General features: G+C 44.5%; 2 protein-coding genes across 2 annotated transcripts; both read right to left on the bottom strand.

Annotated features, from left to right (window-relative positions):
- Positions 1-16411: 16411 nt before the first annotated feature.
- LOC130493506 (keratin, type II cytoskeletal 5-like) lies at positions 16412-34048 on the bottom strand. The gene is made up of 9 exons (XM_056867261.1): positions 33331-34048; positions 31326-31540; positions 28754-28814; positions 28071-28166; positions 25734-25898; positions 23712-23837; positions 18908-19128; positions 17056-17090; positions 16412-16934 (listed from the first exon to the last, which is right to left on the bottom strand). Exons 1-9 carry the CDS (start codon positions 33904-33906, stop codon positions 16591-16593), a joined length of 1839 nt encoding a protein of 612 aa, XP_056723239.1. The 5' UTR covers positions 33907-34048; the 3' UTR covers positions 16412-16590.
- Positions 34049-37962: 3914 nt separating this feature from the next.
- LOC130493504 (keratin, type II cytoskeletal 5-like) lies at positions 37963-67894 on the bottom strand. The gene is made up of 9 exons (XM_056867260.1): positions 67307-67894; positions 60260-60480; positions 53951-54011; positions 51409-51504; positions 48824-48988; positions 47156-47281; positions 41131-41351; positions 39066-39100; positions 37963-38340 (listed from the first exon to the last, which is right to left on the bottom strand). The coding sequence occupies exons 1-9, from the start codon at positions 67892-67894 to the stop codon at positions 37994-37996; spliced, it is 1860 nt and encodes a 619-aa protein (XP_056723238.1). The 3' UTR covers positions 37963-37993.
- Between the last annotated feature and the right edge of the window lie 3691 nt (positions 67895-71585).

Raw genomic sequence — 71585 nt, 5'->3', positions numbered from 1 at the left:
CTGACTGGAAGGAAAATAGCATCTATACCAACAATTAGGGAGGGGTTAAGCAAGTTTTTTAAACGGATAAACTGACGGATTATGTTCACTGGGTAACTGTTTGTTTATTGAGCTGAAAATAGGGGCTCTTTTCATTTCTTATTACAAACACAGACGGATGCAAAGACATTCCTCCCCCCTATAAACTGTCCCTGGACAATATAAAGAATTTGTTGAATCAAACTTTTAAAAGGTAAGCAAGCTCTTCATTCAGCCTTTAGTGGAGGGCGGGCATGGTGTGGCTCTCATTAATCAGAAAGGAATTGTAAGGGAAATCGAATGACAAAAGGCAGCGCTATGTGCCAGGAGATGTGGTTACAAGTTTGGGAGCGACTGATGATGCACAGCTAACACCCTGGATTGTCTTAGAAAGGGCCGGTTTCTTAATGTTTGCGGTCTAAACACATACCACACAAGCATGCGGCTTTGAGCAAAATACACCCATCAGCAGCCAATACCTGCCTGTATTCTCAGCTCAATGGCCTTAAGGTGGTATCTCCTCTACAGTTATGCACTGAGACCTGCAAAGAAGAAATAATTTGACTCCTTTTTAGTTTGGTCACGGATGGCAATATAAATGGAACCTTGGTGCCCTTAAGTAATATTGGGGTTGCCAACCTCCAGGTACTGTGGTAAACAAAGATTAGAGTGCTGTAGGATGCTCACCAAACTAGAAACAGCACTTCACAAAGCTAGACACAATGGTTATAAAGTGGTGGTATTTAATAACATATCCTTTCTTCCACAGATATGCTTCTTGAGAGTAGCAATTCAGTAGTGCAGTTGTTCTCAACAGAAGCCCGGTGATCTTTCTGTTTCAGTGATTAACACCTTCTTCAGGGACCAACACTGGCTGTTATTAACATTCTCTGCGTTGTGGAAGAAAGGGAGGTTGGCACCCCCTTTCATGGACTTACCTATAATACTGTTATTTGTTTGTAACAAGGCATAGTCCTCTCTTCGGCGTTACTTTTAAGGCAATAATTAACAACACATGTTTTTGCCTACATACTATCAGTGGTGGATATGTTATTAAATACCACCACTTTATAATCATCATGTCTAGCTTTGTGAAGTGCTGTTTCTAGTTTGCTGAACCTCCAGGTACTAGCTGGAGATCTCCTGCCACTATAACTGATCTCCAGCCGATAGAGATCACCTGGAGAAAATGGCTGCTTTCGCAATTGGACTCTATGGCATTGAAGTCCCTCCCCAAACCCCGCCCTTCCCAGGCTCCACCCCAAAAATCTCCCACTGGTGACGAAGATGGACTTGGCAACCCTAAGTAATATTGTCAAGTGGGGTGGTGGTGGTAGGAAACTCTGCCTCCTCATAGGACCAGCTACAGATTGATCTGGGTTCTACGCTTGATATATTTATTGCTCTACTGCATAAGACATGCTTTGTATATTTGCTACCTTTTAGTTCTCAGTAGCTTAGATCTCAGTAGCTTAGAACTACTACAGTAGATGGAGTAATTTCTGCCAATAAAGCGAGAGTTTCTCACCTCCCCCCACCACTACAACCCCAAATGTCCCCCCAGTGCTGCTCTTGGGGGACAGAGAACCCCCTAAACATCACTGGGGGGCAGGAGGGGGGAGGCAAGAAAGTTCCGCTCTGTGGGTGGAAGTCCTTCTGTCCGCAGAGAAGGTCTGATGGAGGGGTGTCAAAGTTAATTGTTACAAGGGCCAGATATGACATAAATATTGCGTGGTCGGGCTGGGCCATGCGTGTGTAGAGCCAGCGTGGTGTAGTGCTTAAGAGCGGTGGTTTGGAGAAGTGGAGTCTGATCTGGAGAACCGGGTTTGATTCCCCACCTCCACATGAGCTGCGGAGGCTAATTTGGTGAACTGGATTTGTTTCCCCACTCCTACACACAAAGCCAGCTGGGTGACCTTGGGCTAGTCACACTCTCTCAGCCTCACCTACCTCACAGGGTGTCTGTTGTGGGGAGGGGGAGGGATGGTGATTGTAAGCCGGTTTGAGTATCTCTTAAGTGGTAGAGAAAGTCGGCATATAAAAACCAACTCTTCTTCTTCTTCTTCTTCTTCTTCTTCTTCTTCTTCTTCTTCTTCTTCTTCTTCTTCTTCTTCTCGCCAGCCCAGATTGAGAGTGGGGGGGAGGGACTGCCTCAGCTGGATCTGGCCCGCTGGCGTTATGTTTGACACTCCTGGTCTGGTGCATCCAAGCCATTAATTCAACTTGTAGAAGGACTGTAAGCTAGGGTTGCCATGTCCCTCTTTGCCACCGGCAGGAGGTTTTTGGGGTGGAGCCTGAGGAGAGGAGTTTGGGGAGGGGAGGGACTTGGCCATTGGCCAAAGCGGCCATTTTCTCCAGGTGAACTGATTATCGGCTGGAGATCTGTTGTAATAGCAGAAGATCTCCAGCTAGTACATGGAGGTTAGGAAACAAACACGGGAGCGAATATGTATAACAAAGTGCAAAATGATATATTAGTCAAGCTACACGATATAGAAAGCAAGGTAAGTGATAATGCAACTATATATTTATCCTAAAGACAATGGACAGCAAGGTAAGTAACAAAATATCTATTAAACTGTCCTCATAAGATTCCATGTGTAACAAAAGTCCAAATCTTGTACAATTAGCTGTAAAAGGTTATGCTTTTCTTCTTATTTTCAGATGTCCTTCAGCAAGTTACAAGAAAAAGAAGGTTCCACTGTCAGAAAATGAAGGGGAGACAGCCATTTCCGATTCTTCCTCAGTCCCTCTTCCATTCCTTAACATAAATACATCCAAAAAAACGCTCTCAATGCTATTCCCAGTCTTCAATTCCAACAATAACATGAATCACATTTACAATACATAATTGTGTAGAGTCTCCTCTCAATTTATTACAGAACCACCTTTAATGTTATCGAATTATTACTTATTCCATCATTAGGATAGTCAACCCGGTTGACCTGGCAACCCTAAGGGTAGGCAGGAAATGGCCCACCACACCTGCAGTTAGACATTTGGAACGACAGAAACTGAATTCTTAGTAACTGTTATGTAAACCCTGTATCCCACCTAGACCGGTTTCTCTGCCCCACTGATTTAGTTCATCAGCAATACTTAGGGTTGCCAACCTCCAGCTACTAGCTATTACAACTAATCTCTAGCCGATAGAGATCAGTTCACCTGGAGAAAATGGCCGCTTTGGCAATTGGACTTTATGGCATTGAAGTCCCTCCCCTCCCCAGACCCCGCCTTCATCAGGCTCTGCCCCAAAACCTCCCGCCGTGGTGAAGAGGGACCTGGCAACCCCAGCAATACTAAAAGTCACGCTACTCAGCATTTCCCCAAGTTCTTGCTGCTCTTCTGAAATATACTTAGGGTTGCCAGCTCCGGGTTGGGAAGTACTTGGAGAATTTGGGGGTGGAGCCTGAGGAGGGTGGAGTTGGGGAGGAGAGGGACTCCAATGGGGTATAATACCATAGAATCCAAGTTCGAAAGGGGTCATTTTCTCCAAGTGATCTGATCTCTGTTGCCTGGAGATCAGTTGTAATAACAGGAGATTTTCAGCCACCACCTGGAGGTTAGTAAACAGAATGTTAGCCTGCTGTATGGAATTAGCAGAAATAGACCAGCAGTTTTGTAAAGCCTATAGTATATTAATGTGCATAAATAGCAACCATAGAATAAACAAAAATGATATTGACATTCATATCATGTTGTTGGGGTCATACATTGTTGTCCCAAAATAAGTTACAGAGTTACAGATATTTTGGACCGTTAACACTGACGGTGAGTTGAACAATAGAGCACCACGTAAAATAGCGCATGTTGACATCTTGCGTAAGTGGCTCTTAATGTCCGTAACTTTGAGGTTCCGTTCTTCCCCTGTATATATATTGGGGTGCAGTCCTTGCTTGACAGGGGTCCGGTTGTCATCCTGTTTCGGCCTATTTAGGCCTTCAGGAACCACTATAATTATGAAATTATAATAATAATAATGACAAAATAGTACAAATGTACAGAATGAAAGGCATATAGGGAAATTTGCCTTGTACATTTAGCTGTTACATATACCAAGCTAAAAAACATTGTCAAACTTCTTCTATAACTTGATAATACAAGTATTAGAAAAATAAGAAGACACAAATATATATTTAAATAAATACATATTACTTACATGCTAGCTGTTCTGTGACCTGCTCTCGCGTTGGTTAAGGAATGAAGACATTACTGAGTTCTTGAGTTCAGTTGAAATAACAGGAGATTTTCAGCCACCACCTGGAGGTTGGCAACCCTAATATACCTCTTTCACATTTCCCATTGTTTTTTAGGTAATTTCTTATTAATCTTTTGGCTAGTTGATTGACATGTTAAAAATGTTAAAAATGTTAAATATGTTAAAACAATGTTAAAACGGTGTAAAATTAAAAAATTTTAAAAATTAAAATTTAAAAACGTTGAAACATGTTAAAAAGTGTTAAAAAACGTTATAAATGTTAAAAATACTTCTGTTTAATATGTAAGAAGGTGCATATGTGATCTTGGTTTATCTATTACAGAGGTCGTTGTACCCGTTTACACGTTGATAACCCCACTGGGGTAAGGAGAACTAGAACTGGACATTTACAACTGATGAAGCAATCATAATTGCGAAACGCCTACTTATCCGGAAGTGACTTGTTGTATTTCTTAGTTGTGACTCTTTGGACTTTGCACCTGGAATTCATATTTCTCAGTTGACTTATTGGACGTTGCGAAATCACCGTTTTTCTTTTGTATTATTATTTTTTGACCAAGGATTTGGCAGGGGTGAAGCAACCGTGTATTTTGTTATACTTTTGTGGTTTTGGCATATTTTCAATAATATCATCTAATGGTGTACAATTTAATTGTGGTATTTTATGGTTATTGTTAATTAATGGGCTGGTGCTGTGGTTTCATTAACCACCTGGAGGTTGGCAACCCTAATATACCTCTTTCACATTTCCCATTGTTTTTCCATGACCTGGGTCACAGAAGTCTTCTGCTAGCCTGGAAGGGCTTGTCAGTCACGCTCTCCAATAACTTTTAAGTGTCGGTGCGATGGCTTTGACTCACCGGGTGCTTCAGAAAATCATTTCCTACTCACCTGGGGAAAGCCAGTCACTTTCTCAGAGTGCATACTTCTGTACTGCGTGGTCTCACATGTAATGTCATCAAAGTCCCTTTCACACTGTAGAATGACAGAAACCCTTGTCTGTTGTGACAACTGCTTGGTGTGGAACTTGCAATTTTTAATCTCCCTTTCAAGATCACCTGTTGTTGTCTCCGTGTCAAAATGTGCCTTTGAACTCGCCAAGGAGTGGCCCTAATGTTTCCATGCAAACAAAAATGACTGCTTGCCCTGGAGCTGACAAATCGCATGAATTCATTGTGGTTCTTTTTTGCATGTCTGTGTGATTCTTAAGAGCTTAGAAAATATTTGCACACCCACAGCTTGAGCCCAGCATTCATCTTACGAAGAATAAAGGCTACAGGCGATCCTCCATTTCTGTTCCGCTTGCTTATATGTGAAGCTGAGGGCCAGTACAGTGTATGCACTGCAGTTAATAACACACAGATAGACTGCAGCAGCTCAGCAGGCTCAACTCTATCCAGTTTCCAAAAAGTGATTAAAGCACGACATGACTCAGTCTGTGTCCTTATTTATTGCTCTATTTATTTAAATATGTATATCCCGTTTTCCTCTGTAGCCTCAAGGTAGCTAACATAATGCCAGTATGGCAGGAGAATACAGTAAAATCATCCAAACAAGTACAGCCATCTAGAAATAAATTAATTTTGTTTAAAAGCTCAGTGCAGTCTCAACAAAAAGCCCCCTGAAAGAGGCATTGCCCACATTCCTAAAAATAGCCAGTACAAGCACCCTCCAAATGCAACGCCATACTGAAGAATCAGCCTCATATCCAAAAGAGATCCAGAAGGGATACAGGAGAAATCGACAAGAGGTCATCATAACCAGAAGCTGATGGAAGGAAACCACATGGGTTTTGTACAGGAGGAATGTGCAAGTTTACAGAGGCCCTTAGGAAAAAGAGCCAGCGTGGTTTGAGAGCCAGCATAGTGTAGTGCAGGGATGGTGAACCTTTTTTCCGCCGAGGGCCATTTGTATATTTATAACATCATTTGCGGGCCATTCAAAATTATCAACTTAAAAATTAGCCGACCAGTACGTTTCTCCATGGCCCGGGTGGAAAAGGGTTAACACAGTTTCTTGGGTGGTCCTAGCAGCTCCATAGCTCATGACTCTTCTGCAAGGGGGGTGGGAAAGGTTCCTTTTCTCGGCAAAACAAACACACATCTGCCTTGAGTAGAGGCTATTCCTGTCTGTGGGAGGGTGCGGATCACCAGTCTTAGATCCTTCTGAGCTAGAGAGCTTCCAGGACCCACAAAGGGCCAGACCAAATGATTTCGCGGGCCTTAAACGGCCCCCGGGCCTGACGTTCCCCACCCCTGGTGTAGTGGTTAAGAGCAGCCAACTCTAATCTGGAGGACCAGTTTGATTCCCCACTCCTCCACATGAGCAGCGGACTTTAATCTGGTGAGATGGGTTCATTTCCCTACTCCTCCACATGAAGCCAGCTGGGTGACCTTGGGCCCGTCACAGTTTTCTCAGAACTGTGGCAGCCCCACCGACCTCACGAGGTGCCTACTGTGGGGGAAATGACAGGAAGCCGTTTCGAGACTCCTTAAGGTAGAGAAAAGTGGGGTATAAAAACTAACTCAACTCTTCTTAAAAAGCTCAATTGATGCCACAACAGGGGGTGAGGAGGGGAGGGAGGGAGAACCTTGCATGACACCTACAACTCCCATGAGGCATTGCAAGAATGCACATAAAGAATATATTCCCACACTGAACAATGCCACTGATTTGTCACTGATTAAGGCAACAATAAGGGACATGCACAACCCACACATCTTTGTTAAGTCACTGTTTTGTGTTGTTTTTGAATTAAAGAATGTGTCTGTGGCAGAGGCCAAACCAGTAGCAAAGGGGACCTGCAGGAAAGTTAAAGGAGATTGTACACGCACAATCAGCAGTGCAAGGAAACTGAAAATATTAAGGTTGCCAGATTTATCTGCTAACCCGGCAGGAGAATTTGTTTGCAGGAACACGTTCTTCATTGGCATGATGTCCCTTCTGGCTCTTAACTGGAAGTGACATCATCGCAGTGGAGCAATAGTTTCGGTAGGGTTGCCAGGTTCCTCTTCACCCCCTGTGGAAGGTTTTGGGGGCAGAGCCTGAGGAGGGCGGGGTTTGGGGAGGGGAGGGACTTCAATGCCATAGAGTCCACTTGCCAAAGCAGCCATTTCCTCCAGGGGAACTGATCTCTATCGGCTGGAGATCAGTTGTAGTAGCAAGAGATCTTCTGAGACGCTTTAGAAAGTTGTCCACATTATTGCAAGCTTATAAGCTTTATTCCCAGAAGGGTTCTATTGGCACATGGAAATATTGAAAGCTTGAAAAAGATTGTGAAATGGGGATTTTACCGAAAGCCCATTGCGGTTGATAACTACGTTGCCCAGTGATACTTACCAATTTTGGATGTTGGACTATGCATCTATAATTTTGGATGTTGGACTATGCATATTGCCTATGCATCTATTCATTTTTGTATTGTTGGATTTCTGACTGAATTGCATATGCTTTTATTGATACTAAGACTTACCTTTGGGAAATTGTAATTGTATACCTATACTTACCTTTGTGACTTTGAAATTGTGAACTGTGGTCAGTCATTGCTTGTTGCTCTGTTGAGCACGTTTTGCCGTTTGTGTTTTGTATATACAGGTCATTCCCCTGAATAGACCATTTTGCATTACACCATAGTTTGTGCTTGTATTTTCAGCCTTGCAAGTGCATAATTTTGATTGCTTATCTTCCTCGTGTACTTGTAGCCTGTTTTTGATTACTTACCACCTGGAGGTTGGCAACCCTACTTATTAGGCAATACTGCAGCCAGCCAGGGGTCTGGGCACAACTTGCCCAGGCCAGGCCTCCTTCAATGAGGGAGTGGGGCCCTTTCCAGTGCTATTTTGGCCTTTCAGTTTGTCCCTGGGGGCAGCTGACTTCCTGCCTCCCAATATTCATGGATTTCACCATTTGGGAAGATCTTAGAAATGGAACTAAGTTTGCCAACCTCCACGTGTGAAAACAGAAACAGCAGAAAAATGAAGGAATTGTTATGCTGTTGTAGAAAAGTAGTGATATTTAGTATTCATATCAAACTACATGTATGTAACATAAAACATATGATGCATCAAATAAAGCTCAGAATTAATCCTTAGTATACACACTGATATACATAAGTGAGTTCATATAAGAACAAGTGCTAGTTGCACTGAATGCAATAACAATGGTCATGTATAAAACGTTTGCCAACAAAAAATGCTATTCAGTGTCTTGTGGTTCCAGGATTCATAGGGTGTGGTTTCTTGTACAGAGGTCCGGTTATCACTCTGTTTCGGCTAATGAGCTTTTTTCAGGGTCCAGCGCTAGCTGTTAGTAACCTGTTGGCCCACGTGGGTCCTGAAGATCTCCTGGAATTACAACAGATTTCCAGATGACAGAGATCAGTTCCCCCGGAGAAAATGGCACCTTCAAAGGGTGGACTGTATGGCTTTATATCCTGCTGAGGTCCTTCCCCTTCTCGAACTCTGTCCTCCCCAGGCTCCACACCCAAATCTCCAGGAATTTCCCAACCCAGAGTTGGCAACCCTAAACAGAACCCCCACGTATGACGAGTGTCCATCGTATCCCAATTCTAGGGTCTCATGGAGCGTCCAGAACCAATGCAAGTGTCCAAGTGGCTGGGTAGCAAAAAAATAAAATTAAAAAGGGAGAAAAGTAGGATTGTGTGCCATGTATCAGATGGGGATCCAAACAGCTCAAAAGGCAAAAGTTAGTCTCTGGGCAGGCAAAAGGTCATTTTGGGGAAAGATTCTGTCCCCAATTATAGGATAAGCAGGCACATAAGGCACATACAACATAAGGCAGACCCACAACTAGACCTCTTAATGTTTTATTGTTTGTCTGGCTTTCATCCTGCTTTTCCTCCAAAGTACTCAGGGCAGGTTATATAGTTCTCTCCTCACAATAAAGCCTGTGCGGCAGGTTAGGCATCGGCAGGTTGCCAAACCTCCAGGTACTCTCCCTGAGAAAGAATTCTCACATGAAAGCAAAGCGAAGCAGTGTGAAGACTTTATCTTTGTCCGGTAACCCCGATAGTGCCGGCGTTGTGAACTGAACTCCACTATGTCAGCATTGCTCTGCTTCACGCTGCTTTGCTTTGCTTTCGTGCGGGGATTCTTTCTCAGGGAGAGGTTGACTGACTCCCTTCTCCTCCCTCAGTGAACTTTTCCTCCGGGAATTACAGAGGTTCTTGTCGTGTTTAATAGTTATATAATTGGCATGAATGTAATGCCTTACTAGAAGTATTTCTTGTTTTTCTGTTGGGGATTTGTTTGGTTGTATTATTTAGTAGCTCAGTCGAAATTATTGTTAAGTATTAGTACATGTAATAGACTCTTTGAAAACGGACTATTGAAATGGACAATTGTAAACTGATTGATGGTATTGAGCCTGCAAGCTATTTATTTTGTTTTAGCTGTACCTATTTTTCAGCATGGGTTTGTTGTTTAGGTGGTAACCTCCAGGTACTAGCTGGAGATCTCCTGCTATTACAACTGATCTCCAGCTGATAGAGATCAGTTCCCCTGGAAAAAAGGGCCACTTTGGCCATTGGACTCTATGGCATTGAAGTCCCTCCCCTCCCCAAACCCCACCCTCCTCAGGCTCCGCCCCAAAAACCTCCCGTTGGCGGCAAAGAGGGCCTTGGCAACCTTAGGTGGCACCTGGAGATCTCCTGCTATTACAATTGATCTCCAGCCAACCATGACCAGTTTCCCTGGAGAAAGTGGCCCCACCTGCCAAATCTCGAGGCATTTCCCAACCCAGAGCTGGCAACCCTCGGCATAGTCTTGGATCCCAACCAGCATTTCTGCAGGTGCAGGACTTGGGGGAGTCAATTACCTTCAGCAAATGAGTGGCAGTAGGCAGCCAAATCCCCTTAACCCAAAGGCAAGCATTTCTTTGCAGAGAATTCTGTCTGATTGATGTGTGGTTCCAGCCCTGCATGATTTTGCATAACAGGTTAATTTCGAAAGTAATCATTACACCCTAACTGTGGAAATATTGTTTTTTTTCCCCTTCTTTCTTGCCCAAACAGAGCACTTGAAAGCCCTTTGGCCTTCAGTGTTTCCTTTTGATTTGCTAATTGCTCAACCATCATTGTTGGCTTGGGTATTTCTTTTTTAGAGGACATTGATTCATAGAGTCGCCATGAGTCGGAAGCAACTTGACGGCACTTAACACACACGCAAGCACGCACGCACACACACACACACACACACACACACACACTTCTTTTTTGACTGTGTCCTATTGTCAAAATGTCACCAGGTCCTAAAACTGTGAAGTAGGACTCCTTGTGGAGAAGGGAGGACTCGCTGGATGCCTGCACGGTACAGTTCATTCAGTTTCTAAAAGCCACCCATGGGCATTTCGGTCAGCACATGCAGCCAGCTTCTGGGGATCCATTGTTCATGCTCATTTTTGTTTGCAGTGGCTGACTACTGTAGCTTTACCCTTCTGTTCACAGAACAGCCAAAACAGTTTTCAAATGGAGAGGAGGAAAGGGAGTATGCCCAGTATGCCTCATATTCAGGGTTGCTGCATCCCCCCTGGCCACCGGTGGGGGGTAGGTAGGGTTGCCAGGTCCCTCTTCACCACTGGCGGGAGATTTCGGGGGCAGAGCCTGAGGAGGGCAGGGTTTGGGGAGGAGAGGGACTTCAATGCCATTGAGTCCAATTGCCAAAATGGCTATTTTCTCCAGATGAACTGATGTCTATCGGCTGGAGATCAGTGGTAATAGCAGGAGATCTCCAGCTAGTACCTGGGGGTTGGCAACCCTACTGTATTGAGAAGGATTCTGGGGTGAGAACATAAGGACATAAGAACATAAGAAAAGCCCTGCTGGATCAGACCAAGGCCCATCAGGTCCAGCAGTCTGTTCACACAGCGGCCAACCAGGTACCTCTAGGAGGCCCCCAAACAAGACAACTGTAGCAGCATCCTGCCTGTGTTTCACAGCACCTAATATAATAGGCATGCTCCTCTGATACTTGAGAGAATAGGTATGCATCATGACTAGCATTCATTTTGACTAGTAGCCTGAGAATCCTGCTCATTTTATAATGTCTTCCAATCCAGGATTGTCTTTTGCTGTATGTAGGTTTGCCAGGTCCCTCTTCGCTACCGGCAAGAGGTAGTGCCCTGTCCTCCATGAACGTGTCCACTCCCCTCTTAAAGCCTTCCAAGTTGGCAGCCATCACCACATCCTGGGGCAGGGAGTTCCACAATTTAACTATTGAACGATTTAAGGGCCGTTTCAATCCCCTGCGGTGCACAAGTTGCTTGAGAAAGCATTCCTTAAATAAACACACTTTGCACATGCTTTGAGGTGCAACCTGAATCACTCGTTGCTTCTAGAATGTCTGAAAACAACCAGTCTTCCTGAAACTGTTGGAAGGGGGAAACATTGCGCAAGCTTACAAACACTTAGTTTCTTGAGATGGGGACGTGTATAATGTATCAAAGCTAATTGCGTTCATACAGGATACGTAACTAGGGATGCACAAATCTGCAGGTCATGAACAAGGACCTGAGTTTTTGACGATTGGTTCAATAGGTCTGGTTCAATAGAACTGTTCTTTACTGTTGCATCGCTGTGTTCCTTCCTAACCCTGCAGCAGAACTGGCTTTTCTTGCACAATAAAAGGAATGCCAGTGCAAAATGCCTCCTCAGTTTAATTTCCAGTAGAACCAATGTTGGTAACATTTGTTTAATGTTGGGAAAGTTTATTTATTAGTAATGGTTGCCTGGCCTCATTCTGGCATACATGTCCATAGGCATGTTTCTATTTCCATAATTAAAATGGTGGCTGGGATAAAGCTATTGCTTAGTATAATGCAGGGGTGGGGAACGTCAGGCCCGGGGGCCGTATAAGGCCCGCGAAATCATTTGGTCTGGCCCTTCGTGGGTCCTGGCAGATCTCTAGCTCAGAAGGATCCAAGACTGGCGATCTGCCCCCTCCTGGAGACAGGAATAGCCTCTATTCAAGGCGGATGTGAGTTTGTTTTGCTGAGAAAAGGAACCTTTCCCCCCCCCCCTTGCAGAAGAGTCATAAGCTATGGAGCTGCTAGGACCGCCCAAGAAACTGTGTTAACCCTTTCCCACCCGGGCCGTGGAGAAACTATGTGGCAGACACTCAGAGCCGTCACCGGTCATGCCTCTTAGCTAAATGTTTGACCAAATATAACAGGCAAATTTTTAAGTTGATAATTTCGTATGGCCCGCGAATGATGTTATAAATATCCAAATGGCCCTTGGCAGAAAAAAGGTTCCCCACCCCTGGTATAATGGAAGTGAAGTAATACATGTTACCGGGGAGGGGGGCATAATATTGGGAAACTGACAGCAGGTGAGCAGTAGGTAGGGTTGCCAGGTCCCTCTACGCCATCGGCGGGAGGTTTTTGGGGCGGACCCTGGGGAGGGCGGGGTTTGGGGAGGGGAGGGACTTCGATGCCATAGAGTCCAATTGCCAAAGTGGCCATTTTCTCCAGGTGAACTGATCTCTATTGGCTGGACGTCAGTTGTAATAGCAGGAGATCTTCTGATTCTGCTATTACCTGGAGGTTGGCAACCCCAGCAGTAGGGTTGCCAACTCCTGGAGATTTTTTGGGGTGGAGCCTGAGGAGGGTGGGGTTTGGAGAGGGGAAGGAAGTCAGTGGAGCATGATGCCATAGAGTATTACCCTCCAGAGCAGCCATTTTCTCCAGGGAAACTGAACCCTGTAGTCTGGAGATCAGTTGTAATTCCAGGAGATTTCCAAACCTCACCTGGAGGCTGGTGACAGTAAATTTGATCAAAGTAACTTCTGATATAGATTGTGTTTTGTCGATTTGCCTTCAGGGGAAGCTGTAAGGTTTGCTTTCTACGCTGTCATTTATTGAATGCCTCTCTTGTTTTTCTTTCCTCTTGTTGAGCTGTTTCTTCTCTGCCTGTAAATTAGGTCTGGCCTGAAGGACTCTTTGTTACTGGAAGTCCTACCGATAGTTAGTATCTCTCTCGCAATCCTGTTGTTCCCATAAGCTTTGTACATGCAATTTTGCATGCGTGGGATTATGATTATTTCCCCAGCTGCGCTATTAAGTGCAGAGTCGACAGTTACCTAGCTGATCCCATTCATTTTATTACAATATGGCTCTTCAGGTTTTAAATCATCACTTTTTAAGAAAATGCAGAAACATCAAGAAGTTAGACTTAAGCCTACTTGGAAATAATAGCTCTTGAAGCTGTTTCATCTAGTCCCATATGTGTAATATCAAGCTATGATTTATTTGTGCTGAGGAAAAGGCGCGCATACCTAGGCGTGCATGTCTAGGCGCATGCCTCTTCTCATTATGTCATATGTTCCAGATCTGGGCCCTGGCACAATAAACAAGATTTCTAGCAAGGCAATCATTTCAGACTTTTTTATGTGAGTGCATTAGGGGGGAAATAGATTTGGGGGTCTGGAGAGCAGAAGAAATACTTAGGGAAGCACATTTTCAAGATCAAGTTGCAAGAAGTGAGTGCATTTTTAATTATGGTTAATATTTTATCCCTCATAACAGTTAACAGCAACAACTGTATATTTAGGGTTGCCAACCTCCAGGTAATAGCAGAAGATCTCCTGCTAATACAACTGATCTCCAGCTGATAGAGATCAGTTCACCTGGAGGAAATGGCCGCTTTGGCAATTGGACTCTATGGCATTGAAGTCCCTCCCCTCCCCAAACCCCGCCTTCCTCAGGCATCGCCCCAAATACCTCCCACCGATGGTTAAGAGGGACCTGGCAACCCTATGTATATTACCTGAAGTGTTACTGTATGTTTTTTATTTTTCCCCGTTTTTATTGTAATGGATAATGTTTGTAATTATTTGTTGTAAACCTTGGATTACAAGATTGACTGTAAGGGGAGGCATCAATGTTTAAATTTTTTCAAAAGCCCATTTGATTGTTTTTAATAATAGTGGATGGAATTAGAAATACAGGTTGAGTATCCCTTATCCGGACATCCGATATCCCGGCTGACCCGAAAACTGGACCTTTTGAGCCAGCATGCAGGCATTACTCACAGGCCCTCAGCAGTGCCACTGATGGTTCAATGTACCTTTATAAAGTGTGTATGTATGTGTGTGTGAAGTGCCGTCAAGACACAGCCGACTTATGGTGACCCCTTATTGGGGTTTTCATGGCAAGAGTCTAACAGAGGTGGTTTGCCAGTGCCTTCCTCTGCGCAGCAACCCTGGACTTTCTTGGCGGTCTCCCATCCAAATACAAACCAGGGCTGACCCTGCTTAGCTTCTGCGATCTGACGAGATCAGGCTAGCCTGGACCATCCAGGTCAGGGCATAAAGTGTATATAAAACATAAATGAATTTTTTTGTTTAGACTTGGGTCCCATCCCCAAGATATATCATGATGTATATGCAAATATTCCAAAATATGGAGAGATCCGAAATACGGATCACTTCTGGACCCAAGCAGTCCTGATAAAGGATACTCAACCTGTATAGGTATTCCTGGGGTGGAAAAACATATGTGATTTGAAACACACAAGATAACAGGAGGAGATCTTCCTTGCTCTTCCTAAATAGTACTACGGTCTAGGTCAGGCCTGAAACAGTGCCTCCTAATTCTTTGCATATGCTGTGTGGGGGTTCCAAAAACTGGTCACGGGACTTGAAAAGGTTGAATACCCTGAATGGGGATGCCTGAATCTAACGAAAAGTCCCATCGAAGAACACCTTTTAGGAGACTAGCAACAGAAAAGGGATTTAGGCTTTTGAGAGAGAAAGACGACAACGGAAACCACACATTTAAAAATGACAGTTGCTCTTTATTTCTCATGCAGCCTTGCATGGTAGAAAGACAAAGGTCCATAACCACTTGGATGAAGCATTAGAAAATCAGTGTTACGGTTCAGAAAACAGTAGCAACAGAAGCAATCACCTTTTCCACATTTGCTTTCCCTTCTAAGAAAGAACCAAAGTTTTTTTGTGTTTTTATCATTGGAAGTGATACCTGTGTGTGCTGGGACATAGGATGGGAACAGATCTTATCTCGAGTGTTTCAGAAACAGTTCCTTTTGGCAAGGGCAGGATGATTTTATGGGGCTGTAGCTTGATCCTACCTTCAATGAAATGAACACGCCCAAACAGGAGAAACGATTCCCAAAAGCATGTTCTAAGAGTGAGAAAAATCTTAAAGCCTGCCAACTGGGAAACTCCCATCACTGTCTACAGTAAGTGAAAGCATTGAAAGCTGTTAATTCAGCAAAGAAATTAACTTTAAGTACAGGCGTAAATTCCACTGGCACCCAAAGGGATTAAGGAAGTGTTAGAAGTCAATGATAATGTTTTTCTAAAAATGGGGCATTTTCCAACCAAGGAGCAACCAGCAAGTTAGAACCTCTTTGACATGGAATACAGCAGTTGATCAGATAGAGATGATTAAGTACCAAGCGGCTAGGTTTTAGAGAAACTGACCCACAGACTGCAATGGACTTAGAAGAGTGTAACTCTGTTTAGGATTGCACTGTAATTCAGCTAGAAGATTCAAAGAGCTGGGGGTAAATTCCTCTCTACCTTCTGCCCTGTGGAACTGGATGTCTAGGAATATGCTGTATTGTTGACCAGAGGGAGACAGTAGCAGCGACTTGCTAATTGTGGAAGATTGGGAAGATACCTCCAAATCACCCCCTTGGAAGGATTCCCTAGATGTGTATAAGGGCTTGTTGAAAGGGGTGAATTGATTGGTTTGGTCATAGATTGTATTAGAGCTAAACTAGCAATCTCCACTGATTCCCCCTTCCCCTTCAAGACCCCTCGTTCCTCTGGGGGTCCTATCCCCCAGGAGCACCATTTCGTAGAGATCAATGGACTGTAGTGGGAAGGGGGGAAGACAGGATAATTCTGTTCTGTGGAGTGAAATTTAGTCTGGATCCAAGCCAGTGGATCATGCACTGTTCTTGGATTAGCCATGCGAATCTATAAAACCATTTGCATGGAGAACCCATTTTAACAAAATATTTTTTTCCAGATATGTCTTCTCCCACTGATGTACAGAGAGCTTGTTCCTTCTCCTGGATCTTTCTTGAAAGGACAGGAAACATGGTTCACACGATGTGGTTCTTTATCCTCCTGTACACAACTGGGTACATCTAATTCACAACTGCAAGCCTGTTTCTGCCCATGAAAAGCTCTCAGTAGACCAGGGTTCAAACATCTGGATCCGTGCGGTGGCCAGCCTCATATGGAAAAGGCAAAAGATCAGAGGGGAAGAGCTTTGCGGAGCTATTTACACACTGAATTGGAGAGTTTCACTTGCAAATGGCAGTGTGCTCCCATTCAGGTTGGGGGTGGGGTGGTGGTGGTCAACCTTTAATAGACTGTTTTCTTGGTCGAAGTGGTTTTTGATACGATTTTCACACTGGAGCTTCCTCCACCTCCCCCACCGGAGGAGACACGGCCCCCTCCAGAGCTAAAACTGCTGCCACCCCCCATACTGCCGACCCCACTTCCATAGCCACCACCAGTGCTGAACCCGCTTCCCCCTCCTATGCTGTAGCCGCTGCCGCCAACACTGTAGCCGCCGCTGCCACTGCCGAAACCAACGCCGTGTCCTCCTCCCAGACCGATCCCGTGTCCTCCTCCCATGCCGCCTCCTCCCATGCCAAGGCTACTTCCGCCGCCGTAGCCAAGTCCACTGGAGGTGCTGACCACAGCTGAAAAACATGTATTGAAAAAGTTAAGTTTCCTCTGTCCCTTGAAAAGAATAGTCCGTTTTAGAGACACCTTAAAAAAACATACTAAAAACTAATTCAAAAGAAGAGAAGGGCTACTTACAGACGCTCACATTTCCAACGCCTTCGCCATACAATCTGGTAGCAGAAAGAAAGAAAACATTACTAGGAGAAGTTTATGCAAATGCTTTAGCTTTTCAACAGATTAGGGAAAGGAAAGGTAGTCCCCCTGTGCAAGCACCGGGTCAATACTGACCCATGGGGTGACATCACATAAAGACGTTTACTAGGCAGACTATGTTTACGGGGCGGTTTGCCATTGCCTTTCCCAGTTGTCTATACTTTACCCCCAGCAAGCTGGATACTTCAACCTCAGAAGGATGGAAGGCTGAGTCAATCTTGAGCCAGCTACCTGAAACCGACTTCCATCAGGATCGAACTCGGGTTGTGAGCAGAGCTTAAATTGCAGTACTGCAATTTACCTCTCTGCACTATGGGGCTCCTTTATGCTTTAGCTTTTCAGCAGATTAGTGGTCTATTCAAATTTCAATACCTTTATTGGCATACCATCAAGCAGTCGATCAAATAAAACTAACCCTCTAAACATCATTTAGCCTCCGTCTCTTAACAATTTCATAAAAAAATTCAGCCACAGATTCAATAGTCTCAGAATCTCGGGAGGATAACAACAATTTGATCTTACTATCATCAGCTTGATCTACATGATTTGAAAGAAAGGGATCTAAAAGGACTGCACGAATTTCACAATAAAATGGACAATTCAAGAGCATATGGTCAATACTTTCAATCTCCCCCAGAGCACATTTACACACCCTGGCAGAGTATGGAATTTTCTTATATCTTCCATACAGAATAGCAGAAGGGAGAACATTAAAACGGGCTAACATAAATGCCCTCCGGAGATGAGGGATAGTAAGACAGGGCAAGTACTCTGGCAGGGAATTTGATATTCCCCATCGCAGCGGTGAGCATCTTCCAGAAGCTAGACTTCTAAGTTCTTGCATTTCAACGTCAATAATTCTTTGCTTGATCAAAGCATATGCTGCTCTCTCAGAAATAGTGGTCTATTCAATGTAATCAGTTTTGAAGTCAGAAGTCTTATATTTTTCTCAGGCAAATAGGATTACCGATTACTTTTCTGTCACACATTCATGGGGATCTCTTTTCTTAAGCTTCTTCTTCTTCTTTTTTTAAGAAGCATCTTGGTTTTAACTTTGCTAATGTCATATGTATGTATATGGAAATGGACTTCTACATGCAAATCCCTGAAAGAAGAACCACACATGCAATTGGATGCCTTGCACAAAGCTTCCTGTGCCCAATCTTATGTGGCCAGGGCTGCACAAAGAGACCCTTGCTAGAAAAGTAGTAATCAGTTGTTTTGACAGGGGACAGTGGCAGAGCTGGGTCTAGTGCCCCTCCCCAACTCCCTACTGATCAGCATAAGAGGACAGATAATAAAGTGCATAAGTACATAAAACATGTGTGTGTGTAAAGTGCTGTCAAGTCACAGCCGACTTATGGCAACCCCTGCAAAGAGCTTTCACAGCAAGTGAAAAGCAGAGGTGGTTTGCCATTGCCTTCCTCTGCAAAGTCTTCCTTGGTGGTCTCCCTTCCAAGTACCGACCCTGCTTAGCTTCTGAGATCTGACTAGGTCGGGCTATACCATGCCGCCTTCCCTCCCACATAAAGTATATAATGAAGCAAATGTCACTAAAGAAAAACCAGGGGAAAATACAGTGGAACAGAGTGACTCTATTAGAGAGAAAAGGAGAAGGAAAAGTGATGTTCTGGGGAAGGTGAACAATTGCCTGAATATTTGTGGGTTGGGAAATGAGAAAAGGAATTGCTTGATAGGTTATGGGCTTAGCAACAGCGAAACTACCAAGATTGCTGATCACAAGACTGCTTTTCACACTTGAACCCCCACCAACCTGCTTTCCTCTCCTTCTAGTAGCTTCCTGTAGGTGGCAATCTCAATATCTAGGGCCAGCTTGACGTTCATCAGCTCCTGATATTCCTTGAGCTGCCGTGCCAGTTCCTGCTTGGTCTTCTGCAGGGCTTCCTCCAGCTCATTCAGTTTCTGCCTTGCGTCCTTCAGGGCCAGTTCCCCACGGTCCTCAGCCTCGGCGATGGCTGCCTGGAGTTGGGCACACTGCAAACCGGGACAGGGGACTAGTTAATGCAATGAATACACAATTTAGTACAATTCTCTTTTTACTTGCACCAATCAGGAGCAAGCAGAAATACTTAATGGAGTGATTCTTGCTCTTCCATTAAGTAGCCAGCATTATTCAAGGTTCAAGCAGACACTTTTGTCTTCTGGAAACATCAAGATTCTTTCCTCCAAGTCTGCCAAATGATATCAACAGAATTCTATAGGGTGGTTCCTGCTTAATGTTTTACTTAGGACCTGGGGAATACTTTCAGAGTGGATCCTGTGGAGGCATGCACAGGAGTGGTGTAATAGTTAGAGCATCAGAGTAGGCCCTGGAAGATTCGGGTTCGAATCCCCTCTCTGCCATGGAAACTTGTTGAGTGACCTTGGGCCAGTCACACACTCCCAACCTAACCTACCTCACAGGTAGGGTTGCCAGCTCCGGGTTGGGAAATACCTGGAGATTTTGGGGGTGGAGCCAGAGGAGGGAGGGGTTTGGAGAGGGAGGGACTTCAATGCAGTAGAGTCCATCTTCTAAAGCAGCCATTTTCTCCAGGGGGACTGATCTCTGTCGCCTGGAGATCAGTTGTAATCGTGGGAGATCTCCAGCCACCACCTGGAGGTTAGCTAAGCAAAAATACAGCACAGATACCAACAGCGAACTGTGGAGAAACAAAGGTACCAAGCTCACAATAGTAATGCAAAAAGTGCTCTATTATTTACAAGTGCAAGCGTCAAAAATATCATGAACATATACAAACATAACACAATGACAATGTAGCTGAAAGCTACCTGAAGAAGACAAATGTTTGCAAAAGTAAGTACAATGACTTGTTTGACAACTTTCTTCTTTTAACAGAAAGCAATAATGGAGCCTAGAATCGGGGGAGGCATGCCTCTGCTGGAGCGTTTGCCGGTTACTGTGGTAATTGTTCAAGCAAGAGACTCCAGCTGGGCTTAGATTCTCCACACAGTTTCACTCAGGCAGCCAGAAAGGTGCATGGAAGGGAAAGATTGCTATTGAAAAATTATTTATAAAGGATTTGAAGGAGCAACAGTTTGAGGCCACCGGCTGACGAAGCTGTCTTTGGACGGCGAAAGCGTTTATATAATCCGGCAAACGCTCCAGCAGAGGCGGGCCTCCCCAGAAGAAAGTTGTCAAACAAGTCGTTGTACTTACTTTTGCAAAAATTTGTCTTCTTCGGGTAGCTTTCAGCTACACATTGTCATTGTGTTATGTTTGTATATGTTCATGATATTTTTGACGCTTGCACTTGTAAATAATAGAGCACTTTTTGCATTACTATTGTGAGCTTGATACCTTTGTTTCTCCACACCACCTGGAGGTTGGCAACCCTACTCACAGGTTTGTTGTGAGGATAAAAAGGAGAGGAGCATTGGGTCCCCGCTGGGGAGAAAGGTAGGATATAAATGAAGTAAATAAATAAATGAATGGATGAATAAAATGGTTGCAATAGAATGAACATGAATATGGAGGGCAAGAATGCTTCCTTCCCATCATCAAAGAAAATCCCAGAAAAAATCCAGTGCTGATACAGAGGCATAGACGTTGAATGGGCATTTGCCTCTGCGTAAGGAATCAGATAGGAATGCAGCTGGGTTGCATTGCCTTGCATTTGTTCTCAGGGGCAGGGCTTTGGCTGTGTGGCAGAGCATCTGCTTCGCATGCTGAAGGTCCCAGGCTTAATCCAGCATCACCAGTTAAACAGAAGCAGGTAGTAGGTAATGTGAAAGACCTGGAGAACTGCTGCCAGTCAGAGTAGGCAAGACTAGCCTGGCTAGAGCAATTGCCTGAAACAGTATAAGGTAGCTTCACATATTCACATGGCCCAGGGGAATTATTGCCCCGTTTGTATGGGTTCCTCAGTTTTCCCAGGTTCAGCAGGATCGGTAGTGAACTGTGTACACAGAAAGTACATCTTCCCATGCAGTGGGATCAAGTATGAGCTTCCACTTTTCCCCTGTGTAAATGTCATGCTAGCTCAAGTCCCTTATTTCTGGCTCGGTAGAGTGACTTTTGACATGGATGCCTCCATGGGAATTATTCCAAAAGCCAATACCACATTGGAAGAAGTTTTTCTCAATGTCAGCATTTCATGCCTTCTATATTGCTTATGGTGACATTAAGGGCAATTAATATTCGGAGACTGGGTAACAGAAGCTGGGTCTCCTTGGGTGAACTTTTGAGGGCGTGGTGCGTTTTACATATTGCTTGTCTGGCATTACCTAGGGAAAAGTGGAGGAGGAGAACTCTAATTTCATTTGCAATGCCTGAGAGGCATTATAAAGCAAATAATTGTGGTTTGTTGAAGTCTCTTGCGTAGACAACCTGTGGCACTTGTACAACGAGAATTGTATTGTCTCTGGAATTACCAAATAAAGCTTGGTTATGTGGGGGAGAAATGCTAATTATAAAGCCACAATTAGAGAAATGCCATTGAAACTGGCGTTTTCCCAATGCGCATATTCTTTGCCCATAATTGAGTTTTATCATAATTTCCAACAGCTCCCCATGACTCATTTAGCACTTGAAAAGGCACGGAGGGAGGGGGGAGGAACAAGATCTCATGGTACCACTGTGCCACGGGCCCGGTCAGAATCAGGCGCTCGCTACAATTTTTAAACTGCTAAATTCTCATCTAGAATGGCATTGGTGGCCATGGGTTGGCCTGTGCCTGCCCAAGCCCACTGATAAAATGTAGTTTGGCTTTTGGTGTCAGCTGATTTTGGAGAATGGGGGTCAACTTGTTTTTCCAGAACAACAGATTGCTTACGCAAAGGTGAAACAGCAAAGGAAGTGAGTACACCACCCTGTCGTATACCTCTGGTATAGGGGCTGAATTACCATCTTCTGGGCATGGATTAGGGGGCCACTGGAGGTGTGAGGGGGAGAGGTAGTTGTGAATTTCCTGCATTGTGCAGGGGGTTGGACTAGATGACCCTGGAGGTCATTTCCAACTCTTTGATACTATGATTCTAGTGAGCTGGCCTTTTGTTAGAGCAATAGACTTGAACAGAGGTATTTAAGTAGACCTGTTGAGTAAAGAAAGGAGTGTATCATAATTCCTTGTCCTTTGCATTGTCTATGTTGATGTTAGGGAAAATTGGCATTTTATTAAACTTTGAAGGATAGATCACAGAAGTCACTTTGTGTGAAAGTTTCCTGGTGGGAACCGCTTTCATGTACTGCCTGCCAGAGCAGTACCTAGGGGGAAATGGAGACGATCCCTGATCTCATTTGCAATGCCCGGGAGGTATTGTAAAGACAAGTCGTTTGTTCTATTTTGCATAGCTTCCCTCTGGTGCTTATGCAATGAGAACAATATTATCTGGGTGATTATCAGCACGGCTCTACAGACTAGTTGAGACAACACAGTTTGGTTATAGGGAAGAAATTATTAAAATCAGAGTTAGATTATTAAACCAAGCTGCCATATCTCTTACAGCTTAGTTTCTTTGCTGCAAAATGTTTAAGGGCGTTAAACCATTTTTATTCTGCTTTTCTCCCCAGCTAGGACGCAAAGAGCTTACAACATTGTTCTCCCAGCCTCTATTTTATCCTCATACTAAAAACCTTGCGAGGTAGGTCAGGCTGAGAGACAGTGAATGGCACAAGGTCATCCAGGAAGCTTCCATGGCAAAGTGGGGATTCAAACCTGAGTCCTGGATCCTAATTCAACACTGTAATACACTGGTTCCCAACCGGGGGTCCGTGGACCCCCAGGGGTCCGCGAGAACTAAATTAAGGTACGCGAAACAAAGTTATAAACCCATAATGAATTAATATTTTCAATTAAAAGTTCTCTATTATAAAAATATATTCAAATATTATTCTAAGTTTAATGTTTAACTAACAGTTATGATTAAAGTTTATTTTCAAATTCTCGGAATTTTTATTTTGAACCTTGGGGTCCCTGCTCCGAACAAAAAAGTCCTAGTGGTCCCTGGTCAAAAAAAGGTTGGGAACCACTGCTCTAATACGTTAGGTTTCTTATATAGTGGGTACAAATTAGTGGCAAAAAAGTTTTCTGGGTTGAACAATATTAGGCTAGGAGGGAGATGTATGTTCCATTCCTTCTGCAAAGCAAAAAATAACCCCTCCCTTCATGTGTAGGGTTGCCAGCCCTGGGTTGGAAAATACCTGGGTATTTTGGGGGTGGAGCCTGGAGAAGACAGGGTTTGGGGAGGGGAGGGACCTTAGCAGGGTATAATGCTGTAGAGTCCACCCTCCAAACAGCTATTTTCTCCAGGGGAACTGATATTGGTTGTCTGGAGATCAATTGCAATAGCAGGAGATCGCCAGGTCCCACCTGGAGGTTGGCAACCTTATACATATAGTAAACTCGCATATCTGTGAAAAGGGTTTAACTGGTCTTCTCTCTGAGATGCTGCTGTTCTTTGTGTGTGGCATGTTTCCTTGGGGAAAAGGTGCCTGGTTCTCCCGTGACAAATGGCTGTGATTGTATGGAAGATTGTCCAGCTACTAAATCGGCAAGCACATATCCTAGGCCTCTATTTACACAATGCAACACAACCAGACACAACGTCTGCACTGTTACCTGTTTCTTCAAGGCATCTATTTCACTTCGCAGCCTCTGTATCATCCGGTTAAGCTCCGCAATTTCCGTCTTTGTGTTGCGGAGGTCATCTCCGTGTCTCCCGGCGGAGACCTGCAGCTCTTCATACTGGTGTTCAGGAACAAACAAGGACAGAATGCAAAACGTATGGTCATCATGATGCAGAAAAGGAAATCCACCTTGCATAGAGAGATCAGGGAAGGAAGGGGGAACTGTGACTGGATGCAGGAAGTTTGTGAGATCCTACCGAAATGACTGTCATTGTGATGGATGAAAGCTGCCTGTGTGACGTGGGCTCTGTCTCTTCCAGAGCACAAACACACACAGCAGCCCTTAAAGCATCCCTGTGTGCCAGGACCAGTGTCCAGAGAGAAGGATAGGTTTTGCCTGACTGCTAGAGTGATTCCAAATGCAACACTTGACTTTTCGCCAATGATCTGAATTGCAGGCGTTCACTTATATGGCACAACACTTTTAGTGCACCTGGAAAAACCCACTCCCTGCTTCTGGTGACCCTCAACATTGAGAATCATCCATTTCTATCTGCACAGTACCATCTTTGGTTCTGCTCCTTGGTCATGCCTGAGTGGGACTGAGTCTTGGTAACACAGCTACCAGAACAGGACAAAGTCCCAAAGGTTCAGACCCACATAGGGTTGCCAACTCTGACCTTAGAAATTCCTGTAGATTTGGGGGTGGTCCCTGCAGAGGACCCAATTTGGGGAAGGGAGGGAGCTCAGTGGGGATGTGATGTCACTCAAGGACTTCCATTTCTCCTAGACTCTATGTTCTACCATAGAGTCCATTCCCCCAAAACTGTCATTGCCTCCAGGGGAATTGATCTCTGTAATCTAGAGATCATTTGTAATTCTGGGGGGAACTCCAGGCCCTATCTTGGCATGGGTCATCCTTGACCCCCACACAGCAACAAATCAGTATGGTCACAAGCCATTCTGAGCATATTCTGCAGGGCTCTTCCTCTTTATCCGGAGCATCGATGGCTGCTGCAGCTGGAGACAGGAAGTGGCAAGAAGTTCCATGGCAATATTTCCATTGGGAAGACCCATTGGACAGGGCTGCCTCCTCCTTCATGGTCTGATGTATCAAAGTGTGGGGGTAGGCAGGGATTCTTCCTTAGATCAGATGAGATATCCTTCCCGACAAATTTGGAAGCTCCTACTCAGAGGAAAGTTGGATCCCATTTATAATTTCTGTGCATGGAAAGGTTTCTATGACTTCCCTACTTCCACCCTCTGTCTGCAGCCCAAAAGGCCTCTCACAATGATGGTGCCAAGGGAACAGGTTGTGAAGATTGGAAGTCTGCCATGGGAAAGGGGGGTTAAGCAAAAACAGACTTCTATTCCACCCACAGGAATGTTATGCAGGATTCAATTGGGTATCTGTAGGAATTCCGGTGCAAGTGAAAGGACATCAGAAAGAGAAGCAAAGGTTCTGAGGGATTCACACAAAGCAAAGCTTTCCATTATAAACAGTGATAGGGTCTTCAGAGACCTACGACAATGTTCTGGCCAAACCCTCTTCCCAGATGTGGCTGCTGCTGTGGGCAAGCCCGTCGGTGAACTTTAACCTCCTGAGACTGGTCTCACCTCCGGAGCACCGACAGCGCAAAGCCAAGACATTTGGGGGCCTCAAATGGAAAATCTAATTGCCCCCGCACACATACTGCCAATAAAAATGCTGGAATATGTTCAAGAGCAAAAACTGAATGACACCTCTGTGCCCACTGCCTCAGCCAGCCATTTCATTCCATCTAATAGTAGGGAAAGTTCTGAATAGCAAGAGAAAGGAAGCTGACAAGATGATCCAATCAGGGCCGGTTTACCACCCAGGTGGCTACTTGGGGAAGTCCAATTGGGTAGGCCAGCACAGGTGGAAGTACATGCCCCTGTACCCATATCCTCTGACTCCACTTCTAAGTTCATTTGATTAGAAATTCCGTGGTAATTGTAGGTCTCTTGTCAATTTATTGGCATAGCTCTTTACCTTGGATTGATACCATGATTCAGCTTCACTTCGGCTCCTGTTGGCAATGTCTTCATACTGTGCTTTGACTTCAGCAATTATGCTGTTCAGGTCCAGGCTTCTGTTGTTGTCCATCGATAACACAACAGAGGTGTCAGATACCTGCTGCTGCATCTGAGTCAATTCCTGCAAGGAAGACCAAATTTGACTTGGTGAATACATATAGGACAGATTGCAGAAGACAACTGAGGCCACATCCAGTCAAGAGTACTGCTGAAAATTACTTCAGGAAATGAAAATTTTAACTAACTTCTTCTAGGCTGAATATGCCCTCAATGTTTCCCACAATTGATTTTGTTGGGTGTAGGGACCATGAAGCCCTAAGCTGGATAGCCTAGGATAGCCCAATCTTCTCAGATAGCAGTAGCTAAGCAGGCTCAGCTTAGCTGGGGTCAGGAAGCAATTTTCCTCCAGGTCAGATTGGCCAGGGATCCTGGAAGATTTTGGGGGGGCATTTTCTGGGCATGGAGTAGGGGGTCACTGGTGTGCTTGTGGGGGGAGGTAGTTGTGCATTGTGGGGGGGATTGGACTAGATGAGCCTGGTGGCCCCTTCCAACTATATAATTCTATGATTAATATTTGGACGGAGACCACCAAGGAAGTCTAAGGTTACTACACAGATGCAGGCAATGACAAGCCACCTCTGAATGTCTCTTTCCTTGAAAAGCCTATGGAGTCACCATAACTGGGCTACAACTTGACAGCAAATTGGGTGGGTGGGGGGTTAAGAAGGAGGCAATGATGGTTTGGGAAGCTGTTAGTTAACATTATTGTTTTTAAAAATCATTTAAGATTTTTTTTTAAAAAAAACTATCCATCAAAGTTCTATTTCAAAAGCAGAATGTATAGGACTTGTCCAGCTTCAGGCATTGTTTTATAGACAATTACACTAATCCAACAAGAGGGAGCTTGAGTTGGAAGCTCGTTTCCACACATGGAGCCAACACAGCTACAGACTAGACTTCCCCACCCACACTGCCATGCTCATTAAGCCTCATTGTTGAACTGACTGTCTTTTGATGTGCATCTCCGAAACATTTGCATTAATCTCTCAGAAATGGTTGTTGCTCAAGGAGCTTTGCTTGTACTACAATCATAACGAGCCCCTTTGTTTTAGGAAAGGGGTTGGCCTCCAAAACCTAAGCACTTCCTTTGATCTTTGTCAAAGCCCGCATGAAAAGTGCAGGGGACTTCCCTTCTCTGGAATGCTTGTACTTTGAATTTTTGACATCTTACATTTTGGCAAGGATGACACAATGTCATTGCACAGTGTATAGAACTTGGCCTTTCTGAAATCTGGAACCTAATCTACAATTTAGATGCATTGGAATATATTGCACAAAGGTGGTGGGTGGGGAGGGGTCCATTCTGAAACCTTTATGCTTCTTGAAAGTAAACTGTTACACTGGAGAAGCTTAAATGTCGCTTTATATTCCATGCCTGGTCTCTATGGTGCTATGGCTAAATATTATGATTACATAACTCAGAAGTTGAAAGGTAAAGTCAAACTGAACAGATTCAATTTATTGCAAACATTTCTCAATCGGAGTGATTAATATCACTCAGGTAGAGGGTGGATCTTCCTGCCAAGGAAGAGGGTGGATTTTCCACTATTGGCAGTCCTCAAGTTCAGACTCGACATTGTCCCAAAGAAGATGCTTTATTCAAATACAATTTTACTTGTCTTGATCCTGTAATAGCTGGAGGAAATCGGGCTTACGTTGCACAAGATGTGATAATTGATGTCGCTAAGTCTGTACTTGCCTTAAAATTAATTTGTCTCGTCAAGTGGAAGGTGGGGGGAGGGGAAAAACTCGCTGGGAAATGTGGCATGTCCAAAGGGAGGGAAATATGATCTGAAATTTCCCACAGAGGAGTATGTACATGTATCTCAAGAGCCCATCTGGTGTAGCCTTTACAGCGTTGGACTAGGAGGATGAGGGCGACCTGGGCTCAGAATCCTGCTTGCTATGAAATTCATTGGCTGACCTTGGGTCAGCCATTCTCTTTTAGCCTAATCTACCTCACAGGACAGTTGTAAGGACAGAAAAGAGAACCCCATACACCATCCTGAGCTCCTTGGTGGAAAGACATAGCTCTCTGGTAGAGCTTTGCAGGAGGGATGTCCCACATTCAATCCGTGGCACCTCCAGTTAACAGGGCTGGGAAAGACCTCTGTCTGACCACTTGAGAGGTCTTATCAGTGAGACTATGCATTACTTGCTCATTGCTCTGACTTCATATGTTAGTTTCAGCTCCAGAGAGAAAGATTCGAGGTACCCAAGATAAGATGCTTACCGCTTCATACAGTGCTCTCAAGAATTCAATTTCATCATTCAGTGAGTCTGATTTGCCTCCAAGTTCAATCTTGTTCATATAGGCACTATCAACATCCTGTAGAAAACGAAGGGAAAATAATTTGCATTCCAAAGGACCATTTCCTCCCCCGCCCACGAAGCCTAACAAGTCCAACGGGGAGGGAAGGCGGCATAGTGTAGCCTGATCTCATCAAATCTCAGAAGCTAAGCAGGGTCGGTCCTTGGAAGGGAGACCAGGCCACCAAGGAAGACTCTGCAGAGGAAGGCAGTGACAAACCACTTCTGTTTCTCACTTGCTTTGAAAGCTTCTTGCAGGGGTCGCCTTAAACCAGCTGCGACTTGATGGCACTTTACACATACAACAAGTCCAACCATTCATTTTATCTGTTTAAGAATCCAATATTCCAAAACATTGGTTGGCTCTCATTTCTAATTAGCTGTGGTAGAACTACATGAGAAGTGAGGGATTCTTGGGATCCTTAGGGGCCAGAGCTCAGCAGAAGAGTGGAAGGATAATCAGCTCCTACAGTTGAGGAGTTTAGCTATCGCGGTACATCAGAGACACTGCAGAGTATCAGGTAATTCAGGACTACCAATTTCTGGGGCCTGGGTAATTGATTTAACCTTGTATAAAGTAGTGATTATTATAAAAATAATTCTTACCTTCTTCAGCACGACAAATTCATTCTCTGCACCTGTACGCCTGTTAATCTCTTCTTCATATCTGTGGGAACAACCGAGAGTCAAGACTGCACCAGTATGTTTCAATACAGGAACCAATCACAGAAAGAAGAGACAAGAGTGTAAATGCAGCCAAGTTAATCCAGCCAGTAGGTTGGTTTTCAGTCCACTTGTCATGGGTGTTCTCCCAAGAAAACTGGTCTGTGGAGCCTGGCGGCTACATTTCCATGTATACCTTTGAAAATCAATCCCATGTTACTTCCAGGTTATTAGATCGTGCAGAAACTCTATCTGCATGTTGCCTAGTCTACCTCTAGGACTGCTGAATGGATATAAAGGACCATGGATTTCATGGGAAACTATAATTAAAGCCAGTGTGGCATAGTGGTTAGAGTGTTAGACTAGGACCAGAGAGATATAGGTCCAAATCCACAGGTAGATAGGATGGTTTTCAGCCAGCCATTCTTTCTCTCCCAGTCTAACCTGCCTCCCAGGATTGCTGTGAGCATAAAATGAAGAAAGGGATGACCCTGTGCTCTCTGGAGGATGGTGAGATAAAAATAGGATACATAATGATCACATGACAGTCTAGCCATTGGCAATTTTTCTCATGTGTAAGATATTTACTGTCACCTATAGCATGTGACTTGACTTGCTTCTGCTGTGCTGGAAGTATCTGTTTTTAAGTGGGCACATGGATTGTCTTTGAGACACACTGTGGTATGGTTACATGGGATGGGGGAACTGGTAAATAGTTGGTCTTTTTTTCTGTGGGAGACAAGGGTTGGACTACACTGTCTTTTGATCCCTACCTACTGTATGGATGAATTTCAGTGATTCCCTTTCACCAAGTCTTTCTCCGTCAGATAAGGTCTTTCTCCACTTGAAGAGGATTTAGTAGAAAGGAGCCATCGGAACCAACTGATCCAAGTTAGCGGAATGGAGACATTGAACCCAGTGATCAATTCCATTGGCCAATATCACAACATCACAAGAAATATCAGTAAAAATAACAGCAAGGGCTGTTTCCTGCATTGCATTTTTTAGGTATACACTTAAAAGTTATTGTGTAAATAAGATATATTTAGACACATGTATATTATATGGGTAGATGCAGCTGCTTGTCAAATGTACATTTGGGGGCAAACCCTGGTTGGCTGCCATGAAATCCATGAAAGAAACCTACAAGTTACAGGCTACAACTGTTGTAAAATTGTGGGTTGGATCCAACCAGCTTTTCTGCTGGTGAAAAAAGGAGGAGGGAGAGGTCCCCTTTGACCACCAAAAGTCTATGCTGGATATCATGGGATCTACATGGACAAAAGCCATATGAGATGGCAGCTGTAATAAGGATGGGAATTGTGAGACAGAGTGAAAAAGCTGACTGGCTCTAACCCTATATTTGCAAAAGTTTGAATAGGCATTGCTAACTCATGCCATGGATTTAACTTAATCCCTGCTTCTTTAGCTAAGCTTGGCAAAAGGAACTTGCTACTTTAGAGGCATGCTTTCATGAAATTTCATAACTTCAGGCCCACTGAACTCATCAAACAGACAGGATGGGGCCTGCATCCACTGGGGGGAAAAAGACCGGAAGGATTTGTGTCTAGCAGGTTCTTTGTAAACACTTTTTGATGCCAGGCTTTGTACTTATTTTGCTTTCCACCAACTGGCTTTCAAAAAACTGAATAGATGGTGCTAGGAAGGAGCTTGGAAGAATCCACATGGACTTCTGTGCAGTATTGCAATGCTATGTGCAGAAGGTAAGAAATGTCTGTCTCTAATGTTTTAAGCCTTGGCCTGGTTAGCCCAGGCTAGCCTGATCTCATCAGATCTTGGAAGCTAAACAGGGTTGGCCCTGGCTAGTATGTGGAAGGGAGACCTCCAAGGAATACTAGGGTTGTGATGTGAAGGCAGGCAATGGCAAACCACCTCTGAACATCTCATGCCTTGAAAACCCTACGGGGTTGCCATAAGTCAGCTGTGGTTTGACAGCAAAAAAAATTGTTATACTATGAGCAGAAGTTAAGAATTGCCTGTCTCTCTAATGTTTTAAGTTCTCTAACGTATTGTAGCGATGACCTCTGCCAAGCCTTGGCTGGCAAAGTGGTTTGGTTAAATGCAAGCAACAGCTTGGATATAATTTACTGACCGCTGTAATTTTCATCCATTCTGAATGCACACATTAGTGATGCAGAGTCTGTCTGGATTGATTCAAGTAGGGCAAAAATTACATCTTAGTTATCCCCAGACAATAAAGTGGCAACTTCACCTGTTGCCAAATCAAAGGGATGTAGGGGAAGAGTGGAGGATTTCCACCAATCAACAAAATATTTACATTTTTCTCACTTTAGAAACAGCTAGCATGTGCAAGCCAACTTCTATATGCAGTCATACCTATCTAAGGCTGCAAGCTGACTCACTTTTACTTTGGAGTCAGCCCCATTGAGCTTAGATGGAACATGCATAAAATTGGGCTGTGTATTTAGCAAGAAATGCACAGATGATAAAAGGAAGGTTCCAATTCATCCTGGGACAGACAGAATATGCTTACTTGTTCTTGAAGTCTTCCACCATGTCTTGCATGTTCCTCAGTTCTGAATCCAGCCTTCCCCGCTCACCTACTAGAGAATCAAGTTGCCTTCTAAGATTATTCACATATCCTTCAAAAAGGGGTTCAACGTTGTTTCGTCGAACAGTTGTTCCCTGTTCTTGTAAGAGTGCCCATTTGGTTTCAAGGACTTTATTCTGTTGTTCCAGGAATCGGACCTGCAAGAAAGAATAGGTAAGGGGTTGGTAATAAAGTATAAGAAACTATACATCCACTGGGAGGGAAAAGATGCTATCTGAGGAATGAGAGTGTGTGTGACAGAGAGAGAGAGAGAGAGAGAGAGAGAGAGAGAGAGAGAGAGAGAGAGAGAGAGAGAGAGAGAAGACTGCAAAGCACAGCTCTTCTATGGAACCTTAGTTTTCCTCTGCAGTTGAAAGGTAGCCTACAAACATCTACTTGCGATCTAGATTGAAAGCTCCTGGGGCCAGAGTCTTATTTTTTGCTTCTCTTCCTCTGTAAAGTGCCATGTGTATTAATGGTAGTATGCAAAAATAATGATAGCGGGTATAAGCGGGTATAATAAAGGATAAAAGTGATAGAGGGCTAAGAGAATACAAGCAGAGAGAATGAACAGAGACAGTAAAGGCGGAATTTCGAAAAGGGCTCAGGAACACCAGCAATCCCTGTTTTAGGGCTGATACATTATTACCAGATCCTCTGCAAACAGAGACCAATGTAATTTAGTTGATGGCTAATCAGTCCACCAACTGGTGCCCATTCAAATTTTGACAGAAAGTTAATAGGAAATAAGTAACATGAAACAGACTGATATATGCATGCCTTTTAAAATGCATTTTTTCCTGTTGCATGTTATTTATTCCATTTTAAAATGCCTCCCTCCAAGAAGAGGCACTCCATCACATGGGCTCCTCTGAATGTCAAGCATGTTGCAAAGGCATCTGATTAATCATCCAAACTCTTAGCAAAACCATAACTAATAGGAAACATCAATAAAAGACTACCATGCAGATTAAAAAAGTCTATTTTTTGATAAAACAAGCTATTTTCTAACTCATACTTGGTTGATTCATACATATAATAGACTTAGGAACAATTGCAGTTTCCACATTATTTTAGTTGTGTTTGATAAATAAAGTACCTCTCCCTGGCCTCCTCCCTCTATTGTTGAAGCAGGGACACCCCTACTTTACTATTGTGGGTTTTCTCTTTGGTTTGCAAACCCACATCCTCTTGGGAAAGAGAAATGGCTCAAGGACTTGAATTGAGAATACCAGGGACAATATTTTGCATTCTTGAACAGCTTTTAAAAAAAAATGAAATCAGTCCAGTCTTCACTTCTGCCTGTGTGGTGACTTGTCTGCCATAAGTTATACCATAATACAAGGATGCCCATTTCTATATTGCTGGAAGCCACTTATTTTCCAAACAATGAACACGTGGAGCTGCCTTATACTGAGTCATAGAATCATGGACTCATAGAGTTGGAAGGGACCACCAGGGTCAGAGTCAGACCATTCGTCTATTAAGTTCAGCATCGGCTACTCTGTCAGTGGCTCTCCAAGATCTCAGGCAGAGATTTTTCACATCACCTACTACCAGAACCATATAGATGCAGAGATGCTGAGGATTGAGCCTAGCACCTTCAACATGCAAAGCAGATGCTGTATCACTGAGCCATGAGACATGATGCCTGGATGTTACACAGTCATCTTGCCACAAAGGGTAAAGTAACTTTACCCTTTGCATGTACATAACCACTTATGTACATTTGCATGTACATAACCACTTTAGGGGAGAAAATAAAGGACTGGTGGCATATTCTTACTCATGCCCACTTCTGATGTGGCATCATGGAGAAGCAAGGGATGCGTGTTATGAATCATCTCAAAGAGCCATTATATTGGAAGGAAGAACTGACCGCGTGATGGGTCCCTGCAGATTTAGTGAAGCTTTGAATATTCAAGAAGGCATTAATCTGTGTACTTACCTTGTCAATGAAGGAGGCAAATTTGTTGTTGAGAGTCTTGATCTGCTCCCTCTCATGCGTACGCACTTTCTGAATCTCTGGGTCAATCTCCAGGTGGAGTGGTTGCAGGAGATTCTGGTTGACGGTCACCGCTTGGATGCCCCCGGGTGGGCAAATGGGAAACCCTGGTCCACCTCTTCCACCAAAACCTGGAGCGCCTACTGCAAAGCCAGCTCCAGGAATTCCAAACCCTGGTCCGCCATAACCAAAACCTGCGCCACCTGCACCACCTGCGCCAACACCATAACCAAAGCCAGCCCCTCCACCAGCGCCGTATCCACCACCGAAACCTGCTCGGTAACCTCCACCGTAGGACATGCGTTTGTTTCCACCTAGGCTGTACATGCTTCGACTGCCGAAGCCGCCACTGGCTCCATAGCCACCACCACCTCCTCCGACTCTTGAGCTTCCGACCCGAGAAACGGAGTATGAACTAAAACTTGATCTCCCGCTGCCGCCACCACCAACAATGGCAGAACCAGAGGAGAAGCCTCTGTTGCCACCTCCAGAGGATGCTCTATAGGAGATACGACTCATGGTGGTGGTGGTGATGTTCAGAGAGGGGAGGAAAAGACAAGGAAAGGTTTTGGCTACAAGCAGAGCTTCAAGGGAAGAGCAGAGAACGAAGAAGGCAGAACCCCTCTGATCTAGAGGAGCGGGAAATCTCCCCTTTTATGTGCTTGGGGAAAAAAACCTGGCAAGTGATTCAAGGCAATCTGATATGTTCATAGGCTTGCCTTGCAGCAACTTGTCTCATTAAAACACGCCTACTCGTCAGTAAGAGGGCGGGGGTGGGGAGGGGGAGAGACATCGTCTGCAGACAGGCAGGAAGGCACTGAAGGAATATGAATTTTCCCTTTTTCGAGGAGGGTGTGCCATAAATCACAAAGAAATGGGAAATGAGATTTTAACCACAGTGTTTGCATACTTGGGATTTTCGACAGTTCACGTTAAGAGCCTGTTTGCACAAGGGGAGGGGATGTCCATTCCTTCAGTCAGACTTCAGAGAGAGCAGGAGCTAAAGCAAGCAGACCTCTACATAAGTTGGTTTCCTTCTTATGGCTTTTGCAGGGGGGCGGGCAGTGATGGGTCTGAAGGGCAACAATTGGATCTCTGTTGTGTGATTGATTGTAATAAACTTTTTAAAATGTTTATCGTGCTTTGTTGTTCCTAGATTGCTGACTTCACAATGAATTAGATTGGACAGTAAAGGTGCCTCGGACTTAGTCAGACCTTGTCCACCGGGACAAGCGCTGTCTACTTGGACGAGCAGCAGCTCTCCAACATCTCGGGCAGGGAAAGGTCATTCCTCACCCTTCTGTCTGAAGTCCTTGCAGTGGAGATGAACAAGATCTCACCAGGGATCTTCCACATGCAATGCATATGTTGTCTGGGTCCTTCAAAAACGATGGGCTACCCATTGATTTATGCAAAGAGGCTACTCAGAGCAGGGGTTGGGACTGTTCTCCTTTAGAGGAGAATCTAGTTCCTGCACTCCACCCAACTGGATTTCATTGCCTTAGGAGTCCCGAAGCACTCCGTTGTAACAGAGGAACAATCTTCATATGCTGTTAATTATCTTTGCATAAGATTTCCAACGGCTTATAGGTGTTTGAAAGCTGGGTTCATAACTGCTATTTTGAGAGTGGAGAAACAGGGTCAAACGAATTCTAAGATTACTTTTCCTCAGAATTGTAGCACTGAAGGACAGGGGCTTAACACTAGGGTTATCTAGGGCAAAGCGTACCACAAATGCTACATAGTGTATATCTCAAATTCATCCCCGTGGGTTAGATTATTATCCATATGATAAAAGAGCACCACATGTCTGACAAGTGTAAAGAAAGGGGGTTGAATGGATTCTGCCATTCAGTGTTTACTCTCTTGCCGTAAAGGTTCATTCTCCGCGAACTTTTTACAGGTAACTTTTTAAAGGAGAAAACTGTGCCTTTTTGAGCTTTGTCCTCCTTTTCACTTCTGTATGTTACATTATATGTATATATTTTTATTTTTATTATCTGTTAATTTCTGGAAGCTAATTTTGTGTCAAATAAATTTTGATGATGATGCTCAAAGCAATTTGGAAGAAAACATTCACCTTGGAACCCCCCTTCAGTATGTATATTGCCAATGAAATAGTCTGTTTATAGTTTTAAAAGATTTGAAATAATTTTTGGAGAAAATCCAAAATTAATTTTTTTTTTGAAAAAATATTTTTTAACAATCAGCATCTCCTACTCATTGTAATTTTTAAAATGGACATCTAATTCTTAAACCACTTATCCATAGTAGTCCTAGCAGTATGACTCTTGAGCAAATGGTTGGGAAATTGTACTATAGGTGTCATCAAGTCCAACAGGTGAGCAGTCGTGAGAAATCATTACATGTATGTCCTTTTCCAAAGTGTACTGTGAGCTTGGTTTTCAGTAATGGCAAGTCCTTAAGAAAGTAATACAGAATGAAGAAATATGATCCTTTTTAAATGTATCTGAGCTTCCAATGGGGCCAGTGGCATCACTCAACAGTTGGACTGTGAGGCTGGCTCATGTATCTTGAACAGAAGCTGTTTCCTTGGTTTGAATGGATTCTGTTCAAGTGGCTGCAAGCACGGTTCGCAAGCATATGGAGCTCATAATTTATTCAAGGGTAAGCAAATTATCAGCCTGCTTAATGTCCGGATGGAAAACCACCTTGGAGTCCCAGGGAAGCCGTTCTGTGCTACTCGAATGGAGCTAATTGACAGCATCAGCATGTTTCCACGATGCTGATGTCCCTGGTTTCGTTGCAGCTTTCTGCAGAGCTACACAGAATGACGAGGATTGCAGAACCTCACAATGAGAGCAGGAGGAGTTGCGAAGTCAGACTTGTGAGATACAAGCCCGGAGACTGAATAGCTGAAAGGCATCAGCATGATGGGAACATTGGCATCATCTCATTGTTGAAAAGTGATTGCTTTTATAGATTAGCTGGCTTCTTCTTCCCCCCCCCTTCTCCATCTATTGGAAGGCTTGATAGAACCTGAATCAAAGGCCAATTTCTTTTCTCATAGCAATCGGAAAAATCTGAAGGCGTTTGCACCATTTGTCTCGTTTCCAGGCATTCCTGTCACTTCACGCTGCCAATAATGTGAGTCATTTGCACCTGAGGCTCATTTAAGAATATCTGTTATTGTGTATTAGTATTCTTTGGAATGACACTTCAGTTGCATGGGCAAGCTTAGATTGTAGCAAGGGGGTGCTATAATCTTGAAAAACTGTAGCAGCTTCGGAGAGCCTTACTTCTTTGGTGTTCTTGGCAAACATCTCCTGCTGTCCCTTCCAGCCATTTCTTCATCCAGTGTGGAAGAGGCCAACATGAAAGTATGAAAAGTCGAAATCAAATCTGACCACTTCATGCACTGTGCATTTGGATTTGACATTCTCACTGCATTTTGTAAAGAGCCTGACCTCACTGTAAATGGCCTGACCTCAGTGGTAGGGTGCATGACTGGGCTTGATCAATGGTGGTCCATTGACCAATGCCTCAGTGTCTGCAAGGCTTTGATATGTATGGATCATTCCAAAATATCTGACCCAGTCTAGGGCCATGTATACACTGAAATGTGCACACGGGGCTCTGGAGTGTGCATGCAGCATTTCAGAGGGTGCATTGACAAAGGAGAAACTGTAGTGCTTTCCCTTTTCACTGAAGTGCATAAAGGAGGAAGCCCTTGAGGGCAAGGGAGTTCCATGTACTCATAGGTCCCCTTGAAAGGAATTGCTAGATTGGGGAAAATGGAATGGTTCCCCATGGTGACTCAGAGCTCCACAGGCACATCAAAGTCTCTGAGTATTTGCCAGACATCAGGTTCATCATTTTTCATTAAGGACAAATGTACCTATAAAGCTCTGAATTGTTTTTCTCCAAAAACCACAGTGGCCTTTTATGCAGGGACGTTTCCTTGCGGTCACCCCCGCCGACTGCTTCGGGGCTTCCTTTTCCACCCACCAGAGGTCGCCTCACTCTCCCTGCACATTTTGCCCGCATTTTCCAGATGCTGTTTTAGCCAGAATCTGGAAAATGTGGGCAAAATGCGCGGAGAGAGAGAGGTGACTGATGACGGGTGGAAAAGGCATGCATAACCAAAAGGAAGCCCCGAAGCAGTCGGCGGGGGTGACCACAGCCAGTGTTTGTTGAGTATGTATTGTAAGTACATTTTAAAAAATGTCAGAGTATAATTAATATTTATGCTATTCATGGAGTCAAATTATGTGTAGATTAGCCACTTTGCTAACATTGCTGAAAAATGCATGTAGCTTTAAAAAAAATCTTGAAAATACAGACATGTTCAGGCATTCCTTTTTATTATTGCAGTAGGAGATTCTAAGCGTTAGACAGTTTTTCAGATGTGTACATCCATATTTTCCCCATTTGGCATATGTAATTATTTTATATTAAGGCTTCTGCCAGTTTAGTTACAAATAAAATTTGTGCTAAATACAGAGCTGTCATTTGGAATGTCAATTATAATATCAATTATTTAAGGGAATTAGAAAAGATGAGGCACTTCATAATGACAACAGACATGGAAAAAGCATATGTGGCTATTGTTTTCTTGCTTGGGTTGTTGAGAATTCTTCTGGCTTTAGTTTCTGATGGTCTTTTGGGTGATGGAGGTTTTAGAGATAATTTTCAGACCAGAGCTGCTTCCGGACCCAATGCCTTTCCCACTACCAGAGCTGAAATTGCTTCCTCCAAAGTTTAACCCGCTACCACCACTACGTCCTCCACCATAACCACTTCCAAGGCCAAGGCCACTTCCAAAGCCACTGCTTACAATACTGCCACCACCTCCAAAACACAAGCCACTTCCAAGGCCAAACCCTCCTCCACCAAGACTACCAAATCCTCCTCCTCCTCCAAGACTGCCATAACCTCCTCCTAGGCCAGCTCCACCACTGCCAACACCTCCAGCGCTGGCACTGACAACAGCTGTAATGAAAACATGAACCGATTAGATCTTTGTATGTTCTATAAAGATTAAAGAAATGGTCCAATTGGCTGGCAAGTTTTTCTGTTTTAGCCCATTGGCTTTCCCCCCACTAGTCTGTTTCAGAGGGTAGCCATGTTGATGTGCAAAAGAAGAGCTAGATTTGAGCCCAGTAGCATCTTAGAGACTTGCTGCCCATTCCTGAGCCAGAGGGCCGAATGGGCTTAGGAGGCGACCGGCCCCCTAAGCTGGCATTCATGCCACTTGTGCTGTGCAAACTGGAATGCTGGCTCAGCCTCTCGCTGACGTCCTGGGAGGCGTTTCTGGGGACAGGGCTGCCACTAGGCAGCCTCCTAACTCCTTTCAGCCCGGGAATGCCCCCTTCAGAAACAGTGGTGCTACACCAGCTTTTTGTTGGCACAGCATCACTGTTTTCAACGGGGCAGTTTTCAACGGGGCTATTTCCCCTATTTTGTCATTTTTATTTTTTAAAAGGGGTTTTCCCCTTTAGAGGTGCCATGGAGGCTCCTCAGCCACAAGCTTTCCCTGGCTGCTGCAGGGCTCAGGAATGAGCTGTTAGTATCCTTCAGGCTTGGACTCTTGAAAGCTTATATTCCAAAAAGAAAGAAAGAAAGAAAGAAAGAAAGAAAGAAAGAAAGAAAGAAAGAAAGAAAGAAAGAAAGAAAGAAAGAAAGAAAGAAAGAACATATCGATTCAAGGTACTTACAGATGCTCACTGGATTGACACCCTCTCCACAGAACCTGTTGAAGAAGGAATTTAAAACTGAATGAAAACATGTCCATTGACCACTTGTAAACATGGCATGTCGAATATTAAGGCTGAATGCTGACTTGGAGATTTAGATATCACCAGCCGCTCACAGCTGTGGTCTCACATTGCTCCCCCCGGTTGCCTGAAGCCTGACTCGCCCATCATCTTCCCAAGCTGCAGCCATTTTAAGTTGTATGTGCTACACAGGGCTAGGTCCTCAGCTTAACCCCCCCCCCCCCATGACTTTGTTTATTTAGGGCATTTCTAGGCCATCTCTTCAGAGACCTACTTGAGGCGGCTTACAATTAAAAACACAGTAAAACCATTAAAGAGCCATAAATTACCAATATTAAAAACAAGCCAGTAAAAACAAGCCACGGGCATTAAAAAAGCATAAAACAACCATTCTGCAGCCTAAAAAAAAGATCCATGAAACAAACCTCAGGCTAGAAGCAGACCATTAGACAACTACAAGAGATAAAGAAAAATCTTTTCTGAATCCCAGATGAAAAGAAATGCTTTGGCGTCTAAATGCGTCTAAAGGACAGTGTGGTAGGCGCCATACCTGAGGCGTCTCCATGGATACAGCAACACAAAGGAAAACATGTCTGACTCAGAATGACTGACTGGTGCATCATTATGCACAAAGGGAAAGAAAGAAAGAAAGAAAGAAAGAAAGAAAGAAAGAAAGAAAGAAAGAAAGAAAGAAAGAAAGAAAGAAAGAAAGAAAGAAAGAAAGAAGCATGACTCCAATGAATTAATAGTGCACACAGATGAAGGAAAACCCAGGAACTGAAAGGTAAATTCAGCGGGGATTCCAGATTATCAAGATGAAATGAGAGCATTTCAGGTGTAAGAATCCACTGTCTGTTTAGAATTTGGCTAGCTTTATGCTCCGGAAGAGAGGTTTCATAAAAAAGTCAGCTTATCTAACTTACAAATTATTGCTGTCAGGGTTTTTCCATACCCACAGACAACCTCGGCCTTCACCATCCTGGTATTTCTGTCATTCCTCAAAGACCTTTTCGAATAAAAACGTTTTTAATCCACTCAGGGAAGGCCTGAAGTGATGGGGCAATTCTCACCTCCTCAAGGAGGGACTTCTGTATTATAGGAGAAGTGTTATATTTATTATGTTTTAAGGCGGGGTCCTCAACCTATGCGCCAGGAATCTTCAGGTGGGTCACAAAGCCCCACAGACAACTATCATTTTTCCAGAGGCCTTTTGGAAGGACGTGCTCCACAGAAAGCAAACATGCATGCTAAGAAGAACAGGAGGAGGAGGAAGAGGTAATGTTGTTCAGTAGCAGAGAGGATTTTTCCATGGCTTTGCCCCTTGACTCGTTCCTCACTGTGGTACCTCAAGTGATGTTTGCCTTGTGTTTCCTGCCCTCAGCTCGTCCATTGCTCATTTTCCTGGCCTTAACACTGGTAAAGTAATCTCTCTGGTTCCTCCTCTTCCTATCATAAGACCCTGAAGTTTCATGACTTCTTGTGATGAGCTTGTAGGTTAGAGGGTCCCCTACTCAGTGGGCCTAAGCTCTGAAAAAGCTGAAGACCACGGCTTTATTATACTAGAATCCATTGATATCACGAGAACACATGAAGCTACCTTATATTGAACCAGACCATCAGTATCAAGGTCAGTATTAGACTGGCAGCAGCTCTGAGGCTGGGGTCTTTCATTATCACCTGCTACCTGACCCTTTTAACTGGAGAGTCCAGGGATTGAACTTGGGTCCTTCTGTATGCCAAGCAGATGCTCTACCATTGAGCCACAGCCCTGGAAGAAAGGTTCCCACCCTTCTTCACACTACAGAACTTAAAGGAGGTTGATTTAATGTCAAAGAAAAGAACGTTACCAATATTACTAGTGGGTGGTTATACCAAGCCAGAAGGTAATTCCTATAGTTAGCTGTGTCTACACCGGGACTTTCAACACAGAGTGTTTTCTGACTGTTGCAACATGTCTATAGCAATAGCTGTGGTCAGCATTGATATTTATCTTTGCACACCCTACCTGCTCTCCTCTCCTTCCAGCAGCTTTCTGTATGTGGCAATTTCAATATCCAGGGCCAGCTTGACATTCATCAGCTCCTGGTACTCCCGCAACAAGCGAGTCATCTCTTCCTTCGCTTTCTGTAGAGCATCGTCCAGCTCAAGGAGCTTGGCATTGGCATCTTTGACAGTCAGTTCTCCGCGCTCTTCAGCATCCGTAATGGCAGTCTGCAGATTAGCACACTGTAAGAGTGAAGGGCATTGATCAATTCCTCCAATTCCTTTTTATCATTCATATAATTTAAGAGAGACAGCATGGTGTAGGGGTTAAGAGCAGTGGTTTGGAGGGGTGGGGTCTGATCTGGAGAACCGAGTTTGATTCCCCACTCCTCCACATGAGCGGTGGAGGCTAATCTGGTGAACTGGATTTGTTTCCCCACTCCTACACATGAAGCCAGCTGGGTGACCTTGGGCTAGTTGCAGCTCTACCTACCTCACAGGGTGTCTGTTGTGGGGGGGGGAAGGGAAGGTGATTGTAAGCCTGTTTGAGTCTCCCTTAAGTGGTAGAGAAAGTCGGCATATAAAAAACAACTCTTCTTCTTCTTCTTAAACATTTATAACAATTGTTCCATAGCATTTTTCTTAGTTTTAGTTGAAGAAATTAGTGTGAAAACATAGGCATCAATCAATCAATCAATCAATCAATCATTCCTTTATTGGCATAAAAAGGCACAATACAAAAGGAATGGAAATATTAAAAGGTGCCCTTTAAAAAATAATTAGTGGACAGTTACATCGAATAACATTGCTTGTTGATAATACCATCTAATTAACTGTTTGACGGTCTTTTAAAACAAGCTTTAAAAACTGTGCCACCGTCTCCAATATTTGAGGCGAACGATTATTCGATAAATAGGCAACATTAAAAGAATCTGGGGCATTCTGCCTATCAATCAACAGGGGGCTTAATAGATCATTGCGAGATTCTGTATAGAAACTACAATAAAATAAGACATGAGCAACTGTTTCAATACAATTGTTGTTGCAGGGGTAAAGCCTGGCAGACAGAGGGATTTTCCGAAATCTGCCTTCAAGTAGCTTGCAAACATAGGTGGTAGGTGGGACTTCTGAGTAAAATGTATGAAATTGCTAATTGGGGGGGGGGAATCTAATTAATTTTTGCAACATCCATTGAAGGATTAAACTTAAAGAATTTAACTTTGCTCGAACTGTGGCTTTCAAATTTCCTATGCTCAGAGAACAATTCCAATATCATTTTGGTTGCTGTGGAAGTTAACCCTTGTAATATTGTCGAAGGCTTTCACGGTCAGAGTTCATTGGTTCTTGTAGGTTATCCGGGCTGTGTAACCGTGGTCTTGGAATTTTCTTTCCTGACGTTTCGCCAGCAACTGTGGCAGGCATCTTCAGAGTAGTAACACTGAAGGACAGTGTCTCTCAGTGTCAAGGGTGTAGAAAGAGTAATATATAGTCAGAAAGGGGTTGGGTTTGAGCTGAGTATTGTCCTGCAAAAGTATTGTCCTGTAAGTATCAAGATAATGTGCTAATGAGGATATGGTATGTTAATATGGAACCATTGTATCCTGAAGTGATCTGTTAATGTGTGTAATCCAAAACTAATCTGTATGGCTATTGTTGAATGTTGTCTTTGTCTGGAGGTTTTTCAGGGCAGGAAGCCAAGCCTTATTCATTCTTAAACTCTCCTCTTTTCTGTTAAAGTTGTGCTGATGTTTGTGAATTTCAATGGCTTCTCTGTGCAATCTGACAAAATAGTTGGTAGAACTGTCCAGTCTTTCAGTGTCTTGGAATAAGACCCTGTGTCCTGTTTGTGTCAGTCCATGTTCAGCCACTGCTGATTTCTCAGGTTGGCCAAGTCTGCAGTATCTTTCATGTTCTTTTATCCTTGTTTGTATGCTGCGTTTTGTGGTCCCGATGTAAACTTCTCCACAGCTGCAAGGTATACGATATACTCCTGCAGAGGTGAGGGGGTCTCTTTTGTCTTTTGCTGATCGTAGCATTTGTTGTATTTTCTTGGTGGGTTTAAACACTGTTTGTAGGTTATGTTTTTTCAAAAGTTTCTCCATCCTATCAGTGACTCCTTTAATAAATGGCAAGAATACCTTTCCTATGGGAGACTGTTTTTCTTGAGTTTTCTGATTTTTGTTTGGTTCAATGGCCCTTCTGATTTCATTCTTGGAGTAGCCGTTTGCTAGCAGTGCGTGATTTAGATGGTTAGTTTCTTCCTTGAGAAACTGTGGTTCACAGATCCGTCTTGCACGGTCCATTAATGTTTTGATTATTCCTCTTGCTAGCAATATAACACGCAAGGAGAGAAACGCCATCAAGACCCTCAATGCTGATCCAGAAATCATTATTCTACCAGCTGACAAAGGCAATGCCACAGTGATCATGAAAACAGAAGAATACAAAAAGAAGATTGAGGAACTTCTGGACCCTGCCACATACAAAAAACTAAAACGAGATCCAACTTGCAAAATTACCAGGAAAACTAGCATTCTGATCAAGAATTCCACTCTTCATCCCGACACACACAGAAAACTATGCAAGACTGAAGCACAACCACCACGATTATATGGACTACCTAAAATTCATAAGGATTCCGTTCCACTCCGACCCATCGTGAGTGCCATTGGTTCCCCAACATATGAATTAGCTAAATATTTGACCACCCTCCTACAGGACCACATTGGAAAAACCACTTCTTACATCAAAGATTCAACTCACTTCATCAACAAAATCAGTCCGTTAAGACTCAATCCAAAGGATATATTAATCAGTTTTGATGTTGTATCCCTCTTTACCAAGGTTCCAGTTAAAGACACAATCTCATTGATTAACCAGATTTTTCCAGAAGATATAACAGCCTTATTTCACCATTGTTTGACAACAAGTTATTTCCTATGGGATCAAGAATTTTATGAACAGATTGATGGAGTAGCTATGGGAAGTCCACTCAGTCCAGTAATAGCAAACTTTTACATGGAATATTTTGAAAAGACAGCATTAGAATCAGCACCTTACAAACCTACAGTCTGGTTCAGGTTCGTAGATGATACATTTACCATTTGGAGCCATGGTGAAGAAAAATTAATGGACTTTCTAAATCATCTTAATAATATCCATCCAAACATTCAGTTTACCATGGAAAAGGAAATTGAGGGTAAACTCCCATTTCTTGATACCCTTGTCATCCGTAAATCAAACCTTCAGTTAGGTCACAAGGTCTACCGGAAACCAACTCACACAGATCGCTACTTACACAAAAACTCCAACCACCACCCCCCACAGGAAAGAGGAATAATCAAAACATTAATGGACCGTGCAAGACGGATCTGTGAACCACAGTTTCTCAAGGAAGAAACTAACCATCTAAATCACGCACTGCTAGCAAACGGCTACTCCAAGAATGAAATCAGAAGGGCCATTGAACCAAACAAAAATCAGAAAACTCAAGAAAAACAGTCTCCCATAGGAAAGGTATTCTTGCCATTTATTAAAGGAGTCACTGATAGGATGGAGAAACTTTTGAAAAAACATAACCTACAAACAGTGTTTAAACCCACCAAGAAAATACAACAAATGCTACGATCAGCAAAAGACAAAAGAGACCCCCTCACCTCTGCAGGAGTATATCGTATACCTTGCAGCTGTGGAGAAGTTTACATCGGGACCACAAAACGCAGCATACAAACAAGGATAAAAGAACATGAAAGATACTGCAGACTTGGCCAACCTGAGAAATCAGCAGTGGCTGAACATGGACTGACACAAACAGGACACAGGGTCTTATTCCAAGACACTGAAAGACTGGACAGTTCTACCAACTATTTTGTCAGATTGCACAGAGAAGCCATTGAAATTCACAAACATCAGCACAACTTTAACAGAAAAGAGGAGAGTTTAAGAATGAATAAGGCTTGGCTTCCTGCCCTGAAAAACCTCCAGACAAAGACAACATTCAACAATAGCCATACAGATTAGTTTTGGATTACACACATTAACAGATCACTTCAGGATACAATGGTTCCATATTAACATACCATATCCTCATTAGCACATTATCTTGATACTTACAGGACAATACTTTTGCAGGACAATACTCAGCTCAAACCCAACCCCTTTCTGACTATATATTACTCTTTCTACACCCTTGACACTGAGAGACACTGTCCTTCAGTGTTACTACTCTGAAGATGCCTGCCACAGTTGCTGGCGAAACGTCAGGAAAGAAAATTCCAAGACCACGGTTACACAGCCCGGATAACCTACAAGAACCAATTAACCCTTGTACTTTGCAAAAGATTATGGGGAGTGTTTTAGGATGCACACAGGCTGCATTCACACATCAGTGGACACTGTACTATCATTATTCTGTAGCAATCATTTACCACTGGTTTATCTTGTCCGTGCTAGGAAAATCCACTTGCAAATGATCACTATCATGCAACAGTTGCACAATATCTAGTTTTGTGTGGATGTAGTCACAGTGTGTTGGCCAATCATCTTATAATTTGTCCCACAGAACATCAGACTTCATCTTAAAACTCACCTGCAGTTGGCCAATGCAGAGGAAGTTTGTTAACAGTGGGCAGGCTGCTTTAATCCACTCTTATTTGGAAACAACCCTGAGAGCCAGCGTGGTGTAATGGTTAGAGGCAGTGGACTCTGATCTCATGAACCAGGTTTGACCCCCTACTCCTCCACATGAGTGGCGGACTCTAATATGGTTTCCCCGCTCCTATACATGAAGCCATCTGGGTGACTTTAGGCCAGTCACAGGTCTCTCTGAACTCTCTCAGCCGCACCTACTTCATAAGGTGTCTGTTGTGGGGAATGGAAAGGAAGGTGATTGTAAGCTGCTTTGAGCCTCCTTAAAGGTAGAGAAAAGCAGGGTATAAAAACCAACATCTTCATCATCATCATCTTCTTCTTCTATAGATGTTTGTGAGGGACTCCTAATGAGCTTCTGATGAACTCCAATGTTCCTTGAAACACCATTTGAAAACCATTGCTCAAATCTTGGAGCAATGACACACTGACATTTGTATATGAGACTGAAATTTCTAAAAATGGACTTTGCTTCTGCAAAGGTCAGAGTCCAAAAAAATTTCTTTTGCTTTCGGTGCAGAACCAATTCACACTTAGTGCATTATCGTGCAGAACCTTCCTTGGATGTCTGCATTGATATTCCGGATCCTGAACTATTTCTAGATCAGGGTTTTCCTTGCATGCCCCTCCCGATGACCAGTGCAAGCAATATGAACAACACTATCACCACTAATGAGGAAAGGACCCTTCCTGGATAGTGAAGGATGCCTCTATGTCTTGGAGGAATAATCAATGACTAATTAAACAGTGGAATTCACTGCCAGTGGACCTGGTGATATCAACAATCATTGATGGCTCTAAAAGGGAGTTAGATTCATGGAGGAGAGGTCCATCAATGGCTACTAGCCATGGTGAGTAAAGGGAACCTCCGCATTCAGAGGCAGTAAACCTCTGAATACCACTGCTAGGAGGCAGCATCAGATGAAGGCCTTGGCCTGTGTGTTTGGCTCTCCAGAGCAACTGCTTGGCCCCTGTGTGAAACAGAATGCTGGATTAGATGGACTCTGTTTATGTTCTTAAGATGTTATCTCCTGTATCCACGAGGATGGACCCCAGAATTGCTGCCTTGATAGGTATTTTCAGAATTTGGAAACAACTCTATATATACCACTACTGGTGCATGTGGAGGACAATACATTCAATCTTTGATGTCACCATATTTTTGTCCACCAGAAGAAACAGGACAAGAAGAACATTGGGGCACCAAACCATTCAGCCCAACACCCTGTTTCCAAACAGTGGCTTACCAAGGGGAAAAAGTCTTCATATCTTTTTATTTTCTCCCAGTGCCACACCATAGTGACCATGATGCCATAAACAGATCTTTCTCTCAGGTGAATGTTAATGGGCACCTCTCTGCCTTGCTGGGATGACACTGTATTGATTAGAGACTTCCTTACCTGGTTCCTGGAATTTTCAATTTCAGCCCGTATCCTCTGGATCATCCGACTGAGCTCTGAAATCTCTCCTTTTGTATTACGCAAATCATCACCATGTTTCCCTGCAGTGGCCTGGAGCTCTTCAAACTATAAAATCAAGGGAGAGGGGAAATTCATGTTCCTGTTCAGCAACTAGTTTTGCCAAAGGGCTGCTAACTGAGTGCAAAAGCCACCCCTAGATAGCCAGTTGCCCTGAACTGGATGGCCCAATTTAGCCTGAGCTCATCAGATCTTGGAAGCTAAGCAGTGTCAGCCTTGGTTAGTACTTGGAAGGAGACCACCAGGGTTGTTATGCAGAGGTTGGCAATGGCAAACCACCTCTGTTGATCTCTTGTCTTGAAAATCTTGTAGAGTCACTAGGGTTGCCAGCTCTGGGTTGGGAAATACCTGGAGATTTTGGGGATGGAGTCTGAGGAGGGTGGGGTTTGGAGAGGGGAGGGACTTCCATGCCATAGAGTTCAGTTGCCAAAGTGGCCCTTTTCTCTCTAGGGGAACTGATTTCTATCTCCAGGAGATCAGTTGTAATAGCGGGAGATCTCCAGCCACCACCCTAACAGTCACCCTAAGTCGGCTGTGACTTGATGGCACTTTCCACCACCAACTAGACGGTTGCCAAATCACATAGATACCGGTCTTCCACACCCCTTGTTTTGTTTGCAAGATGGATGTTGGGATGGTATCCCATAGAAGGCTGAAATTAGGCCCGCAGCAGCCAGTTGCCGATTTCCTGCTCTCATTAATGTAGCACCACAAGGATGAAAAGACATTGCATGTAAACGCAACGTTTTGTCAGAACTGAACCTTTGAAATCTGAATGTTTCCCACCCCCCAGGTTCATTTCTGGCTCTAATTAAAATACCAGCCAAACCAGTGCAGATCTCTGCTTCTCATCAGGAGGAAGGATCCCAAATATGGTACAGGGATATTTTGTGGGATTGTGCTGGCCTCAATCCAACCCAGGGTTAAGTGTGTTTGATCTACCTGATTTCTGTATTTATTTGATTTTTATCCCACCCTTTCTAGACAAGAGCCTGACTCAGGGCTTCTGTGCTGGATTGTGGCCTTTGTGTTTAAGAGCAGAGAAATGAGGAATGGAGCTAATTCTGGGAGTGCTGATCAAACATTGGGCAGGTGACAACATTTTGTAGTTTTAATTCAAATGATTGATTTTTGAAAATATTTATATTTTACTTTTTTACTTTTTTTTACGCAAGGGATACTGTCAAAACAAACAAACAAACAAAGCCAGGATTCATAGACTATTCAATGATGTTATCCATGGATTTCAAAGTTCTTTGCCTCCTTAAGGGTGCTTAAAGTGGGGGGACTTCTTCTGGGCTTAGAGTAGGGGTCACTGGGGGTGTGGGGGGAGGTAGTTGTGAATTTCCTGCATTGTGCAGGGGGTTGGACTAGATGACCCTGGTGGTCTCTTCAAACTCTATGATTCTATGATTCTAACTATTTTCAGCTCCAGTTCTTGTTAGATGACTTCCCATCCCTAAATATGTGAAGATATTAAAAGGACATGGGTTCCATCTTACTTATGGAAAAGATCATGTGGTAAAGAAACAGATCATCGAAAAACTAGACTTCCAGTGAAGGGGAACCTCCACTGGACAATCTACTCACCTTGGTTTGGTACCAGGTGTCCGCTTCAGCTCGGCTCCTGTTGGCAATGTCCTCATACTGGGCTTTCACCTCAGCAACGATGCTGCTCAGGTCTAGGTCTCGGTTGTTATCCATTGAGAGGATAACAGCAGTGTCCGACATCTGGACCTGCAACTGAGTCATCTCCTGAAAGACACACCCCAAAAGAGCAGGGTTGGGAAAATATTTCAGATCTGCGGGTCTCAATGTGCAGGGAAGCCAGAATAAGATTCTTAGTTGCCACTTCCTGCAGAGAAGCACTGGACTGTAAAATATTATTCGACCACCAAGGGAACAGCATCCAATCATTTCAGAATCCGTTTTTAAAAACCTGGAATATTTAATTTTGAAATATGACTTAAAATCTAAGTCCGGCTGATTGATTTTAAAAAAGAGATGCAAGGCATCAGATTTCCCATTGATTTTACATTTTCTCCTGAAAATTCTGAAACTTTAGCAGCATTTTTAATTCTGAATCTTGGAAGAAGAAACAAACAAGATTAAATGAATATTGTCTGAATTTTGCAAGCTAATTTGCATCAGAACATCCTTGAGTGTTCCATTCACCACCACCCAAAAATTTCAGTTCTACATATTTGTAGAAGACTAGGCAACTGGGATGTTCTAAGTCATGTGTAAAGGTGGGTCTGACCCCTCTGCAGAGTAGGGTTGCCAACCTCCAGGTGGCAGCTGGAGAGCTCCTGCTATTAGAACTGATCTCCAGCCAATAGAGATCAGTTCACCTGGAGAAAATGGCCACTTTGGCAATTGGACTCTATGGCATTGAAGTCCCTCCCCTCCCCCAAACCCCACCCTCCTCAGGCTCTGCCCCCAAAACCTCCCACTGGTTGTGAAGAGAGACCTGGCAAGCTTACTGTAGAGGCACTGCCTATCTTCCATTTTCAATTAGTTCAGGGGATGGTGGCTCCTTACCTTGACCCAGCCAATCTACATGGATCTATGTGAAGGCTAGAGTAGAAAATTATAATGTGTCCTACATGGGTCTGGTAACCTCTAGCTGGTACAAAACCCAGACCACAGTAGCTCATTTGCTATTGGGAGCTACATGCAGTATGCACGTTATACCTATTCTGCAGTCACTCCATTGGTGGCAAATTAGTTTCCAGGTTCAGTGCAAAGTGCCAGTTATTACCTACAAAGCCCTTTATGGCCTAGGACCCAGTTATACACAGAACTGCCTCTGTAGATACACTCTAATTGGACAGCTTAGGTTATCTGAGCAAAGGCTTTTGAAGGTGCCACCCTACAAAAAGGATAAGAACAACACTGCCCATACAAGGGTTGCCACCTCCAGGTTCGGAAATACCTGGAGATTTTGGAGGTGGAGCCTGAGGAGGGTGGGTTTTTAAGAGGGGAGGGTCTTCAATGTCATAGAGTCCAATTGCCAAAGCAGCCATTTTCTCCAGGGGAACTGATCTCTATTGGCTGGAGATCAGTTGAAATAGCAGAAGATCTCCAGCCACCACCTAGAGGTTGGCCACCCTAGCCCATACTGACATTTGTTGTTGTCCCTCCCATCTGGTGGACTGACCTACCTCGTGAGGTTAGGAAGGCTCCAAAATTGCTGTTATTTTGCAGGATGTAAACAATGCAACAGTTTAGGGATGTGGTAAAACAGAATTCTGCAGGAGGTTACTTTCTGAAAAGTTAATAGGGTTCTAATTTTAATTGCTTGTGAAAATATTAGGCAGTTTCTATCCCTCCCCCATGCTATTTATTGGAAGTGTTACACTGTGTTTATTTCATTGTTCTCTAATTGTGAAATCCAGTTTATGGGATATGTAAAGACTGGTTTTGCTTCATTGTTCTTTAATTGTGTGATCCAGTTTTATCGCATTGTTCATTGTATGTATTCTTTATTTTATTGTCTGTATAACTCTGTCATCCTCCGTGAGTCTCTGTAACCTGCCTTGGGACAATGGGCCTCCGCACATGTACAAAGACGGCTACCATGTTGGTGGAGTGTTTCAAACACCTGAAACCCAATCTTGGCCACTTCATTGGAAGAACTAGATTTTCACAATCATGGCAGCCATTTTGTGATGCAGTCCACTGTGTTTTATCAAGATTTCAGAAATACCAATTGGCTCAACAGGGTCTCCTGTTCTTCAGGTTGCCAACTTCCACTGGAGCCTGGAGATCTCCCAGAATTATAATTGATCTCCAGACTACAGAGATGTGTTCCTCTGGAGAAAATGGCTGCTTTGGAGTGTGCCATTATATCATGCTGGCATTATACCCTACAAAGGTCCTTCCAATGGAATTATACCCTGCTGAAGTCCCTCCCCTCCCCATACTCCACCTTCCCTAGACTCTATCCCCCAATCTCCAGGTATTTCCCAACCTGGAGTAGACAACCCTTTCTGTTCTACATATTGGCAGAAGGCCCAAAACCAGAATCCAGAGCTCTTAGATCCCCACAGTAGCCCCACCAATTCCTCCACAAAATTTCAGCCAATGCTTTGTTTACATCTTTATCTTAAGCTTCATTATGATTTTTTAATTGTTGTGCTTTATTTCCCAAGTACTCAAAGAAAATTGAATACCGCATCATAGAGGGCTCTCAGGAAGTTGAGTTCATCTGTCAGGGAGTCCACCTTTGCCTCCGTCTCCACTTTGTTCATATAGACAGCATCCACATCCTGAAAAAGACAGTAAGGAACCAAGGTGATCTAGGGACGATGTGTCATTGTAATCATTTTGGTAGGGGACCTGATTTAAATGTAACACTTGGTGTGCAAAGTTTATTTGGTTTGTATTCCATGCATCTTGTTTAAACCAAGTCACCTTCTCTTGCCAAGGTCTCTGGGACCTGGGGAGATGATGTACTGACGCGCTGAAAATTGTTGCCCACATAGGAGCTGAAAGACCTGTTCAAACCAACATGGAATGTTGCACAATTCTGCTTTTCTTATATGTTTTTAAACTGAATGGCTTCACTGAGATGTCACTGTGTATAATGTGAGAACATAAGAACACAAGAACAGTTGTGATGGACCAGACCAACAGCTAGAGTTGCCAGGCCAAGCCAAAGGTCAACAAATGGCCAAATCCTCCCCCTGTTGTTGCCCTAGAGGGATACTGCCTCTGCACATGGTAGTTCCATTTGGTCATTGTGACTAATAGCCCTTGAATGACCTACCTTTCATGAATTGGTCTAATGCTCGTTTAAAACCAACCAAACAAATTATTTGCAGGGGAAGGACCCATGCTGCAACTTCTCAGCATGCCAACTCCAGCTCTCCAGAAACTGCAGTGATAATGTGAAGAAAAGCCTCAAAGCTAGGGTTCCTAACCTCCAGTTGGTAGCTGAACATCTCTCACTATTACAACTGACCTCCAGGCAATAGAAATCAGTTCCCCTGGAGAAAGTACCCGCTTTGGCAATTGGACTCTATGGTATTGAAGTCCCTCTCCTCTCCAAACCCTGCCCTCCTCAGACCCCACCCCCAAAATCTCCAGGTATTTCTCAACCCGGAGCTGGCAACCCTATTCAAAGCAGAAAGAAGCAGTGCCACATTGAAGGAGAAAGAAGCAGTGCCAGAGTAAGGCAAGAATCTACTGTCATCAGTGATTAGGTGATAGTAGCTGAAATAAGTGGATTCAGAGACAGTGCTGTTCCAAGATGGCCTCAGGAATCTGTTGGGCCTCGTTCTAAGAGTGTTTTGGAAGGAGGCAGCTATTCTGCTAAAGCACAGTGGGCTACAATTAGAGTCTTATCTAAATGCAGCTTTTCTGAGTTATCTGTGCTCAGATAACAATAACACTGCCAGCTGTGTCAGTTTTTACAGCAGTATTTTCCCCTTTAAGATATATACAACTTAAGATTTCCCATTCCTGATGAGCTGGGTGAGGTCTATTTGAGGTTTCCTAGAAGAAGGCAGAGAGGCTTCAGATTGGTACAAGGTCCAAAGGACTTCAGTACATACAAGATGATATTGCAGAAGGCAATGTGATTTGTTATTTTCTGTCAAATGAATTATCATAGTATACGTAGGGCTGCCAGATGCCCAGTTATGGTGGACAATTGCCCGCCAATTAAGGGACTGCCCACCGCTCCTCAGCAGGCTGTGAGTGGAAGTAGGCCAGTTGAAGGGGACGTGATTAACGTCACTTCCAGGTCTACCCTGGAAGTTACGTCACATGCGGTTCACCCCCCAGCTCGACCACAATGAAGCTCCCGCCAGTGGCAAGTGGGGACCTGGCAACCCTAAGTATAGGTTAGAGGAGGGCTGTGGGTAGGGCTGCCAACCTCCAGGTACTAGCTGGAGATATCCCTCTATTACAACTGATCTTCAGCCGATAGAGATCAGTTCATCTGGAGAAAATGGCCGCTTTGGCAATTGGACTCTATGGCACTGAAGTCTCTTCCCACCCCAAACCCTACCTTCCTCAGGCTCCACCCCAAAAACCTCCCACCGATGGCAAAGAGGGATCTGGCAACCCTACCTGTGGGTATTTGTGATGTATATTATGCACATGGGCCTATTTAACTCTTTATATTCCTGGTCAGCAACTAATTTTCCTCGAGGCCCCCAGTGAGAAGTGAGTGAGGGTTGATGGACCAGTGACTGAACCCCCGTTCCACAAAAAGGCCTGCCTGTAAGTTCAGTTGCTGCCACCAATATCATTTTATCTGTATCTCTTTTGCATGTAGCCTGCATATTGACATCCTTCAGTGGGAGTGAATTTAGCCCAGGGGTCCTCTGGAGGCTGATCCCTTGTTTGTAACAAAAGTCACTCAGAAACCAGGACAAGTGAGGTGGCCACAGATGCAGAGGAATAAGCACATGAAGTCTGAACCACATAGGAAAAAGAGGAAGTATTCTACCACTCTCCCTAGATGATGTACTTGCTCTTCACAGCTGACAAAACATGCACATATTTTGTACATAGTTATTTCTATCCAAGGGGGGAAAGTCGTCAAGACACTCTAATAAAGCAATAGCGCATTCCTATGTGGAGGTACTCTGGTCTAACCCCAAGGATTTCACTGCAAGTGAGTCAGTAACGGTATCTTTTGATCAGATGGAGTGAATAATTGCGGGTTCAGCCTAACCCAAAGACCCTGGGAGCATAGAACCTCACCTTCTTGAGCATGACAAATTCATTCTCTGCAGATGTGCGCCGGTTGATTTCATCTTGATATCTGTTGGAACAAGAGTATCTTTAAGCACTGGATGACAACAATAACTTCGTGTATTACTCCTAGTGCACTTTAACCTAAACCATCTCTAACAAACATTTATCTGTGTCCTCTTTCTGATTCACACAGTATGCAAAACACTATTAGGATATACCCTCTGTTATCTCATTTTAAGCATCTGAAATTTTTTTGGGGGTGTACGGAGTTGGCCCTGGTCAAACTATTGCTTGAGGATAAGGAGGCTGCCGTATCCCATGCAATGGCAAAATTCTGCTTTTTAGCTGTTAAGAAGAGAAACTCTCTGACAAGTAAGGAGGTAGATTAATTACCTTAGATACACACTACTAACTTATATTATAGCTGAGGTTCACAGAATTTACTTATGATAGCCATATAACTATCCTTAGCTTATATATTCATTCAGGGTTTTTAGTTTCTGATTTTATTTTATTTTTTATTTATTTTTTATAACTATTGACTGTAATTTGTATATATGCTGGTCTTTGTCATTTGTATGTATGCTGGCTCTCAGTATGTATGGTGAGAGCCAGCATGGTGTAATCTGTATGTATGCTGGCTCTCAGTATGTATACTGGCTCTCAGTATGTATGCTGAGAGCCAGAGTGGTGTAGTGGTTAACAGTGGTGATTTGGAGCGGTGGACTCTGATCTGGAGAACCAGGTTTGATTTCCCCACTACTCCACATGAGTGGTGGAGGCTAAACTGGTGAACTGGATTTGTTTCCTCATTCATACACACAAAGTCAGCTGGATGACCTGGGGCAAGTTACAGCTCTGCTAGAGCTCTCTCAACCCCACCTACCGCACAGGGTGTCTGTTGTGGGGAGGGAGGGGAAGGTGATTGTAAGCCAGTTTGAGTCTCCCTTAAGTGGTAGAGAAAGTCAGCATATAAAAACCAACTCTACTTCTTTGACTGTAACAATAAAGAACTGAACTATCAGGATATCGGCCTTGGCTGCAGTGGGTGACAGCTGAGGCAGCAAAAGCCGCTGAAACTGTACTGCTAGAGAGCAGATTTCCCCCTCTCTCCTAGTTTCTGTGTGCCACAGCTAACGTCTGCTAATTTACTTGCAGTGAGGAAAGGGTACCAAGTCCAAGTCTATGTCATATGAAAAGACAACATCAGCTTCCCACAGAAAATGCAGGTACAGGGTAATAACCTGCCTGCCAAGCGAATTCTTCCAGATGAGGCAATCGACAAAACTCCCATGGTAGACAATAAAATCCCCAAAGGCTTATTAACCAATGTGATCGGGAGGAAGAAAAAAACAACCACCCTCTCCAATTAATTTAGCCTTCCATTGACAAGCCTCATTTGTCTCTTGCATGTTGCCTGGGGGCCAAATTTGACATGTCAGTAGGAGTTCCTTGAATATGAGTGGATTTTCCCAGCACTATAATAAGGAAAACAGCAGCTGCACAGAGTCTTGATTCAGAGTGGGGTAGTGAAGCAGGGAGAGAGGTGGCTGAAACCTTACCATGCATGTGATTTTGCTGATTGAAACTGAAACCCCTCTCCCCATGCTATTACTATCCTGGAAAGGAAAGGAAAAAAGACAGGCAAACAGAGAATACCCGACTTTCCCCCCTTCTAGGGCTAACAACAGCTCGGGGGGGGGGGGGAGGGATGTGCGTCAGTTACTTAGGGGATACTGCATTAGGGAAAGAGTTAACCTGCCTCCCCCACCCACTGACACTGAACCCTAATCCAAATCAGGGCTTCCTGAAACAACAGCTTCCCTTTTAAAAAAACCATTCATTCATCTTCTCTGCATTTGGCCTATGAGAACAGAGCTCAGTTTATGGCCAATTATTAGATAAAATACATGCAGCAGCTTTCAGGTAAGGCTGGGAAAAATGTGGCAAGAATCTGGTCAGAAATATTCTAAGATCCTTCCCTGAATTTTCAATGTTATTTTTTAAAAATTAAATATGTAATTTATTTATAGAGATACAAGGGGGAACACTGTCTCAGTAAAGGGTATCTCACAGCAATCACAAAAGCAGCATAGCGGGGCCAATCACAGATAAGGAAGGGTGTCTGCATATTTGTGGGACTCTCTGGATAAATATGACTTCATAAATTACCCTAAAGAAAACAACTTTACAAAGTCAAGCCAATGAGGACAGAAAATGCTTCAGAAGAGATGGAATGCTAAGAGCAGCAGAGAGTCAGCTAAAAGAAAGGGTGGGGAAAGAAATCAGGCTGCACAAGCTATTGAGCGATTAGGAATCTAACAGATAATAGATCTATCCATAAAATGCAAATTGCGGACTTACGCAGCCTCAGTTTGCCTTGAGCCGTGCAGAGAAGAGAGGTTTAACTCTTTAACTTACTCCAAATTAGCTCCTATAGCTCAGCTATTACGATTTGTGCATCTTTTCTCTCTTAAAATGCCTGTTCACAAATTCATAGTCAATTCATATAGTATTTTTACATGGAAAAATGGACTGTTCCAGCAGCTTTCAGAGTGCCGACCTGGACATTATGAGTGCTTTGATGCAACAACTCCAGATTGTGATTCACTGGTTTGACTCACTAGATGCGTGTTTCTTGGGACAAAGTTGAAGTTTGAACTGGCAGCACCTATCCAAGTTCTCATGCAAAGACTTCCCCCCAGCTGTGTTACCTAAGATCCTTATAACTGCAGATCCTACAAATGAAACTTCGGCACTGGTAGTATTTATAAAACTGTCCAGCATAAAAATCACTGGAAAAAAACAATTTCAAGTTGATTTCACCACACCAAAATTGAATGGTTGATTCAGTCTTGAATCAGCAGACCATTTCCCACTGTTCCTTCCTGTTAGCATTAAGGTTGCAGCTAAAACTTATAATTCCCAGGTGTGAAGAAATGTCCTCCACCCTAGAATCCACCTCAGTGTTTTATTAGTTGGGGCTGCACTCTACACATGCTACAATGCTGGCAAATGCTAGCAAAAGAGGAAAAAGAAGTATACATGGTTTGTTCATGCAAGGATAAAAAGAAATGGTGGAAACATGCAATCCTTATTTTCTATACTCTGTGTGTGTGTTAAGTGTCGTCAAGTCGCTTCCGACTCATGGCGACCCTCTGAATCAATGTCCTCCAAAATGTCCTATCGTTAACAGCATTGTTCAGGTCTGGCAAACTGAGGGCCGTGGCTTCCTTTATAGTCAATCCATCTCATGTTGGGTCTTTCTCTTTTCCTGCTGCCTGCGACTTTTCCTAGCATGATTGTCTTTTCCAGTGACTCTTGTCTTCTCATAATGTGGCCAAAGTACGACAGCCTCAGTTTAGTCATTTTAGCCTCTAAGGAAAGTTCAGGCCTGATTTGATGTAAAACCCACATTTGTATTTTTGGCATCCATGGTACCCGTAAAACTCTCCTCCAACACCACATTTCAAAGGAATCAACTTTACCCTCTGCATTTATCCTAAACAATGGTTAGAGTAGGCTGGTAATACTTGATGTTGCAGTATTTAAACGTCCATCATTACCTTAGTTCTTAGAGCTGGGGCTTCTCCCATTGTCCCTTGCCATGTAGACAAGATGCAGTCCCCAGGTAAATACTTAGGCCTTTGTGGCTTGTGCCCATCCACGGAATAGATGGCATTGTAGCAAAATTACACAGGAGTCCAATAATGTCTTAAAGACTAACAAAATTTATTTCAGCATGCACTTTTGCGTGTCAGAGCTCACTTCATCAGATGCTTAGAAGTGTATATCCATAGGGTCTGGTGAAATACTCGGCAGAAAGGGGAGGGGAGGGAGAAATGTTACAAAGAGAAGCCAGTGGGGAAAAAAGACCCAACCAAAAGAGAAAACAGCTCATCCAGAGTGTGTGGGAAACACTTCTAGCCAACAACAGCAGAGTAGAATCAACAAGAAATCTAATGCGAGATGAAATGAAACAGTGAAGTGAAATTAACATTTGCTGGATATTTCACCAGGCCTAATGGAGACACACTTCTCTGCATTTGAGGAAGTGAGCTCTGACTCATGGAAGTTCAAGCTGAAATAAATGTTAAGAACATAAGAAAGGCCATGCTGGATCAGACCAAGGCCCATCAAGTAGGGCTGTTGATTCAGTTCGGCCCGAACTGAAAAACAGCCGAATTTCCCCGATTCGGTGGTTTTTAGTTCGGGACGAACCGAACTCAAAAATGGTGGGCAACGGGGGGGGGGGCGAATTCAGCGAGTTCGGGAGTTCACGAATAAATCCGGCCAATTCGGGGCGGCAGTAAACAGCATAACCGTCAGTAAGCAGCATTCTCCTCCCCCGGCCAATCGGTGGCCAAGCTGGGTCTTCTTCTGGCCAATCAGTCAGGATTGAGTACTGGAGGAATCAGCTGATGTGCGGCCCGGCCGGGGAAAGAGAGAGAGAGGGAAATCCTCGTGTGTGTGTGAGGGGGTGCTTGTGCACATTCGCTCCTTTCCGTGGCTGCAGGGGGCACATTTTTTGGGGTACAGACCCCAAACTTTCAGGGGATATTCAGACAAGTTTTCTTAAGAGACCACCCAAGTTTTGTAAACATTGGGTCAGGGGGTCCCGAGATATGGGCTCCCCCCTTTTTCTTTCCATGGCTGCAGGGGGCGCATTTTTGGGGGTACAGAACCCGAACTTTCAGTGGAGCTTCAGATGAGCCTTCTTAAGAGACCCCCCAAGTTTTGTAAACATTGGGTCAGGGGGTCCCGAGATATGGGCTCCACCCCTTTTTCCTCTCCCCCCCTTTCCCATTTCCGTGGCTGCAGGGGGCGCTTTTTTGGGGGTGCAGCCCCCAAACTTTTATCATAGCTTCAGACAATCCTTCTTAAGAGACCACCCAAGTTTTGTAAAGATGGGTTCAGTGGGGGCAGAAATATCGGCTCCCCCCTTTTCTCTTTCCGTGGCTGCAGGGGGCGCATTTTTGGGTGTGCTGACCCCAAACTTTCAGCGGAGCTTCAGACAAGGCTTCTTAAGAGACCACCCAAGTTTTGTAAACATTGGGTCAGGGGCCCCCAATTTATGGGCTTTCCCCTTTTCCCTATTGGGATGAATGGATCACCCTCGAGAGATGCATACATATGGATCTCATATTGGATACAAATGGAATCATATTGGATTACCCAGCCTCCCAGCCCCTCCTGATGGAACAGAAGACAGCCACAGTAAGACCCCTTTGGGGGCTTTAATCTAGAATTTTTCTTTTCTGTGTGTGTGTGAGGGGGGAAGCAGTCTGTGTATGTGTGGGGAGGGAGCAGTTTCTGTGGGTGGGGGGGGGAAGCCAAAGGGGGCTTTTGCCGGTTCTGCCTGGGGTGTGTGTTCCCCCTCCAGTCTCTCTCTCTCCCTGGTTTGAGGGGGGGCTTCATTTTTATGTCTTCAGGTTTTCCCTCATTCATAAGATCAGTTTGATGCTTGCTCAAAACTGGTTTTCAAATGGTGACTTAAAGAATGCATCTGCCTGGTCCCAAGTCCAATGCAAAAGGAGAAATTCCACCCCCTCCTGCTCATTATGCATAGCTAGCTGCCTCTGTCCCTTTCCATGGTTTGCAAACTCCCAGGTGTCAGGTGTTGCTTTGCACTGTTGCAAAGGTGTTGCATTGCGTGCTTGTGTTGCTTTGCAGTTGTATTGTTTTGCAAAATTCTTCACACCTGCCCCGCCCTTTGCATGTTTGCAAAGGTGTTGCTTTGCAGTTGTGTTGCTTTGCAAAGTTCTTAGCACCTGCCCCGCCCTTGCTCTCATCAGCTGTTTGTCGGGGCTGGGAGCTTTGTGCATGGGCTGCAAGCTCTGCTCAAAGATACACATTAAGGGTGGGGGGACCCCTTTCGGGGCCCATATCTCAGCTCCCCCTGACCCAATCTTTACAAAACTTGGGGGGTCTGGCAAGAAGGGTCCTTTGAAGCTCCTCTGAAAGTTTGGGACCTCTACCCCCAAAAATGCCTCCCCAGAGCCGCGGAAAGGCGCGGTTGTGTTTTTAATGGCTTTATTCGGCCGAATTTTTTTCCCGAACTTTGAATTCCCGCCGAATTACACAGACCCGAAGTGGGGGAGTTCAGACTTCGGCATATCCCGAATCTAAACGGGCCGAATTCAGCCGAATCCGAACTATACCGAATTTTTTAAAATTCAACAGCCCTAATGGTGGATATTATCATGGCCATATGTAGCACCTTGATGTGGACATTACTATGACCCCTGTCGCCGTGCCTCTCCCACCGACATGACAAGTAGACTTCAGGCTCCCAGCTTTGAAATATTCACTTACTTTGCCTTGAAGTCTTCGACAAGTTCCTGCATATTTTTCAGTTCGCCATCCAGTCTCCCCCTCTCACTTATGAGGCTACTTAGCTGTTTCCTTAGATTGCTAATGTAGGCCTCAAAGAGTGGATCAAGGCTGATCTTGCCGGCACCAGATTTCAAGCCTTGATCCTGCAAGAGGGTCCACTTGGTTTCCAGAACTTTGTTCTGCTGTTCCAGAAAACGGACCTAAAACATAATATATGAGTCAGACCAATATTGTACACTTCAGCTGGCAGTAGGGTTGCCAGGTCCCTCTTTGCCACTGGCAGGAGGTTTTTGGGGTGGAGCCTGAGGAGGGCAGGGTTTGGGAGGGGCTTCAATGCCATAAATTGCCAAAGCGGCCATTTTCTCCAGGTGAACTGATTTCTATCTGCTGGAGATCACTTGTAATAGCGGGAGATCTCCAGCTAGTACTTGGAGGTTGGCAGCCCTAGCTGGCAGTGGTTCTTGGAGCACTGCTACCTAGGATCCTTTAACTGGACATACCAAGGACTGAACCTATAACCTTCTGTACTGAAACTATGTGATTCTACCATTAAGCTCTGGTGCCTTCTGATGGAAGACATTTTTTCAACAGGCAATGTTCTTGAGAAGACCATGGATTAATTTGCCCCAACCCCTCTTAAAATAAGGCATGAGGCAGTGATTGGTCAGCCAAACAGTAGCTGTCCAATAAGGAAGCACGGCGAAGGGACTATATATGCAAGCCTTGCCCTTTTCTTGCAGGCTTTCCCCATCTGCTACCAACCGGTCCACCCTCCCTGTAATATTTGGGGGATTAGCCATTTGCTGTTTGTGGCCAAGCAGGATTGGGGGTGGGGTTGCAGTGAGGAAGAGCCTTTTTTCATTTGCTTCATGATGTTTGGGGGAGGAGTGATAAATGTATATTAATTAGGCCTGGCAATAGGCTGTTTAGGCTATAACTGGCTTGGCAGGGATAGGGCGGGTTGCTCATGATATGTAGGATAGAGTGGCGAGTAGGGCTGTCAATTCGGTTCGGCCCGAACTGAAAATCAGCCGAATTTCCCTTGATTCGGCGGTTTTTAGTTCGGACGGATCCGAACTCAAAACTGGCGGGCAACCGGGGGGGCCGAATTCAGCGAGTTCGGGAGTTCGGCGAATAAATTCGGCCAATTCGGCCGTCAGTAAGCAGCATAACCGTCAGTAAGCAGCATTCTCCTCCCCCGGCCAATCGGTGGCCAAGCTGGGTCTTCTTCTGGCCAATCAGTCAGGATTGAGTGCTGGAGGAATCAGCTGATGTGCGGCCGGCCGGGGAAAGAGAGAGAGAGAGGGAAATCCTCATGTGTGTGTGAGGGGGTGCTTGTGCACATTCGCTCCTTTCCGTGGCTGCAGGGGGCGCATTTTTTGGGGTACCGACCCCAAACTTTCAGGGGATATTCAGACAGGTTTTTTTAAGAGACCACCCAAGTTTTGTAAACATTGGGTCAGGGGGTCCCGAGATATGGGCTCCCCCCCTTTTTTCTTTCCATGGCTGCAGAGGGCGCATTTTTGGGTGTGCCGACCCCAAACTTTCAGCGGAGCATCAGACTAGGCTTCTTAAGATACCCCCCAAGTTTTGTAAACATTGGGTCAGGGGCCCCTGAGATATGGGCTCCACCCCTTTTTCCTCTCCCCCCTTTTCCATTTTCATGGCTGCAGGGGGCGCTTTTTTGGGGGTTCAGCCCCCAAACTTTTGTCATAGCTTCAGAGAATCCCTCTTAAGAGACCACCCAAGTTTTGTAAAGATGGGTTCAGTGGGGGCTGAAATATTGGCTCCCCCCCTTTTCTCTTTCCATGGCTGCAGGGGGCACATTTTTGGGTGTGCCGATCCCAGACTTTCGGCGGAGCTTCAGTCAAGGCTTTTTAAGAGACCACCCAAGTTTTGTAAACATTGGGTCAGGGCCCCCCGAGATATGGGCTTTCCCCTTTCCCCTATTGGGATGAATGGATCACCCTCAAGAGATGCATACATATGGATCTTATATTGGATACAAATGGAATCATATTGGATTACCCAGCCTCCCAGCCCCTCCTGCTGGAACAGAAGACAGCCACAGTAAGACCCCTTTGGGGGCTTTAATCTATATTTTTTCTTTTCTGTGTGTGTGTGTGTGGGGGAAAGCAGAGTCTGTGTGTGTGTGTGTGGGGAGGGAGCAGTTTCTGTGGGTGGGGGGGGGAAGCCAAAGGGGGCTTTTGCCGGTTCTGCCTGGGGTGTGTGTTCCCCCTCCAGTCTCTCTCTCCCTGGTTTGAGGGGGGGCTTCATTTTTATTCTTCAGGTTTTTCCTCATTCATAAGATCAGTTAGGTTATTGATGCTTGCTCAAAACTGGTTTTCAAATGGTGACTTAAAGAATGCATCTGCCTGGTCCCAAGTCCAATGCAAAAGGAGACATTCCACCCCCTCCTGCTCATTATGCATAGCTAGCTGCCTCTGTCCCTTTCCATGGTATGCAAACTCCCAGGTGTCAGGTGTTGCTATGCACTGTTGCAAAGGTTTTGCATTGCGTGCTTGTGTTGCTTTGCAGTTGTATTGTTTTGCAAAATTCTTCACACCTGCCCCGCCCTTTGCATATTTGCAAAGGGGTTGCTCTGCAGTTGTGTTGCTTTGCAAAGTTCTCAGCACCTGCCCCGCCCTTGCTCTCATCAGCTGTTTGTCGGGCGGGAGCTTTGTGCGTGGGCGGCAAGCTCTGCGGAGAGATCCACATTAAGGGTGGGGGGGACCCCTTTCAGGGCCCATATCTCAGCCCCTCCTGACCCAATCTTTACAAAACTCGGGGAGTCTTTCAATATACGTCCTTTGAAGCTCTGTTGAAAGTTTGGGACCTCTAAGCCCAAAAATGCCCCCCCCAGAGCCGCGGAAAGGCGCGGTTGTGTTTTTAATGGCTTTATTCGGCCGAATTTTTTTCCCGAACTTTGAATTCCCGCCGAATTGAACGGATCCGAAGTGGGGGAGTTCGGACTTCGGCACCTACCGAACCCACAAGGGCCAAATTCGGCCGAATCCAAACTGTACCGAATTTTTTTTTTTTTGACAGCCCTAGTGGCGAGTACTCTGAGCCATCGGGTGTGATGGACAGCATGTCCTGAACAGACCATCATTGGCTTTATGGTGGGACGGAGCTTGGAATGGAAGGCCTTTGGTGCTGGTAGTGGCTTTATGGTGCATCAGGAAAGGTGGATGTGGCTTGGCACCTCTCAGCACAATATGCCCAGGCCAGCAGAAGCTTCTGGCTGAGTTGGGAGCCAGGATGGATTTGCTAAAACAAAGGCAGCCAAGGCTAGACTGCCTAGCGCAGCCCACCCCATTAAATAGTCACATATTTAATCATTGATTATGTAGCTCAGCTAGGGTTGCCAGGTCCCACTTCTCAACCGGTGGGAGATTTGGGGGGCAGAGCCTGAAGAGGGCGGGGTTTGGGGAGGGGAGGGACTTCAGTGCCATAGAGTTCAATTGCCAAAGCGATCATTTTTCTCCAGGTGATCGGATCTCTATCGGCTGGAGATCAGTTGAATTAGCAGGAAATCTCCTGCTACTACCTGGCAGTTGGCAACCCTAAGCTCAGCTAATTTTAATAAACTGGTTAAACCAGTATTTTCCAAACTTTTTGCGCCACCACTCCATTGGTTCCACAACCCCAGCGCCCCCTACCCTATAAAAAGCATTATTCAAAATAGGGGTTTGCATGACGCACTAAAGAAGATAATAAAATTTCAAAACAGTAACAATTAATTGCACATCTATTCAAAATCAAATTAAAACTTTTTAGCTGAAATTTATTCAACAAAATTGATGAACTCGATCCAGTGGTACCAGCCCTCCAAAGTTGGGGGGGGGGGAATTCTGATATTTTCCACCAAAATTTGCCAGCATGGTGCCACAGCTTGATTTATTGTAAATTACTGAACAACACAGTTGAAGGGGCCCACCTCTAGCACCCCCCCGTTGCCCCCTTGCTTCTTAGTGCCCCCCTGGGCAATCCTACCGCCCCCCAGGGGGTGGTACTGCCCACTTTGGGAACCACTGGGTTAAACCCATGCTATGATCTCGTATTAGGGTTGCCATCCTCCAGGTAATAGCTGGAGATCTCCTGCTATTAGAAGTGATGTCCAGCCGATAGAGATCAGTTCACATGGAGAAAATGGCCGCTTTGGCAATTGGACTCTATGGCATTAAAGTCCCTCCCCAAACCTCGCCCTCCTCAGGCTCTGCCCCAAAAACCTCCTGCTGGTGGCAAAGAGAGTCCTGGCAACCCTATCTTGTATTTTTATTTATTTGTGAGGCAAAAGCACTCTGGATTACCACAGCTACCTGGTTTTCTAAAGTGACTACTGTGTCATTAGCACTCCCAATCTGCAAATCTGGCTTTCAAGGGGAGTATAACCCCATCCAAGACAAGAGAGATCTGAAGTCCCTGGTCTGTCTTTCTACTAACCCAGAGAGCCTCCATCTTGTTCGGATTAAGTTTCAGCTTGTTGACTCTAATCCAGCCCATTACTTACTCCAAGCACCAGTTCAGAATATCAACAGCATCCTCGGAATTAGGTGTTTAAGTACTATTGGTATTTAGGTAATATTATCCGCATATTGGTGAAAGTAAGTAAGTAAGTAAAGGTCTCCTGGGCAAGCACCGGGTCATTCCTGACCCATGGGGTGACCTCACATCCCAATGTTTACTAGACAGACTTTGTATGCGGGGTGGTTTGCCAGTGCCTTCCCCAGTCATCTTTATCCCCAGCAAACTGGGTACTCATTTTACCGACCTCGGAAGGATGGAAGGCTGAGTCAACCTTGAGCCGGCTACCTGAAACCAACTTCCATTGGGATAAAACTCAGGTCGTGAGCAGAGCTTGGACTGCAGTACTGCAGCTTACTGCAGTCCAAAGATCCTGATGACCTCTCCCAGAGGCTTCAGGTAGATATTAACTAGCATGGGGGATAAAATGGAGCCCTGCAGCACCCCACAGGTCAACAGCCATGAGGCAGAGCAGGAATCCCCCAGCACTATCTTCTGAGAACAACGCCCCAGATAGGACTCAACCCACTGAAATACGGTGCCATTTAGTCCCAGTGCTGAGAGGCAGTTCAGTAGGATACTATGGTTGATGGTATCGAAGGCCACTGAGAGATCCAGCAGAACTAGCAGGGTCACATTCCCTCTGTCTAGTTCTCAATAGAGGTAATTATCCAAGGCGACCCAAGCAGTCTCTGTTCCAAATACTGGCCCGAAACTAGATTGAAATGGATCCAGAAAATCAGTCTCTTCCGAGAACCGCTGGATCCAAGAAGTAACAACTTGTACAAGTATCTTGCCCAAGATTGGAGACTCATGTGGAATTTATTGGGTTTGGGTTTAATAGAGTCAAAAATAGCTAGAACCCTCTCCCCTCATACTGTTGTAGGGATTTAGCTTTTTTCAGGTTTTCTGAAAATTTTTGTGTCTATTAAACCTGAACCCAAAAACACCTAAAAAAATTGGTGCACACCCCTAGTAGGAATGCCAAAAATGTAAAGCCTGAACAGGGTTTATGTGTTAGAAGAAGCATAGATGTCGAAGAAGGAGGAGGAGAAGAGTTGGTTTTTATATGCTGACTTTCTCTACCACTTAAGGGAGAATCAAACCCACTTATAATCCCCTTCCCCTCCCCACAACAAACACCCTGTGAGGTAGGTGGGGCTGAGAGAGCGTGACTAGCCTAAGGTCACCCAGCTGGCTTCATGTGTAGGAGCAGGGAAACAAATCCAGTTCACCGTATGAGCATTTGCTGCTCATGTGGAGTGGGGAATCAAACCCGGTTCTCCAGGTCAGAGCCCTCTGCTCCTAACCACCGCTCTTAACCACTACACCATGCTGACTCCCTTAGAAGTAGGTGTTTTCAAAATGACAAGAGGATGGAGATATTGTGTAGTTATCGGGCTAAATGTCAGCTGAACAATGACTGAAATCCTAATGTTTCTCACCGAAAGACTTGAAATTCATTTTGAATCAAAAAAGGTTTGGTGAAGGTTGGTGGTGAAGTGAGTTTAATTCCTGCAGTATAGGAGAGGCTGATTGGCAAATACCCTGCAGTATTTAAGGATGAAGACTGTTCACCAACCAGCCCAGCACTGACTTTAGCAGTTGGGTGGGTTGGGGAGAGGATCCACTTGATGATGAGTACCAACAACCAAACACGTAGTTGCTGGAGCGGCACATTGAGAGAGGAGGACAAAGCTTAGCACCTCTTGGCACTCTTATGTGCAGGCTAAGAGAAATGAAGCTGGTGGTAATGCTGGCCATGCCTGAAGGCAGGGTGAATTCACCCCAGGTTTCAATAGGCCACTTGCTGGCAGCGACACACAACAAAACTAGGGTTGTTTCTTTGAAAATAATTTTTTTTAAGTCAAGGAAAGTTTTGAGATTTCTGCTTGGGCAAAACCTTTTTAGGTATTTTGAGGGAGGCAAAGCAAAGGCTAGCAAAATTCTATAAAAAGATTTGTAATTAAAATACCTCTAAAATCTGTGTATCTCTCTATTTCCATTCTTCTGTCCTCCTCTTTTTGTCTAAAGGTACGTTTATCTGTTTTGGTGACCTACAAAAGTGCATATTTTTCTTTTACTTTTTATGCATGGTTGGATAGACCATTTTGGTCCTGCCTGATTTCGTTGGCATATTTCTCATCTTTAAATGTTTTGACATGTTTATGGCATTATACACCATTTTAATGGCATTAATATATTATTTTGCACTATTTGTACACCATTTCTGTGCATTAGTATTTGTATCAAATTTTGTAAATATGTTTGGGGAAAAGGATGGCCACAGTTTTGAACTAAGTGTGGATAAACCATGAAAGAAACTTGAGCTTCTGAATTGGACCAGAGTTGTCATGAAATTATGTAACATCTCTAATCTGCATTTATTTACCTTTCTGTATCTATAGTTGTATCTGTTTATCCACACACATGTTGCTAAGTATACACCATTTTTCTCTCTCTCCCATATTAGTTTATAATATTTGAAGAAACTCTTACCTTATCAATGAAAGAGGCAAATTTGTTGTTGAGTGACTTGATCTGCTCCTTCTCTTCTTTTCGCACCTGCTGGATGTGTGGATCAATTTCCAAATTCAGGGGTGCCAGGAGGCTCTGGTTAATGGTCACTTCTTGGATAGTACCAACACCAGGCCCGCCTACAGAATTTCTAGCTGCACTGAGACCCCCACTGAAACCATACCCCATCCCTCCATTTCCAATACCAAAACCACTCCCTCCACCCATACCAAATCCACCCCCAGAACCACCTCCAAACCCCAAACCACTACCAGATCTGCCACCAAAACCGAATCCTCCACCACAGAATCCATTGCGCAGGCTGATACCTTTGCCAATGGAAATTTTCCTAGTGCCCCCAAGATTGTAAAGACTCCTACTGCCAAAACCACCTCCACCACCAGCACCAATACTGATCCTTCCATAGCTGCCACCACCGCCAGCTCTAGCAACAGACATTGAGCTGAAACCAGCTCGCTTGGCAGTCGGGACAATGGTGGAGAATGGGCTGAAACTCTTGCCGTCGCCTCCTCCACCCCCCGCTCTAGCGCTGTAGGACTGCCGGATCATCTTGATGGTTGGCCCCTGAGAACTTGCCACAAAGGAAGGAACCTAAAGAGCAGACCTTTGGTGGGAGAGTCTGGCCTCTTTTATCCTAGGGGGAACCAGGGCTTGGCTACATCTGGAATCAGGCGATCAATTTCATGCATTTATGCTTTTGACACACCTGGGAGGCAGGTGTCTAATTGGACTTATTTAATGTTGATTGAACACAACACACACCAACAAAGAATGATCTGTGTATGTATTGCCCAGAGCCTTTAACCCCTACAGTTTTGCTTCTGAACTCTTCATAATCTTGCCAGACACTTCTGGTATGTAAGGAAGGTTCCATTTTCACTGATAGAAAGTGCAAAAACTGTACCTTATCATAAAATGGGGGAAGGAAGACTTTGCATTTGAAAGGAACAGATCAGCTTTTGGTGTCAGTCAGTGTTAATTTGTATGTTATGATTTGTTGCTTTATAAATGCATTATGATATCATTTGCATTCATTTGGTGGCTAACCGTGCAGTCCTATGCAGAGTTGCTCCAGTCTAAGCCCAATGAAATGAATGGGCTTAGACTGGAGTAACTCTCTTTAGGATTGTACTGTAAACAAGGAGGCTGAAGTTGGTTCCGAGTTCGTTCCCTATTCCCAGTTCCTTATTCGCATTTCCTAGTTCCAGAATGATATTGAGGTCAATTTAAAAGCTCTGCACCCCAAAATAAGGATTGGACCACCACATATCATACACCCCCACATCCAGGGGACTGTGCCCTCTGAGATGGCACATTCTGGGTGCTGGTCCAAAGTCCAGTTCTTGTGCGAGCTGCTCCCAAATGGGGCGCCCCCAGGACAACTGTATATACAGACACTGGGGCCCAGCTGCGCCCCAAAACAATCTTTGGACCACCCCACATTACACATCCCCACTCTCCAAAGACTTTACAGAGACACTCTGTAAACGTGTTAATTATATTGCTGCATGCATGCCACAGGGCTGAAAAGGACTGAGAAAGAGGGCAACTAGAAGAGTCAAGGGGCTAGATCACCATCCCTATAAGAAAAGGCTAAAGAATTTGAGGTGTTTTGAAAAAGAGATTACCAGGTGTGTGTGTGTGGGGTGTGTGTGTGTGTTTGGAGAAGCAGAACTGTAGCTGTTTTCCATCCTTCAGTGCAATTTAATTCTGGTGAAAGGTAACATTATGCTTGAGACTAAGGGAGCTTTAGGGGGTGGGGCCAGGCATCACTTCTGGTCCCATAGCTGGAAGTGACATCATGGTGCTGCCACAACACTTCAGCAATCCCCCCAAACTCTACTGTTTTACCATAGAGATTGTGTGGATTGCTAGAGAAACACAGCAATGTGTGGCATCACTTCTGGTTCCATTCTCCCAATTTCTCCTGCTCCTGTCCCCCACCTTTTCACAGTGGGGGCCAGAGGTGGAGGACAGGAGTAGGAGATCTGGTCTCCCTGCCTGAGACTTTTACGTTAACTCTGTTATGTCTTAGTATTTATGTACAGAATATTTCTATCCTACCTTTCTTCATGGCTCAGGGTGGCCTATGAACCACAATTTACAACATACAGAATAAAATAAAACCCCAAATAATCCCCCTCCCCACCAAAAGATCCCTGCAATCTGTACCTCGTTGAAAGCCTTGACCAATAAAATTGACGTACAGGTAGGGTTGCCAGGTCCCTCTTTGCCACTAGTGGGAGGTTTTGGGGACGGAGACTGAAGAGGGCAGGGTTTGTGGAGGGGAGGGACTTTAACGCCATAGAGTCCAATTGCCAAAGTGGCCGTTCTCTCCAGGGGAACTGATCTCTATCAGCTGGAGATCAGTTGCAATAGCAGGAGATCTCCAGCTAGTACCTGGAGGTTGGCAACCTTACATAAAGAACCTCCTAAAAAATTCTAGAGAGAGTGCTGCCAACTCCTCTTAGGGATCCCATTCCGCGATGGGGGAGCTACAATAGAAAAGGGCCAGACTCTGGTTGATTCCAGGCAGGGAACCCTAAGTGGGAGGACACCTCTCTAGTTCCTGATATATGGGGAGCCTCTGTAGTTGCTGTCTAGTAAGGAAAATGAATTCTGAACGTACTGATGGGCACTTCAATCTACACTTACTTTTTACTCTTGTGCCTTCTGACTTCCATTTTGTTGCCAGTGTAACTCTAGCTGCTGTTACAATATATTTAAACAGTTCTTCTGTAATGCATTTTGTAATGCTTATTGGTATGATTCCCAGCAGCATGTTCTTCGCATCCAATGGGAATTTAATTTTTGAGATTTTCTTCATTTCTGCATGTATTGCTCTCCAGTACTTCTGTGCTCTAGTGCAAGTCCACCACATATGAGAGAACGTCCCTTCTGTCTCTGCATTTCCCACATATTTCTCTTGTATGGTCTTTTCTGTCGCTGCTTCTATGGGTGAGGCTTCATGCAGCCCCTTGAGCAGCGTAACCAAAATGTAGGTAGTAAAGGTAAAGGTAGTTCCCTGTGCAAGCACCGGGTTATAACTGATCCATGGGGTGACATAACCAAAAGGCCCTTCCTGAATTCCTAGGCCATTGTGATCAGCCATGTAAGTCACCCTGGGTCCTCATTGGGGGGGAAAGGCAGGGTATAAATGAAATGAAATAAGAGGTTAGGGCTCTACCAGTGCAATGCTAAGCAGAGTTACAGTTTTCTGTCTACTGAAGGCTATGGGCTTTGACGGATGTATCTCTGCTTAGGATTGTGCTATATATCTCGCAACAGAAGCTGAGCCAAGCATGGAAAAGCACCCATGGTTGAAATTGTGCATGCTTTCTAACCCATGCATTGCTTTCTAACCCATGCATACCTTACACCAGGGGTGAGGAACGTCAGGCCCGGGGGCCATTTAAGGCCCGTGAAATAATTTGGTCTGGCCCTTCGTGGGTCCTGGCAGATCTCTTGCTCAGAAGGATCTAAGACTGGTGATCCGCCCCATCCAAAGACAGGAATAGCCTCTATTCAAGACAGATGTGAGTTTGTTTTGCCGAGAAAAGGAACCTTTTCCCCCGTTGCAGAAGAGTCGTTAGCTATGGCACTGCTAGGAACGCCCAAGAAACTGTTAACCCTTTCCAACCTGGGCCATGGAGAAACGTATTCCCTCTGTACTACAAGCGGGTTGGGGGCGGAAGTAGTGACAATGGAGGGGTTAAAGGAGGCCGGGCCAGAATGCACCGGGGGGCGGGGCGAGTTTTTCTCCAGTGTGTCCTCATTTCATCCCTGCAGGCGGAGGTAGCAGGAGCCGGCTGTAGAAACCAGCCCCGACCATGCGGAGCAGGAGCAACACCGGCATTCGACTGGATGGCTACGTAAGGCTGGTGCAACAGACCATCCTGTGCCACCAGGTGGGCAAGGGCGCCACTGGTTGGATGCCTGCCTGCTTGCCCACGTGGGGAGTGGGGCAGCTGGGGCAGCTGCCTGCTTGGGGCTTGGTTGGCTAATTTTTAAGTTGATAATTTTGTATGGCCCGTGAATGATGTTATAAATATCCAAATGGCCCTTGGCGGAAAAAAGGTTCCCCACGCATGCCTTACACACTGCCTAAGGGGCTAGTGTAGGAGCTAAAGCACACATTTCTTCCCTTTTGTTAGCTATCAGTCACACCCTTAATCTCATTATGTGTGAAATGTGATCGGAACTTATTCACTAGTTCAAGGATATTTTGTCTCCCCTGAGA

Source organism: Euleptes europaea, chromosome 1 (genome assembly GCF_029931775.1).
Source record: "Euleptes europaea isolate rEulEur1 chromosome 1, rEulEur1.hap1, whole genome shotgun sequence".
Taxonomy (NCBI): domain Eukaryota; kingdom Metazoa; phylum Chordata; class Lepidosauria; order Squamata; family Sphaerodactylidae; genus Euleptes; species Euleptes europaea.
Note: the sequence above shows the minus strand (reverse complement) of the source record. Positions and strands in the feature narration are given on the sequence as shown.

Excerpts from the sequence above, each read along its gene's own strand:
- LOC130493506 (XM_056867261.1), bottom strand. The coding sequence starts at position 33,906 with ATGAGTCGTATCTCCTATAGAGCATCCTCTGGAGGTGGCAACAGAGGC. Across the intron at positions 17,091-18,907 it reads CTAGAAGGAGAGGAAAGCAG|ATTGTATGGCGAAGGCGTTG; the intron begins GTTGGTGGGGGT and ends TTCTGCTACCAG. Across the intron at positions 16,935-17,055 it reads CGTTGGAAATGTGAGCGTCT|CTGTGGTCAGCACCTCCAGT; the intron begins GTAAGTAGCCCT and ends CATGTTTTTCAG.
- LOC130493504 (XM_056867260.1), bottom strand. The coding sequence starts at position 67,894 with ATGATCCGGCAGTCCTACAGCGCTAGAGCGGGGGGTGGAGGAGGCGAC. Across the intron at positions 60,481-67,306 it reads TTGCCTCTTTCATTGATAAG|GTCCGTTTTCTGGAACAGCA; the intron begins GTAAGAGTTTCT and ends ATTATGTTTTAG. Across the intron at positions 54,012-60,259 it reads GTCGAAGACTTCAAGGCAAA|ATATCAAGATGAAATCAACC; the intron begins GTAAGTGAATAT and ends TTGTTCCAACAG.